General features: G+C 40.8%; 1 protein-coding gene and 1 non-coding gene across 3 annotated transcripts; both read left to right on the top strand.

Moving 5' to 3' along the window:
- The first annotated feature begins 20,653 nt into the window (after positions 1–20,653).
- Positions 20,654–71,446, top strand: ELOVL4 (ELOVL fatty acid elongase 4). Of its 2 annotated transcripts, none has more exons than XM_067532651.1 (6): positions 20,654–20,704; positions 41,708–41,895; positions 46,312–46,392; positions 63,985–64,156; positions 68,022–68,149; positions 70,361–71,446. In XM_067532651.1, exons 2-6 carry the CDS (start codon positions 41,734–41,736, stop codon positions 70,634–70,636), a joined length of 819 nt encoding a protein of 272 aa, XP_067388752.1. In that variant the 5' UTR covers positions 20,654–20,704; positions 41,708–41,733; the 3' UTR covers positions 70,637–71,446. The 2 variants fall into 2 exon arrangements, with proteins under 2 accessions (XP_067388752.1, XP_067388751.1); XM_067532650.1 differs by lacking the exon at positions 20,654–20,704 and adding an exon at positions 21,457–21,711.
- LOC137143092 (U6 spliceosomal RNA) lies at positions 56,511–56,618 on the top strand. The gene has a single exon (XR_010917111.1). It is a non-coding gene; the product is annotated as a U6 spliceosomal RNA (small nuclear RNA).
- Positions 71,447–72,089: the final 643 nt, after the last annotated feature.

Here is a 72,089-nt window from a genome sequence, read left to right as displayed (position 1 = left end):
GGACCGAGTGGTCACGGTTCCCCCCCATTTCCTGTCTTCACTGGAATGGTGGCAAGACCCTCACTCAGTACTGCAGGGTATACCGTTCGAGGAATTAACCCCCTCGATCACTTTGGTGTCAGACGCTTCAGACTTGGGATAGGGGCCCATATCAGCCCCAACTGCAGTACTCAGGGGATTTGGTCGCAGGAAGAGTGAAAGGTGTACATAAACATAAGAGAGCTACAGGTGATATACCTGGCTTGTGAGCTGTTCCTTTCTTTCATCTCAGCCAAAGTAGTACGGGTTCTGATGGACAATACTGCCGCAATGTACTATATCAACAGGCTAGGGGGCTTGCTCACCGGCCCTTTGCTGGGAGGCAGTGTGTCTATGGAACCTCACAGTGAGTCATGATTTTCACCTCATAGCCTCTCACCTCCCAGGCATCAAGAATGATGCAGCGGACTGACTCAGCAGGTCCTTCTTACCCCACCACAAGCAGGCTCAACAAGGGGTCACTGTCCGATGCTTTTCTCTTACAGTGGACGGGGATTCTGATGTATGCATTCCCACCCATTTTGTTAATACATAGAATCCTGCTGAAGATCAAGATGGACAGGTTGAATATTATTCTGATCACACCAGCGTGGCCCAGCCAGCATTGGTTGAGCATGCTGCTGGAACTGTCAATCATGCCCCCCGTAGCCTCCTGTTGCATGATCTCCTCTCCCAGGACTGGGGTCGGCTCCTGCACCCAGATCTGGAGTCTCTGCATCCAACAGCGTGGAAACTGCATGGCTGAACTCTGAAGAACAGGCACGTTTGTCACAGGTTCAGCAGATTCTGATGGGCAGCAGAAAGCCTTCCACTTGGGCATCATACCTTGCCAAGTGGAGAAAGTTCACTTGCTGGGCAGGGTCCCAAGGAATTTCATCTGAATGATCATCGGTTCAGACCCTACTTACTTATCCTTAAACTCCAAGGCCTAGCTATTGCTTCATTGAAGGTTTACCTTGCGCCCATATCAGCATTTCACCCTCTGATAGATGGGAAATCAGTTTTTTCCCACTCTATGATGGTTAGGTTCCTGAAAGGAGTGAAGAGGTTCTACTCTCCAGTTTGAGACCTGCAACTCCCTTGGGATCTGAACCTAGTTCTGTCCAGGCTCACAGCGCCCCCCTTCGAGCCTTTGGCTACCTGTCCATTACTGTTGCTTTCCAGGAAGGCATCCTTTCTAGTAGCAATTACCTCAGCAAGAAGAGTTTCTGAGATTAAGGCACTTACCTCAGGACCACCATACACGATCTTCTTTAAGGACAAGGTTCAGTTGTGGCCTCATCCTGCTTTCTTACCCAAGATAATGTCTCTATTTCACTACAACTAGGATATATTCCTTTCAGTGTTCTTTCCCAAGCTGCATGGCTTAGAAGAGGAATGGAGGTGGCACACTCTTGATGTTAGGCATGCCTTAGCATTCTACATTGAACACACTAAGTCATTCTGGAAGACCACTCAACTTTTTGTTGCAAAGGCGGATAGGGTGAAAGGCTTACCTGTCTCCTCCCAGCGAATTTCCTCTTGTATAACTTCCTGCATCAAGTTTTGTTATGAGCAGACGAATGTGTCTCTTCCGGGGGTCATCACAGCCCATTCCACCAGAGCAAAAGCTTCCTCGGCGGCCTTTCTGGTGCAGGTACCTGTGCAGGACATCAGTAGGACTGCTACTTGGTCATTGGTGCACACCTTCATGTCCCACTATGCCATCATTCAGCAGGTTCAGGACGATGTCAGCTTCCGCAGAGCGGTGCTGCGAATGGCTCATCTGTGAAATCTGAACCCACCTCCAAGGTACTGTTTGTGAGTCACCTAGAATGGAATAAACACGAGCAAGCGCTCGAAGAAGAAAAGATAGTTACTTACCTTGTAACTGTTGTTCTTCGAGATGTGTTGCTCATGTCCATTCTGTGACCTGCCCCTCGTCCCCTCTGTCGGAGTTGACAGCAAGAAAGAACTGAGGGGGCGTAGGACCGGTGGTACCTGATATACCGTGGCATGTGCACAGGACTCCAGAGGGCACCAGAGCTGGCCATACAGATACTGCTAAGGGAAAAATATTCCGGTAACTGTGCACGGAGGCGTGCAAATACCTAGAATGGAATGGACATGAGTAACACATCTCAAAGAACAACAGTTTCAAGGTAAGTAACCATCTTTTCCTCTCTCCCCAATAGATAAAATGCTTAGGAACCTGTCTCTACTCTTTTGTCTGTTGTGAATATTTTTTTCCTCAAAGCTTTACTGAAAATAGTTATCATAGAGTTTGTTTATTTGAGGTTTTTTTATGTCTTTAGAAGGTTAGTAGATATTTTTCTATTGGTTACAACAGCATGGTAGACCTACCATTAAGATTTTATGAGATACACCTCTTGTTCTAACAATTAATTTTGTTCTAGCGTTATGAGCCACTTCTCTGACTATAACACTCAAAAATTGCATAGGCTATAGATCTGAAGGTTGTATAATGTAGCCCATCCAGTGAAGGTATAGCCATGCAATAGTGGTAGTTATAGAGCAAGTAAAAGATAAAGGATTAAGGAAGTGATAGCAAAAATGCAAGAGACCTATAGGTCTAGACCTATAAGGATCTCTTTGCATAAGTATGAGGCCTTAAGTATAATTGTTGCAAACTGCTAATAGGTAATCACAAGATGCTAGTTTTTACCAGCTTGGGATATTTTTAGTTAGGGACATCTGCAGATGTCTGACCACAAGAATGCCATGGTAACTAATCGACGTATATACTAATAAGCTTGAGATAAAAGAATTAATAACCTGTGCAAGGGCACCCAAACAGTAGTAGGGTGAGAAACTACAAATAAGGAAAGAGGGCTGAAACCCCACCTGAATATGTATTAGGCATAGTGGCATTAGCATAGCACACTATTAAAGCTGAATCCTGGCCCATGTACCTGGGGAGACATCAGGATGACAACCATTGGTGATGAGGGGGCAGATGAGGAAGATGATAACTAACATTTTTAGGTTGTTTTGTAAGGGATAGTGTAAGTACCTGGATACTCAGCTCATTCTATGTTATATCTACCTGCCTTTCTAGGCTGAACTGTTTGTGAATCTGCTATTGTGCTAGGAAATCACACTATTTAGAATAGTTTTATTACATGTGAATATTGCAACTGTGCACCATGGGGCTCCCAACTAAACAGTTATTCTGATAATCTGAAGTAGGATCTTGGGAAAAGAACTTACCAAATTTCAGAGTGCTAATTGGAGAAACTAAATCAGTAATATGATCAATATGCAATCAGTAGATCAGGCAACATAAATATGGTATGTTTGCTCATCTGGGCTCTTTGAGCTTAGTTTGGCCTTGCTAGGGCTCCCACATTCTGCTGGGCTTTGCTAAGTCTCTTGGGTATGGCTCTTTCTCAACTGAGGTGAAAAATAAGAGGTGGTTCTTTCTTAGTCAACAGACTTATGTGTGGCCAAAATGAGATGTCTCAAAGGAAGTTGTGCAGATCATTGTAAAATCCTCCAACTCTTTTCAAATCTGCTTTCATCAGCTGGGAAATAGTTTTTTCATCCTTGGCCAGATGCTGCCCTCACGCTGCCTTGGCCAGATGCTGTCCCTGCCCACCCTTCCCTCGCTCTCCCCAAAGGCAGGAGTCATGGGCTGCTCAGGCCCAGGCCTCTCTGCCTGTAAGTCCTACTCCTACCCTAGAATTCACCCTCCAGCATCAAGCCTCTTGTTTTGGGCCCAGCTTCCCTTCACCAGCTTTCCCCTTCTTCTTAGGGGCCTCTGCATGAGCTCATCTGTAATTCAGCTGGGTTTCCCTTCTCCGGCCAGTCCTCTCCAACAACATTCTTCTCCTTTTGCTCTTCCCAAGAGCTCTCTGGTGCAAATGTTCTCTATTGCTTCGGTTTCCTTCTGGGTCTCTCCCTTTCTCCTCAGGCTGCTCTTGTCTGACCCCTTTCCTGTCTGCCTTTTTACATGGCCCAGGTGCCTTCTCCAACTGAGCTGAGAAACGGCTGACAGGTCCAGGTGCACTGGACTCATGCTCCCTCTTATAGAAGTCAATCACTTGTAACAAATAGTAATAATGGTAAATAATAAAGATGGGGTTCTCAGACAGAGCAATCTGCATCACTTGATAAGTTGGGCCAGTTCATTTTAATGCAGCCAAAGGCAAAGTTACAAATTTAGGAACAAACAGTGCAGGCCACACTGTTAACTCACAGACTGGGATCTGCTATTAGTGTGCTCAGGAATTGACATGACTCTCGTTCGATAATGACAGAAAGGCTTTAATTACTATACTTAAAAACATATAAAATGAGCCCCCAAACCAAAAGTCCAGTATATTTTAGCTGCAAAAGCAATTATCCTCACCAATGCAGGTAAGAGGCGGTGATGGTTTCTTAGCAGATTCCCCCGAGAGCCTGGATCCGTGGTCTCAGAAGGCAGCTGGGCAAGATGGTAGTTCTTCTCAGTTTCTTGTCAAGAGTGATTCTTCTTCTCTTGAAGCTTGCCTACTTGCTTATTTCCATTGCTTCTCTTTTATATTCTTCAATCCAATGTTTTTCAAAGCATTTTGGTAATTTACATGAGTAAACACAGGAATTACAGAAAACAATACGAAGGACAGACCCATGTGCTTTAATTAGTGAAAAGGTGCTAGCCACCTAGATTTGTTCTTTAGTTTCAGTGTTCCACCCTTCAAACAAAGGGGTATTGGGGTTGTTGTGATTAAATTGAGCAATACCTGGGGTGGTATCCAGCCATTAGCTTTGATTACAAGGTATTTTGAGAGGTCTGGAGCCGTGGAGGTCTAGCACACCCTGCATTTAACACATTTCTGTTTAGTGCATAGATGAGTTACTCCCAGAGGATAAATTCATTAGGGAAAATGGTCCAGACAGAGAGGCAATTAATAAACAGTTATCTTAATGAAATACCAGACATACTTTGAGAATAGGAAGATAGCATGGGTGTGTTGCAATAAGAAACAATCACATCTTTTCAAAAGGGACTCCAGCCACCATTTCACATATTCTGCAATATGCGCTTATTAATTTGGTAGTTTAATTTTATAAGTAGGCCCATCTTAGCTGAAATTTCACGGTCTACACACACCAACAGCATGGGAGACTGTATCCTGGAAAGCAGTGACTCTGAAAAGGATTTAGGGGTCGGTGGAGAATCAACTCAACGTAAGCTCCATTGCAATACTGTGGCAAAAAGGACTAAGGCAATTCTTGGATATCTAAACAGGGGAGTGGTGAATAGAAGTAGGAAGGTGATTTTAACTCTGTATATGGTGAAACAGATACTGACATGCTGCATCCTGTTTTATTGTCCACATTTGAAGATGGATTTGGGGGAATGTACAGGGTGCAGAAGATAGCCACAAGTGATTTGGAAGCTGGAAATGTCTTACAGTATGATACTTAAACAGCACAATCTGTCAAGTTTATCAAAAAGAGTCTGAGAGAATCAGAGTTTAAGGCCTCAAGGAAGCACCAGATCATCTAATCTGATCTCTACATCACAGGTCACTGGATCTCATACAGTTATTCCTGCATTGATTTTAATAACCTGGATTGGCTAAAGCACTACAGCCCTCAGGAGACTAGATTATCTGCCACAAGCAGAGAATAGAGGGACCAAGATGCACCAATGCCTGGTGCCCCTTCAAGGGCAAGAAATTGATTTGGTGAGATAACCCAGATGAACCTAGCAAGTGACCTGTGCCCCAGCCTGCAGAAGAAGGCGGAAAAAACCCAAGGTACCTGCCAATCTGACCTGGGAAAAAATTCATTCCCAACCCTGTAAATGGGGATTAGTTTGACCCCTAAACATGTGAGTAAGACCCACCAGCCAAGCACCTCTGTACGAGCATTGAAGCACCAGCCACCTCATCTATTGTCCCATCTCCAGTAGTGTTTCTTTCATTTGCTTGAGGGGAAGGACAAAAACACAAGAAGAAACAAAAACAAACCTCACCCAATCCCAGCAGCAGCAGTAACAAAAGCCCAGACTACATTGGGAATATCCCCTTCCCACAGCCTTCTTCCTGATCATGCAGAAGACTTGCTGGAGTCCAAGATATAGGAACATAAGGCATAGACTTGAAAGAAAATACTCCCTGCCTCTCCACGCCTGGCTACTGAGCCCAGCTCCCTGCTATCACAGGCAATATTGTCATGCAATCCCACTCATAAATTTATCAAGCTCTCTCTTAAAACTAAGTCTTTTGCTTCCACTACTATTGGGAGGCTATTCTAGAACCTCACACCTCTGATAGCTAGAAACCTAATTTCCAGCCTAAATTTATTCATAGTCTGTTTATACTAATTTGGTTTTTTTGACAATATTATCCTTTAGCCTAAATAGCTCTTTGCCTCCTTGGTATTTACCCCTCTAATGTATTTATGGAGTGCAATCATACCCCCTTTTGACCTTTTTGCCATGCAAAACATGTCAAGCTTTCTCAGTGTCCATTTATAAGACAGGCCCTCCATTGCTCTGATCATCTTAGTAGCCCTTGTCTGCACCTGTTCCAGCTGGAATTCATCTCTTTCCTGAACGTGAGTGACCAGAATTGTACAAAGTATTCCAGCTGAGGTCTCACCAGTGCTTTGTACACTGACATTAGTACTTCCCTATGACTACTGGAAATACTTCACCCAATACATCCTAGGATTGCAGTTGCTTTATAGCCACATTACAGTGTTGGCTCATAGTCATCCTGTGAGCAATACACCCATGTCTCTTTCCTTCTTTCATTTTCAAGTGATGGGCTTATAGCAGAAATTATTAGTAGTACCTAAGTACATAACTTCACACTTTGTACTCTAGAATGCTATCCCATTTTTATTACTCCAGTCCTCTAGGTCAGTGTTTCTCAATAACTGGTCCGTGGACTGGCACCAGTCCCTGAGATCTCCCTGACACAGTTTAGGCAGGCAGCAAGCCGGTCCCTGGTATCAAAAAAGCTGAGAAACATTGATGCTCCTCTGCATTGAAAATGCCTCCCAGTTTTGTTTCATCTATAAATTTCATTAGCACACTTCTACTTTGTGTCAGTCATGAATAAAAATACTTATGAAGATCAATCCTTAAACTCCACTAGTAACCTCCCTCCACCTTGAGAGTTCTTTCAGCACAACCCATTGTCGCCTTCCCTTAGCAGATTCTTGGCCACCTTACAGTTCTTGTACTAATCACCATCTTCTCCAACTTAATTAGTCTCTCACATAGTATTATATCAAATGCCTTACTGAAGTCCAGATAAATCTACTGCATTTCCCTTTTCTTTCTTTCATATGACAAGACATCAAGTTAGCCTGGCATGATCTATCTTGGGTAAATTCATATTGTATTTCATCCCAAGTTACATATACTTTCATTTAAATAAGAAGATTGAATGGTGACTTGATAAGTGTGTTTAAGCACCTACGTTGGGGTTGGTCCTGCTTTCAGCAGGAGGTTGGACTAGATGGCCTTCTGAGGTCCTTTCCAACCCTAATCTTCTATGATTCTATGAGGAGAGAATATTGGGTAGTAAAGGGCTCTTTATGTACCACAGAAAGCATAACAAGAACTAATGTCTGGAAGTTGAAGCCAGACAAATTCAGATTAGAAGTTTTTTTTTTTTTTAAATAATGAGGATGATTAACGATTGAAACAAACTACCAAGGGAAGTGGTTTATTCTCCATCTCTTGGAGTCTTCAGATCAAAACTGGATGTCTTTCTGGAAGATATGTTTTAGTCAAACATATCATAGTGACCCACCAGTCCAGTGCATCATGGTTCGTAATAATGGTCATGAATTGGTTACATTTGTTGGGAGTCCCACACGCTTTCTCAAACTGATTCCAGACTGCTAGGGCTTGCTAGCAAATCACGCGTTCTCTGAGACTGTTTCCTCCTTTGTAAAACATAGATAATAATACCTACCTCACCAGGGACTTGTATGGGTAAATTAACATTTATGAAGTGTATAATCCAATGGCAAATAACATTTCTCATCATAAATGTGATTGTGGCAACTGGGTTTTCCCTCAGAAGAATTTAGATCTCCAGAATAGCATGCTGATGGAGTAAATGTATTCAGAGTCATTCCGATTTAGGACCTTAATTCATGGCTCAATTAATAATTCTGCCACAACTTTTCCCTGAACACATCACATAAATAAAGTTATGCCTAGCAATGAAGCTTACACCCATATTCAGGTAGTTACAGAAGCAACCAGAGATACGTACACTCTGCATAATCAATATGTCTTCACCTAACTATATTGCCACAAGTGGCATCTGTTGGGGAATAGGCCCTACATTTCAGTCCAATACTAGTACTGAAGCCAGGATACAAATCATCCTTAAAAACAGCTACACCCCTTCAGGTATCTGACACACCTACTAAGGTGTGTGTAGTACTCCTGTGGTGTAAGAGCCAGGAAAATGTTTACTTGTTAGTTAGCAAAGTGCTGAACATGTCATCATTCAAGTTTCTGTAGTTTCAACATAATGCCCTCAGTACACCGGCTGATGGTTTGGCATACCCAGACATTCATGCATATGCATCTTTCATTGGAAAAGTGTGCGCACCGCACCTGGGGGAAAAAAAAGGTAGACGCTGTGGCAGATATTGTAACAGATACTTGACTCTGTAAAGGTAAGAGAAATTGGCCGCATGTTTGGGAGAGTCACAATAGAAGTAATTAAAAGCTTGTACACTTTGCTGCGGTTATCACAGTCCTCATGTCTGTAGCACTAGTTTTCAAAAGAAGCTGCATTGAAAGACAAATAAGGCTATGAAAATGCACTTGCACATCTGAACACACATGAATACACTGTGGATAACACATTAACTAAATGGCTCCTTCGTAGGATAAAACCTCCAGCCATTAGTTATGAATCCATGTCAGGATAAGGAGAGTTCATCTTTTGGATCAGCACAGGACAAAGGTCCTTATCACTTGTGATTGCTGAAAGGATACTATCAGGTCAAATTTGGCACAAGAATTCCAGTTTGATTACAAAAAGCCACTATAAAAATCTAAGTCCCATAGCAATGTTTACGTGATATTTAAATGACAAGAGATACATTTTGAAACAAACCTTTATACACTCCATGGTGTTGATTGCACCCAAAGATTTCAGCACCATGCTTGAGTGAAGATAAGCAATTAGCTAGAAAGAAAAGTTCACTAGTCTGTTTTCATTGTTCATAACGAGAGAAATGAAAAAGGTAGACAAACATGACAATATTTTTTTAATAATCTGAGCTTTGATTTGTAAGATAAGGTTTAAAAAAAGTGTTTACTAAAACAATATGTTCTTAAGCCAGATAGTAGTCCTTTAACGATCTCATAGCATTTTCCTTATAAATAGAGATGTCTGTCTGCCTGTCCTGACCAAATTCCAACATGAATAATTACATTCTTCCTACTTTCTGTTGCCTCCGCAGTTTCAATTGGACCTGTCTGGGATAGTGGCCCCCAAGTGTTTAATTTGTGCCTCTAGGGTTAGCAGTTCATAGCCCTGGCTCCTTTGCTCGCCACATCAGTTATGAAAGTAAAAATTGCTTGAGCCCCGACACCTCTTTCATTACAAATTAAGCACTGGTAGCCCCTTTGTGCTAGGCACTACATAAATAGAAAACAAAAAGTTTTAGCCATGAGCATTTAGTTTATGTAAAATTGTAGTTGTAATTGGCAGAGAATCAAATTTGGGTCAACTGCTTAGGAGAAAGCTGTGCTCTCCAGCATGCCACCAGCAGTATTCTTTCATGTTCAGTGCTAAACTGTTGAGGTATGTTTGCTGTGCACTTGAGAGATTAGACAGATTACAATTTCTGCTCTTTAAATTCTGTTGGTCTGAAATCTTTTGTTTGAGTAAAGGCTATTTACTTCATTGGAAGTTCTGTCTGTGGGATTTGGCCTTTGAAAATTTAAAGATATTATTGGATATAATGTAATTATAATATTAGACAGGGCCAAAGCAAATATCGTAGAAGTTTGAAACTTGAAGTGGCACTGAATTTGTTTCTGTATCTATGCTGGTCTACCCAGGGGTAGTTTCTATAGAAATCAGTGTGAGCTGTAACTTCTTACACCAGAGCTTAATTTTGCTCATATTCCTCATTGAGAACTAGTTCCTCTAGTAATTTCTGATATAACACCCCATTTGTTTGGTTCAGGACATTTTTCTGTTGTTTGTTTTAAAGAAACATATGAAAGGAAAGATGTGGTCTAGTGAACTGATTATCATTATAGGGTAGATTATAGATAGAAGATCTGGGATCTATTCCTGACTCTACCAAAGAGTCACAGTGTGATTCTGCAAAAGCTATTTAACCTCTTTGTGCATCAGTTACCCCATCTATACAATGGAGCATACAGTACCGTGCATAGTTAAGCTCTTGACACATATAGACAAAAGGTATTGTAATTAGTAATATTATTTTAATAGTTACAACTATTTGAATACTGCATACCAAGCTGAAAGTTCCCTTAAACTAATTTATGTCTATTTAAGCATAGAACAGAAGCATCATTACACACACCTGTACAATTAAGTCTGCACTTGTTTATTCAAAGAGCATACAAGTTCCTTTGCATCACCAGCAGTTAGTGAGATATACAAACTAATAGCTGCAGTACAAGTAGCTTACAAAATCCACTGGTTAAGTCAGAAGACCTCAAACTGCAAATTTATTCCTTAAAAGTAAAAAAGAAAATGTGGAAGTAATGTATAAAAAATTAAGTACTAAAAATTAATGTTAGTACAACATTAAAAGCACTGAAAAGTCAATAAATTTCAAAGGTTAAGGTCACTGTGGCAACATTAACTTGGCCTAGTTTCACATACATATGTAGGATTTTCTATTCCTTTTGTTACCCTCTGAAGTATGAACTTACTACCTGTTATTCATATACACCTTAAAAATTTACAAAATCCCCTTCAGATCCATTAATATCTCTCTTTTTACTCTTTCCTTACTTTCAAAGGTCTTGAATCATAGAGAGTCTCTCTGTAGCTGAGGAAGGCTTCATGTCTACTCTGTATCAGTCCCTGAGCAGCCTGGAGTGTTCAACAATGAACAAAACCTCAGGACCCAGGATGCTTCCTTAAAAGAACTTCGGGATCTTCTGTACATTTTACAAAGTTTCCTAAATTACTTGCTTGTGACTTCACCCAAGTGACCATCTCATTCCTTCTACCAATAGAAAGCCAATTAAAAGTTTTCATCTCTCTCTACAAACAAGATGTCAAATTCTGCAGAAATCTATGCTCTAATTTTTGTTAGTTTTCTGATCACAGACTTACAGGTGATCTGCAAATTATAAGATTTTTCATCCTATAGAGAGTTATCATATTAAAACAAAAGCAGGCTGTTGAATTTCTGGAATGAGACATCTTAGAAGGTTAGTAACAACTTTTTATTTAAAAAAAAAGGGTTGAAAGGGATATTTAACCCATTATGGTGGGCCCATTATGGCCAGCAGTGGTACGGCTGGTAAACTTCATTTTAATTTTCCCCCCAAACACAGCACTGATAAATTCTCTTGCATAGATCAAGTCAATGAGAAACCAAAACAAACTAATCAGAATAATATATTTCCTTTAACGCAATCCAGGGAAGGACCATTTGGAATAATAGTTCAAAAGCCCTTACCTCAGGACCCTGGTTCAGAGCTCCGAAACTTAAAGTCCAAAACAAAGCCTTAAGCTAGACCACACGCCTAGAACCTGAGAAACTGCACAAACAACCCCACTCCATAACCTGCATGACTTTTATTCTCTTCTTTGTTGCCTCTTCCTATTTATACAGCCCAGCCATAGGGCAGGACCTCTTTGATTACACTGCAAGCTATCCTTTAAAGAAGCAGTACACTATTTCACAGTTATAAATACCTGTGCTTTAGGAAATATGCAAATCTATGAGAAGAGTGGGGAGCAAACTTTTCTCTGCAGGAGATTATCCCATAATTTCCTTTTGCAAGAAGGGTTTCTAGCATCTTCCTCTGAAGCACCTGGGATCATCCAGTCAGTGAAAGGATACTGAACTAGATGGACCACTAGGAGGTGGCAGATCCCAGTTCAAATCTCTCTTCTCCCGCTCAGGTAGAGGGGGACTTGAATTGGGGCTCTCCCACATCCTAGTTGAGTACCCTAACTACTGACCTAAAAGTTATAAGGGAGATACTCCTCTTTCTCTGCCCCCTAGCCATGTTGTGTAAGCTCACCTACAGGGGCCCAGCCATGGAAATTGATGGGTATGTACTGTTTAGGAAAAGACAGAAGTAAAGGCAAAGGTGGTGGAGTAGTCAATGATCAATATCAATGATGAAGTAGACCGTAAAGAAATTAGAAGTGATGTAATGGATAAAACAGAGTCTGGGCAAAAATCACATTGGGGAAGAAAACTGCTAGAGTTGGGATAGTGCTTGGGGTGTGCTACAGACCACCAGAATTGGATTTGGATATGGATACAGACTTCCTTAATGTTTTCAATGAAGTAAATTCTACTGGGAACTGTGTGATTAAGGGAGATTTTAATTTCCCAGATATAAACTGGAAGATTAGTGCTAGTAATAATAATAGAGCTCAGATTTTCCTGGATGTGATAGTTGACAGATTCCTTCATCAGTTACTGAACCGACAAGAGGGGATGCAATTTTAGATTTGGTATTGGTGAGTAGTAAGGATCTCATAGAAGAAGTGGTTGTAGGGGACAATGTTGGTTCGAGCAACCATGAGCTAATTCAGTTCAAACTAAATGGAAGGATAAATAAAAATAGATCTGTGACTAGGGTCTTTGATTTCAAAAGGGCTAACTTAAAAAAATTAAGGGAATTAGTTGGGGAAGTCGACTGGACTGAAGAACTAATGGATCTAAAGGCAGAGGAGGCTTGGAATTACTTCAAGTCAAAGTTGCAGGAACTATCTGAAGCCTGCATCCCAAGGAAGGGGAAAAAAATCATAGGCAAGGGTTATATACCAAGATGGATGAGCAAGCATCTCAGACAGGTGATTAAGGGAAAGCAGAAAGCCTACAAGGAGTGGAATATGGGAGGAATCAGCAAGAAAAGATATCTCTTGGAGGTCAGAACATGTAGAGACAAAGTGAGAGATGCCAAAAGTCAAGTACAGTTGGACCTTGCAAAGGGAATTAAAGCCAATAGTAAAAGGTTCTATAGCCACAAAAATAGAAGAAAACAAAGAAAGAAGAAGTGGGACCACTAAGCACTGAGGATGGGGTGGAGGTTAAGGATAATCTAGATCTGGCCCAATATCTAAACAAATACAAAAACAAATAGTATTTAATGAGGCTAATTAAGAGCTTAGGGATAGTGGCAGGGGGGCTAATGGGTTTGAGGATATGGAGGTAGAAATTACCACATCCGAGGTAGAAGCCAAACTCAGACTGTTTAATGGGACTAAATCAGGGGGCCCAGATAATCTCCATCCAAGGATATTAAATGAACTGGCACGTGAAATTGCAAGCCCATTAGCAAGGATTTTTAATGAATCTATAAACTCAGGGGTGGTACTATATGACTGGAGAATTGCTAATATAGTTCCTATTTTTAAGCAAGGGAAAAAAAAGTGATCTGGGTAATTACAGGCCTGTTAGTTTGACCTCAGTAGTATGCAAGGTGTTGGAAAAAATTTTGAAAGAGAAAGTAGTTAAAGACATCGAGGTTAACGGTAATTGGGACAAAATACAACATGGCCTTACAAAAGGTAGATCGTGCCAGACCAACCTGATCTCCTTTTTTGAAAAGATAACAGATTTTTTAGACAAAGGGAATGCAGTGATCTAATATACCTAGATTTCAGTAAGGCATTTGATACAGTTCCACATGGGAAATTATTAGTTAAATTGGAAAAGATGGGGATTAATATGAAAATTGGAAGGTGGATAAGGAACTGGTTAAAGGGGAGACTACAATGGGTCATACTGAAAGGTGAACTGTCAGACTAGAGGGAGGTTACTAGTGGAGTTCCTCAGGGATTGGTCTTGGGACCAATCGTATTTAACCTTTTTATTACTGACCTTGGCACAAAAAGTGGGAGTGTGCTAATAAAGTTTGCAGATGACACAAAGTTGGGAGGTATTGCTAATACAGAGAAAGACCAGGATATAATACAACAAGATCTGGATGACCTTGTAAACTAGAGTAACAGAAATAGGATGAAATTTAATAGTGGAAAGTGCAAGGTCGTGCACTTAGGGACTAATAACAAGAACTTCTGCTATAAGCTGGGGACGCATCAGTTGGAAGTGACAGAGGAAGAGAAGGACCTGGATGTATTGGTTGGTCCCAGGATGACTATGAGCCGCCAATGTGATATGGCCATGAAAAAAGCTAATGTGGTCCTAGGATGCATCAGGCAAGGTATTTCCAGTAGAGATAGGGAGGTGTTAGTACCGTTATACAAGGTGTTGGTCAGACCTCATCTGGAATACTGTGTGCAGTTCTCCCATGTTTAAGAAAGATGAATTCAAACTGGAACAGGTGCAGAGAAGGACTACTAGGATGATCCAAAGAATTGAAAACCTGCCTTATGAGATGAGACTGAAAGAGCTTGGCTTATTTAGCCTAACCAAAAGAAGGCTGAGGGGAGATATGATTGCTCTCTATAAATACATCAAAGGGATAAATACCAGGGAGGGAGAGGAGTTATTTAAGTTCAGCACCAACGTGGACACAAGAACAAATGAATATAAACTGGCCATCAGGAAGTTTAGACTTGAAAATAGACAAAGATTTCTAACCACCAGGGGAGTGAAGTTCTGGAACAGTCTTCCAAGGGGAGCAGTGGGGGAAAGAAACCTAGCTGGCTTTAAGACTGATCTTGATAAGTTTATGGAACGGATGGTATGATGAGACTGCCTAATTTGGCAATTGACTGATTATAGATTACTAGCGGTAAATATGTCCAATGGCCTGTGATGGGACATTAGATGGGATGGGTTCTGAGTTACTACAGAGAATTCTTTCTGGGTGTCTTGCTGGTGAGTCTTGCCCACATGCTCAGGATTTAACTGATAGCCATATTTGTGGTCAAGAAGGAATTTTCTCCCAGGGCAGATTGGCACAGGCCTGAGTCCAAGGAAGGGTCGCGACGCTCCCAGCTAGACCGTGCCACCAGTCTACCTGTGGTAGGCCACCAGGCTACATGTGGTGGTCGAAAGAGGACTGCCCGCTCGAATGACTCACCAGCCACTAGACGCCGGCAAGATACGACCATGGATTTCTATAAGTTCATGAAGTGGTGGGCTGACCACCAGCAACAACAGCAAGTGGCCCAGCTACAGCAACAACAGCAGCTGCTACAAACGCTGGGCACGCAACAGCAACAATTGATCTGGGAGCTCCAAAGACAGTATGTGCAGCAGCTGGGGGCCCTGCTGCCCAAATCGGCAGGCCCGGATGAACCGGGGTTGATCCACACAGGCAGCCCCGCCACAACTGCACCTCACAAAGTTGGGGCCCAACGATGACCCTTTCTGACCAAATTTGAACATGTGGCTGCCGCTGCAGGTTGGGCCCTGGATCAGTGGGCCGTCCTTTTGGCTCCATATCTGATGGGGGTTCCCCAGGCGGCCTACTGGGCCCTGGCTGACGATGAGGCGCAGGACTATCAGACCGTGAAGGCTGCTATTCTAGATGCCCTGGACATTAACCCTGAAACCTTCCTGAAACCTACCCCCCTGGTGTCCATCCTCGGTCCGTGGCACAGGAGCTCGAGGACGCCTGCTGGTGCTGGTTCCAGCCAGCGCAGCACTCCGCATCTGCTGCGACGGAGCAGGTTGTGCTGGAGCAACTTGTACTTATTCTGCCTACCCAGGGAAAAGCTGATGGAGGACTTCTTGGCCGCAGAGAGGCCGGCCACACCAACCAGCCCCAGGCCCGGGCAGATGAGCCCTGGGGAGACCACCCCACACCAGGCCTTGCGGGCTACCTGACCCCGCCAGATCCAGGAGCCAGGCCACAGTTGGCCCCAGGCCCAGGCAGCCCTTGGACCCCCCTGGGGGCCCCGGGGCACCGAGTGCAGACCCAAAAGACTGGCCCCGGGAGGCCTTCAGAAGCTTGGGCTCCTGTTTTATGTGCAGCCAGATGGGACACCTACAATGACAGTGCCCAGTGATGGACTGCACCTTCGGCCTGGTCTACACCAGAGAGGGGCGAGCCAGGGACCCAACTACCCCGAAAGCTACAATCACAGTTGGCATAGCGGGAAGACACTTGGAGGCCCTAGTCAACTGGGGGTGTGGCCAGACTCTCATTCGGAGGGGCCTGGTCCCCGAGGACGGATGGGTCCTTGGACAAGTTGGCCTCAGATGTATCCCTGGGGACTTGAAGAGCTACCCCACATTCTCCGTTGGGGCTGTTCTCTCCCAGAACTTTGATGGGGAAGAGAACCCCTTCCTGTATATAAGTCGCAAGCTGTTTCCCCGAGAACAGAAATATGCGACAATAGAGGAAGAGGTGCTGGCCGTGAAGTGGGCACTGGAGGCCCTACGATACTACCTCCTCGGCAGCCCATTCACTGTCATCATGGACCAGGCACCCTTCCACTGGCTCCACCAAATGAAGGAGACCAATTCCCGGGTAATGCGCTGGTACCTCGCCCTGCAGCCCTTCGCCTTTACCATCCAACATCAGGCAGGTAAAGAGCACGCCAATGCGGATGCCTTGTCCCACTTAGGGGAAGGGGCGCAGGCCAGCCTCGGAGACCGAGAGCTGGACTTGAGTAGGGGGTGTGTAGCAAGGCGCTGTGGCCTTCCTTGGAGCTTGGGTCCGAGGAAGAGTCACGACGCCCCTACTGGACAGAATCAGGCCCTACAGGCCAAACAATCTGGAAGCAGAGGGGCGGAGCCAGGGCAGGAAAGGGAAGTATAAAAGGCTGACCCAGCAGCTCAGACAGGTGGAAGCTGTTGCCAAAGGCAGATGTGTCTTCCTAGAGGCTGTGGTCTAGGCCTGACTCAGGCCCTGCAGCTGTTTGGAGCCTCCACCCCACTGACCAGAGCCTCCAAAGCCTGCCCAGACTGCTGGACCTGAGTGATTGGAGGGGGCCACCGGGCCCTAGTGGCTGGGAAAAGCTACCCAAGACTGCTGAGTGGGAGAAACCCCCTGAGCCTTGTCCTGACCTGGAGGAGCTGACTGATGTTGGGGACCCACTGGAGCAGCCTGAGCCTAGTTTCCCAAAGGACCCCGTGACCTGGAGGAGCTGCCCTCTGCTGATGACCCTGAGGAGTTTCTGGACCTGCTGCTGGTCGATGGACTCGATGGACTCATAGGACTCCCTCTCCCCATCTACCCCAGCGACCCGGAGGGAGATGACTGGCTACAGGTACCCAGGGATAGAGTGGGAGGAAGTAGCCCAGGGACAGCCAACTTTAGAGTGGCTGAGTCTGGGGTTGGACCAGTCAGCATATTGTGGCTGGATCCCCACTGACTCAGTGGCAAACCACTTTGCCACTAATAGGGCCCTGGGCTGGGATGTAGTAGAGTTGGGTGGGCCTGCGTTTCTCTCCCCCCTTCCCTAACCACCCTGGGAGTGATTGGCTTCCTCTGAGCGGTACCAGAGGATACTGAGCTTTACCGGCCCTGCCTGCCTGCAAGGCCGGGAGCTCTAGACTACTTTACCTGCCCTGCCCGCTTGGGGCTGGAGGTCATTGACTACTTCGCCAGCCCTGCCCAGCTTGAGGGCTGGGGGATGTAGACTGTTTCCCTGCCCCACCCACTTGAGGGCCGGGGACTATAGATCGCTTGTGCTTTCCTGCCCCACTTGAGTGCCGGGGGCTAAAGACTACTTTGCCTGCCCCACCCTGCCTGAGTGCCAGGGACAATAGACTGCTTGCCCACCCCACCTGTTGGAAAGCAGGGGGTTGTGAACTGCTTACCAGCCCTGCCTTACGTGAGGGCCAGAGGGCTACAGACTACAAGGAAAGCCTGCCTGCTGGGGGCTGGGGTTAAAGACTCATAAGCCGTGGGCTTATTCCCCTAGACCAAGGCACTGTGGCCTTCCTTGGAGCCTGGGCCTGAGGAAGGGTCACGATGCCCTGGGCTGGACTGTGCCACCAGCCTACAGGCTCCTAAAGTAGCAGTTAGGTTCCTAAGGTTTTTTTGTGAATCTAGCCCTGGGTGTTTACTCCCTGTGTTATAGATTCCAAGGGCTACCAGTTTTCCTCAAGCTTGAATTTTGCAGTTTCAGTTTAAAAGATCATGTTAAATAAGACACCTTTGGGGCCAGTACTTCCAATGATCCCAAATAAGTCAGAAATTTGTAATTGTCCAATGAAGAAATGTCTTTAGTTTCATCCAACTAGGGCAGTGGGCAGACAGACAACACTTCATTCCCCATCAGTCAGCATTGTTCCCAGAGCTTTTAGGGGCTCTGATACAACGCTCAGTGAAGTCAAAGCAAAATTTACTGATGTAATGAAACCTAGAGCAAGTCATCTGACTCTAGGCAATCAAGCCTTCAATGGGTTTTCACTGGGGCAAATGGCCTGCCTCTGCATTCAGAGCCCCAGGGGTTAAGAAGCTCCAACTTCTCTGCCAAATGCAGTAGAAGAGCCCCACCCCTCCTTTCTCAGAGTCTGTAGTCCCCTCCTCTCATGAGTCATGCTTGCTACTGCCACTGCCAATTGTAAGGCTGCTCTACTCAGCAATGCTGTTGGATGTTGCAACTGCATCAGTTACTAGCACTCTTCTCTCACCTGTAGGGACACCAAATAGTTACCAAACAGAGATAAGAAGTCCACTCTTCAGAGCCAAACCAGTAGGAAGAGTTTGGCTTGCCTCCTGTTGGCTGCACTCACAGGGTAGAGTCATATTGCCTTCCCAAAGGCCTGAAACACATGGGAGGAGAAGGAATCAACAGGTGTATTTTTCTCCTTCGTCAGGAAAATAAATGCTGTTGTGACTGGAATGGCTCCTTCTTACTTTCTTACTGGGGAGACTGTTGCTGTGGTGAACACACATAGGCGTACGAGATGGACCAGGAGGCGAGGGACAGAGACATTGGGGGATCTGGAATGGTGGACACACAAGGGAGCTGGAGGGAGGGGGTCAGAGATTGTTGACAGGAAGGGAAGACACAGAATGGCAGAACGAGAGGTGGGGTGGAAAACTGAATTAAGAGGCTTGGTCTGGATGAATCCTTCCTCTGGGCCCAAGGATAGAAGTAGTAGCTTTGGTGGGCCAGAGCAGCAAAACAGACGAGAACCCATGGACCTGCTGGGGTTGACTGGGCCTGAAGGGTAAGCAATCTGTTGCTCGGACAAGTCCAAACTAAGCAGTAGTCAGAAAGGGCTGAAAGATCCCTAACTTTTTTTAAACCTATTACAATGGTGAAGTGGGGTGACTTCAGCTCAGGATGTCTCAGTGGAATTGGCTGAAAAATGGTATTTGTTTATCTGCTAAAATCTTGTGATGGAACAAGCAGTTCTTTCCCTGTTTTTATCTTTCCCCCCTGGAAGTGGGGGGAAAGGCAAAAGAAGGGAGAGAACAAAAACGTGAGAAAATAGAAAGTTTAATTTTTGATCAAAAGTTTGATCAAAACTTATCTTTGAGAATTTGTGGAGGATGGGAAAGATCCCAGAGGACTGGAAAAGGGCAAATATAGTCTTTATCAATGAAAAGAGGAATAAGAACAACCCAGGGAACTATAGCTTAACTTTGGTACTGGGAAAGATAATGGAGCAAATGTTCAAACAATCAATTTGTGAGCACCTAGAATATTAGGTGATAAGAGCGAGCCAACATGGATTTGTCATGAACAAATCATGTCAAAGCAGCCTAATATCCTTCTCTGACAGGATAACAAGTCTTTTGGATTGGGGGGGAAGCAGTAGATGTATCTCTCTACTTTAGTAAGGCTTTTGATATTGTCTCACATGATCATCTTATAAAAAAGCTAGTATAGCCTAGCTGAATATACTGAAAGGGGAATGTACAATTGGCTGGAAAAGCATACTCAGAGTAGTTATCAATGTTCACAATCAAGCTGAAAGGGCATGTCAAGTGGGGTCCTGCAGGGATCACTTCTGGGTCTGGTTCTATTCAATATATTCATAAATGATTTTGATAATGGCACAGAGTATACTTATAAAATCTGTGGACAATACCAAGCTGGGAGAGGTTAAGTGCTTTAGAGGACAGGATGATCTTGACAAATTGAAGAAATGTCTGAAATAAATAGGATGAAATTCAATAAGGACAAATGCAAAATACTCCATTTAGGGAGGCATAATCAGTTGAACAAACACAAAGTGGGGAAAAAATTGCCTAGGAAAGAGTACTGTGGAAAAGAATCAGGAGGGTTATAATTGGATCACAAACTAAGTAAGAGTCAACAAGGAAACACTGTTGCAAAATTAAAAAAAAAAAGTGAACATCATTCTTGGATGTATTAGCAGGCATGTTGTAAGCAAGCCATGAGAAGTAATTCTTCCCCTCTGCTCCGCACTCCTACAGACTCAGCTGGAGTACGGGGTCCAGTTCCTGGCACCACACTTTGGCAAAGACGGGAACGAAAAGGAGAAAGTCCAGAGAAGAACAACAAAAATAATGAAATGTCTAGAAAACAGGAGCCGGGAGGCAGGACTGAAAAGAAAAGGGTCTGTGGAGTCTAGAGCAGAAAAGGCTGAGAGAGGCCACGGTGACAGTCTCCAGGTAGGTAAAAGGTTGCTCTACGGAGGAGAGGGATCCCCACCAGGGGCGGGGCAGGGCAAGAACCAAGGGTCTTCGCTTGCAGCAAGGGGCTGTGTGCTGGACAGGAGGAAGAACTGCTGCCGGGCAGGTGAGCGCTGGCCCAGAGGGGCGGCTGGGGCACTGCAGAAGGGGTCGGGGAACAGCCGTCAGGGAGGGACTAGCTAAGGCTCAGTCCCGCACCCGCGCCGGGGGCTGGCGCAGGGAGAGGACCTGGCGAGGGTTTCGCGCTCTGCCCCTCCCAGACCCCGCTTCGCTGGTGGCCGGTTTCTGAGCCCCGCCCGTCCACAGCGGGAGGGGAGGGGAGGGGAGGGGGGTCCCCAGCACCAGGCGCGTCCCATGCCGGCGCGCGGGAGGAGGGGGGAGCCCCGGCAGGGGAGGGCGGGGCACTGCCGCGTTCGCTCTCACCGGACCCGACTCGGGAACCTGCTCCCCCCTCCCCCGCACCTGCCGTTGGTGCTGCCCGGCCAACTCGCGTGGGTCGCGCTCGCGCGGCTTCCGCCCGTGCCAGGAGCGGCTGAGCGCCAGGCCGTGTGCGCCTGCGCGGCCGCTGATGGAGCGGTGTCGGTGGGGTGCCGCTGCGGAGAGCGAGAGGGGGAGCCGGCTGGCCAGGTCACGTGATGCGCCTGGAGCCGACGAGCGCTGCGGACCGTCCCCAGCCGCCGGACTCGGAGCCCGGCGCCTCCTCCGCTGCGCCCGCCCTGCCCTGCCCGCGGGCACAGGCCGGTCAGCGCGAGGCGGAGTCTGCGGGGAGATACCCAGCAGCGGCGCACGCTTAAATTAGGTGCTCGGCGCTAGCAGCAGCAGCAGCAGCCCCGGCACCGCAGCGCAGCGCACCCGCCCCGAGACCGCTCCGCTGCTGCTCGCCATGAGACCCGCCGCCGCCGAGCAGCCGGGCAGGGCCACGGGCCTCGTGTCCAGCCTGCTGAACGACACCCTCGAGTTCTACCGCTGGAGCTGGAGCATCCGAGGTACCCGGCGCCGCTTGCACCTGCCGTGCCCCGGCCGCCGCTGCACGCCAGCCAGCGCCGTGCCCCAGCCTCTGCTCCCCGCCTCTCCACTGCTGCCAGCGCTCCCCCCTCCCCTGCCCCCGGCCAGAGCCATGCCCCAGCCTCCCCCCGCCGTGCCGCAGCCTCTGCTTCCTGCCAGCCTCCGCCGTGCCCCAGCCTGTGATCCTACCTAGCCTCCACCATTCCCTCGTCTCTGCTCCCCCAGCCCAGCCACTGCTTCCTACCCTAAACGCAGCCTCTGCCTTGCCCCAGGTCGCCAGTCCCTATTACACCCCTTATGGATTTCCTTCCCTTCCCTGCCTAGACCCAGCGCCTTCTACTGTTCCCCATCCACCATTCCCCTCCTATCCCGTCCCATTAGCCCTAGCTCTCCGCTTAGGCGCCCTTTGCCAACCCCTGCTGACCACCTCATCCCGTTATCCCTATTTACTGCAGCCTTTCTTCTTCTCCCCTGCTGTTCTCCATCGACCCCTGCCAGGCCTGCTATCCCCAGCCTTTCTCCACCACCTTCTTCCCATCCACTCCGGAGAGAAGCTGTCCCTTCCCGTCTCCCTCCCCCCTCCACCCCCCCTTTACTCGCTGTCACTGTCATACAGCGGTCAAAATGGCTCCATTCCCCCTAGACACCGTCTCTCCGTGCGGAGCAGACAGGGACTCTCGGTCCATTAATAGTGCATTGAACAGTTCTGGTTTTAGCCAGTCAGTGGGGGTGGGGAAAAGAGGAAGGTGCCCTCCACCTCTGCAGGTGAATTATGAAATATTAGTTTCTTCTGCATCAGCTTTTTCTATCAGGGTCCCTGTTCAGTTATAAATACTGAGATCTTATTGGTGCGTGAGGTTCTGTTCCCCCTCCAACCCTTGTAGGTGTTACTAAATTATATGTTATGGTTTGATAGTGGGAGCTCCTTATTGGAACATGACACTTTTCATCCCTTAGCTATATTAAATGCTGTGTTGTAGCCTGTGTTAAGTAGCGATCATATTCTTGGTACTCTGGGATCTTATTGCTAAGAGAACTTCTACCTCACTTCCCTCAACTTACTTTCTTGGTAATATGTTGATATAGCCTAGAATTTGATCGTAGCAATAAACAAGGCCCATGTATTCCATGACATGATATACTTAAGTTTCCCAACTACCACCTGATTTCTCTGGCACATTGGAAATTATACAGGAGCAGCATTTAAATTTTACAAAATGGGTTATTTTTTAGCAAAGTAAATAGGGAACCAATTAGTATAATCAATACAGAAGCTGTTCTGCTATTTATTTTTAAACTAACAGTACTAGTCCATTTTATACTGTTCCCACATCTTCCATTTACTGCATTTTTTTCATATTGATAACACATAACTACAGTGTAGAAGCTGTCAAGGGGAAAGCTGGAGGTTTTGGAAGCTGGGGCAGGGTGGGAAGCAGCTTACAGTTTTGGGACAGGGTTGTTAGTTGGATGTTTCTGCTAAAATGATCAGCAGTGAAATAGTTTATAGTAGTGTTCAAATTGTCATTTTTAGATTTCAGAGTTATCCTGCTGATTTTACCTGGGGTAGGTACACACTTGTCAGAGTTACTGTTGCAGGCAGTCTTCAGACTCAGGAAAACAATAATGCATCTATTTATTCTTAGTTTGGTTTTTTTGGTTGTATATAGCAGGGCATGGATTCCACAGTTGTGAAATGACTGAATAATTGAATATATGGAGCCTAGGTTACACATCTTGGGAGCTCACTACTGCATGAGCTGCCTTTCCCCTTCCTGCTCTTCCTCCCAACCCCCTGCCATCTGTCAAATAATAAATTAAGCTTGTTATAGATACATAGAGCTTGTTGTTTCATGATCAACCTTCCCACCCTATCTCCTGGTTTTACCTTGATGACATATTTTAAATATTAATATAATCCCATGCACACATCTCAGCTATGTTTAAAATCTTCCAGAAGATGATTTCAAATAGAAAAGCTGCAGCAGTAATACATTGCAATCAGCCAGTGTGTGCTATACTCGATCCATTTGCATGTACCCACATAGTACATGCAAGACACACTCTTCTTGATAATCAGTGGTATAATCAAAATGAAACAAAATAGTTGTACGGGGTCTTTACAGCCTTTTAAGGAGAAGATTTTTTGTTGTTTTCCTGACTATTGAATGTATTTTTATTATCAACCGTACACTGTGATACAGTACAATAACCATAGTGGCCAAAAGAGATCTGAAAGATGGGAAACCCAATGAAATGGTGATTACAAAAAATAGTAGCAAAAGAGATTGCTGTCTTCTATTAAAACTGCATATTATAGAAAACTTTTTTTGATACTGTGCTGTTTCCTTGTGCCATAGGCAGTAACCATTTTGATGGTTTCTAAAACCATGCTGAGCTTTTTTCTAATTAGATCTTCAATAATTTTTCATTATTGTTCTGTTAATTGCTGTTAATGAAATAGTATTGTAACCTAGGATTTTATTAAAGGTAAAATGTCAATTACATGTGTGTGGGGAGAGAAGGTTTCTTATGAGCATCAGGTTCTGATTTTTGGAGGCTCGCTGAGAGGACAGTTTTGGAAGTGGCCTAAGCCATACCCTAATCATGTTAGTAGTTCTTGTTAATATAGTGGCAAGATGTGTAAGTACTAGAAAGAGGCCCTAGTCATAATCAAATGTAGTAATGTAAAAAAAAAAAATATTTGCATCGTGTAGTTTGTCTGTCATGTCTTATCTGAGGACACAGCATTGTCATGTCATGACACTGGAGCTGTCATGAGTTGCAACATCACACACAATGTCCCAACTTCCATTTATGGATTTGTGGCAATCTTGCTCTTCTGTATAAGCTTTTACTTGGGGAAGAAAATCATGGAGCATGTGGATACCCCTCTAAACTAATCTATGTTACAATCATGAATTTACCACCATCATGTCCTGATAGCAGTGATGTTGCTCAACAACCAACAAAAGAAAAAATCAAACAAGACAAACTGTGCCATCCAATCACACTTCACAGCACAGAGTCTGATGAAATTATGCCATGTACTATAGTGACATTCTTCAGCTAATGATATCATGCAGTGGTATTACACAATAAACCATACTGAACCATCATTACACAGCAACGTTGCACAATACACACATGAAGAAATGGTATTCCCATTACAACTCCTTCTCAGCCTTCCCCCATTGTATTTGTTTATTCTAGCCTTCCCCCATTACCTTCTGGTTTCACCTCCCATTTGTAAACAGGTATCCCAGCCTCTCTGACCTCTCCTCATAATGCACAACTGGATCTTTCTGCCACTTTACAATGTTGCCCCAAAATCCAGAAATGGGACTCGGGATATCTTGGCTCACTTCTCAATTTTGGCATAGCACAGAAAGTCTATCTTAGCTCCAACCTATCATAAGATCACTAGGAAGAGGTAAACAATTGTGTTTTCTTTTAAATCAGATTAATCTGTTCTGGGATTATAAACTATTGTGGTAACTCCAATTGTACTTTTTTCATGGTGTCACTAAAGGGCAGAGTTAAGGTTGTTTGGATGCCCTAACTGTACAGTTCCACACCTTAACCCATTTTGATTTCTTTTAAGTTTAACATTAACTTTGAATTTCAGTATTTAAAAGGCTTGGTTTTGAAATAATTGCAACATCCTTGTAACTTTTTTCCTTCTTAAATTACTTATGTACTTTCAACTTTAACAACTTTTCGGTCTTGGAATACTTTTCTACTCTTTCTTATCTGTTTAGGCCCCAATCCTGCAGACACTTAAGCACGTGTAATTAGTCATCTGAGTAGTCTGATTGGAGTATATGGGACTATTTTCCATGAGAAACACATGTATAACTTTAGTGTTTAAAATCAGGTCTTTGAGTTTAAACTAATGTGGATTGATTTAAATCAGTAAGCAGAAAACCTTGATTTAAATCAGTTTGAATCTTGTTTTGCATTTGTACTTTTTTTTAAAAGTAATTCTCATTAGTTAGTATCATTTGCTATTACTCTTTTGCTAACCAGGAGGATAACCTATATCTAAGCAATTATAGCAATTATTCAGATTCTTACATTTTTATGTTAGAAAGAGGTAAGTGACAATTCTTATTTACTAGATAACGTTTTACTTATTGTGATGCTCACCAGTGGTCACCTAACCCCTATTTCCCCTCAGCATGAGGAAGTCTTTTCTATGCCTGCTGTGGATCAGCTCCCTGAAACCCACCAGCCTTTGCCAATACAAGCACTGCCTTGCAGGCCTCGTTCTCTGTACAAGTAGTGATAGGCACACACCAACCCCCAAGTCTATGTAGCATTCCCTGTAGTAGCCAACCCCATATCCCTTGGACACTCATAGCTTTTTTTTTTTTGGTAATTCTACCAATCTTAGGAACCATTAGGAAAGAGAGAGAAAAACACAGAAAATATAATGCCACTATATAAATCCATGGTACACCCTCACTTTGAATACTGTGTGTTGTTCTGGTCACCCCATCTCAGTAAATATATTTGAATACAGGGAAAGGCAACAAAAACATTAGGGGCTATGAAACAACTTCCGTACGAGGAGAGATTAAGAAGACTGGGCCTTTTCTGATTGGAAAAGAGATGATGGGGGTAGGGGGAGGATATGATTGAGATCTAAACAAACTGGAGGATTGGGCCAAAAGAAATCTAATGAGGTTCAACAAAGAAAAGTGCAGAGTCCTCCACTTAGGAAGGAAGAATCCCCTGCACAGCTATAGACTGGGGACCGACGAGCTAGGCAGAAGTTCTGCAGAAAAGGACCTGGGGGTAACAGTGGATAAAAAGCTGGATATGACTCAGCAGTGTGCCCTGGTTGTCAAGAAGGCTAATAGCATATTGGGCTGCATTAGGAGGAGCATTGCCAGCAGGTCACGGGAAGTGATTATTCCCCTCTATTCGGCATTGGTAAGGCCTCATTTAGAGTATTGTGTCCAGTTTTGGGCCCCCCACTACAAAAAGGATGTAGACAAGTTGGAGAGAGTCCAGCGGAGGGCAACAAAAATGATTAGGGGTCTGGAGCACAGGACTTATGAGGAGAGGCTAAGGAAATTGGGCTTGTTTAGTTTGCAAAAGAGAAGAATGAGGGGGGATTTGATAGCGGCCTTTAACTACCTGAAAAGGGGTTCCAGGGAGGATGGGGCTAGGCTGTTCTCAGTGGTGGCAGATGACAGAACAAGGAGCAACGGTCTCAAGTTGCAGTTGAGGAGGTCTAGGTTGGACATTAGGAAAAAGTTTTTCACTAGGAGGGTGGTGAAGCACTGGAATGGGCTACCTAGGGAGGTGGTGGAATCTCCATCTTTAGAGGTTTTTAAGCTGAGGCTTGACAAAGTCCTGGCTGGGATGATATAGCTGGGGTTAGTCCTGCTTTGAGCAGGGGGTTGGACTAGATGGTCTCTGAGGTCCCTTCCAACTCTAATATTCTATGATCTATTAAATCATGAATAGTGGGGCAAAAATGAATAAGGAAGTGTTATTTACCTCTTCACATAACTCAGTGAAATTAATAGGCAGCGGGTTTAAAACAAACATAAGGAAATACTTCAAACAATGCACAGTCAACCTGTGGCACTTGTTGCCCTGGGAAAGTTGTGAAGGCCAAAAAGTATAATTGGGTTAAAAAAATAAATAAGTTCATGAAAGGAACAGTATATATCAGCTGGTAAGAGTCAAATCAGGATTACCACTTTGCTTAACAGCACGGCACTTAGATATATATATATATATATATATAGTGAAAATAATACTATTATTTGACTCGTTCTTAAAATGTAAGTAAGAGTATTGGAAACAAAATGGTTACATACAAATCATTTCATGCTCTCTAGAGACTACATTTAATTAATAAGTTTGTTTCTTGAGACAGGAGGGTACTGCACCCAACGCTTTCTTTCCAACCTTTCAACCGAGGCTGGCTTAGTCCCCTCTTTCATGAAGCAAACTTGCTGTCCATTTACTTTCTCAGTGAATGAGTGGGTGCCTTCTTTGTCCCCCAAATATAATAGAGCAAACCTTTGATGTGCACCTCAAGATAGGATCAAGTTTCCCTCCCTCCGCCTGCTGCTGTTTGCTTCTTCCTGTTACTTTTCTCTCTAAGAAGTTTTTTAAATAATCATTAGCATTTAGTTTAGATGGGGAGAGGAGACCTATTGTGAACCACAATACTTAATTTACACATAAACAGCACAACAGGTAAACATTTCTTGTCTGACAGAAAATCTCTTCTTCACCTTTGCTGGCGACCAGTCTCTAAGAACATAAGAATGACTATACTGGGTCAGACCACTAGTCCATCTATAACACTAACCTGTCTTCTGGCAGTGGCCTGTGCCAGATGCTTCAGAAGAAATGAACAGAACAGAACAGAACATCCCCTGCCATCCAGATCCAGCTTCTGGTAGTCGGAGGTTTAGGAACACCCAAAGCATGGGGTTGGGTCCAAGATCATCTTAGTTAATAGCCATTGGTGGACCTATCTTTCATGAAATTATTTAATTTTTTTTAACCCAATTATACTTTTTGGCCTTCACAACTTCCCCAGGGCAACAAGTGCCACAGGTTGACTGTGCATTGTGTGAAGTATTTCCTTATGTTTGTTTTAAACCTACTGCCTATTAATTTCGCTGAGTGGCCCCTGGTTCTTGTGTTATGTGAAGAGGTAAATAACACTTCCTTATTCATTTTTGCCCCACAATTCATGATTTAATAGATCTCAATCATATCCACCTCCTACCCCATCATCTCTTTTCCAAGCAGAAGAGTCTCAGTCTTCTTAATCTCTCCTCATACGGAAGTTGTTTCATAGCCCCAAACGTTTTTGTTGCCCTTCCCTGTATTCACATATATTTACTGAGATGGGGTGACCAGAACAACACACAGTATTCAAAGTGAGGGCATACCATGGATTTATATAGTGGCGTTATATTTTCTGTGTTTTTCTCTCTCTTTCCTAATGGTTCTAAGATTGTTAGCTTTTTTGACTGTCATTGAATATTGAACAGGTGTTTTCAGAGAACTATCCACAATGAACCCCAAGATCTCTTTCTCTTTGAGTGGTAATTGTATGTGTAGTTGGGATTATGTTTTTCAATGTGTGTTTCTTTTCACTTAACATTGAATTTCATTTGCCATTTTGTTTGCCCAGTCACCCTAGACACAGACACAGAACATAATTTTTGGTGTATATACATAGTTCCTTACACAACATCCATACATTTGTTTGGCAATAATATTGATGACCAGTGTGACACCAGCTTTGATCTGAGACCTCAAATGGCATACTTTAAACTAGAATTTACATACCAGACCCTGGCAATCCCTGTAACTCCTGCATAACCCTTCGCTAGTTGGCATTAATTGGTTCTTGGGTCACACTTATGATTTGTGTTGAATAGCATTTGGATGAAAGTAGGAATTAAAGATGAACAAAACCAGCATTTTAATATTGTGTTAGGTCTACTTTAAATGTGCTGGATACATAAGAAAACAGATGGAAAATGTGTTTTGATTAATTTAATCTGTTCTATTAAACAAAGGAAGTATTCTCTGTAGTTAGTGAATTGAACTAATTGTTCCTGGTCACCATGTCCTTCAAGATTTATAGAATTAGTGTATCTCATCCTCTCACACCTCATTTTAGAGTGGAAGAAGAAAACAAACTTTCTTACTTTTTCCAGCTCCCAATGAGATTCTCAATTTTGAATGAGCTAGTCATTGAACTGAATCAGTTGAATAAACTGAAAAGAAAATAGTCTTTCTGCACCTACAGCAGAGGCCACTATTGTCACAAGCTCATTTAGCACTTCAAACTATAGTTCCAGGTGGTGAGTCAGTGACTTCCATCAGCTCATTTTAAAGACTGTCAGATCCACTCACTCAAGGCCAGAAGGGACCATTGTGATAATCTGGTCTGAACCTCCTGCACGTTGCAGGCTATAGAACTGCACTTATCCACTCCTTTAACAGGTCCATAACCTCTGGCTGAGTTACTGAAGTCCTCAAATCATGATTTAAAGCCTTCAAGTTACAGAGAATCCACTATTTGCTCTAGTTTAAACCTGCAATTGACCTGTGCTGCAGTGCTGCTTGAATAATATTGATTTGATTCAAATGATTACTATACTGTACTAAGTGTATGCCTTAACATAAGTAGTCATAATTTCAAATTTAACTTTAAATGGTCTTGTTTTAAATATTAAACCTGTTTGTTTGAAAGTTTAAAAATAAATAAAATCCAATTTAAATAAAAATCAGACATTTTTAAAAATAATTGTTGTGTCCCCCCCACAACCATTTTAAACTTTTCAGGGAAGGGAGTACATATAACACAGTAGGGGCCCTATTGAATGATTTTTCTCCTTCCCATCTCCCATATTGATTCTTCTGTTTTATCTTAATCAGTTTTTTTCCATTCTGTCTGTGGTTTATTCTGGCCTTATTTGCATTGTCTTTTCCCCTCTTCCACACAATTTCTTTCCACACCCCCTTAGCTCTATATCTCTGCATAGGGGACACTTGAGGCTTTTGGCAGCTCAAGAGGTGACAAAGGCAGTTTGGACAATCAGGCTGTGCAATTGTACCAACTACAATATTAGCTGGATAATGGTACTGAAATAATCAGCAACAACATAGTTAACAAGTCAAGCACCAGCATGTTTATTTTTAGTTTTCAGAATTAACACTCTTTTGAGATGAATGAATTCACCTCTGTTTGTTCATGTATTGTTTTAGAATATCTGCAACACTCAGGAAGACAGCATTGCATCTTACTTTGTTTTAAAAGGAAATTAACCTTAAAAGCTGTTACCATAAAACTAGTGCAGTTTAAAATCCTAACATTAATATAGCTTTCTGCATTTAACCTGCTTGTTTCTTTTTAAAGAAAAAACAAATAATCTTTGTTTAATAAGCATTTAAATGGCCCCAAATAGGTTTTTAAGTTCAGGTCTCTTTGAAGTGAATGGGATGTAAACCTTTGCTATTCTTGTATGATTAGAGGGTATTTTTAGTGGATCTAGGTTAGGAGGACAGTAGTGGCTGCATCTTTACAAATGTGAGAGGTAAAAAATTAACTTTCGGAATTTTGTAGGATATAATAAGTAAGATGAGACCATGACATTCTAAGATCCACATTTTTCTTTCATGCCCATAATTCTGTCACTGATGTTAAAGCCCCATGCGTTCTTTTCTGAACATTTTGCGATGTGTTCTTCAGTGAGGGCATGTCTATACATACACTTAACTGCGTGGCACACGGGCATGTAAATCTACAGTACTCCAGATACTAAGTATCTGTGCAGACCCTGCTACAGCATACTAAAAGTATCCTAGTCAGTGCTTTGGCATACACCTGATTCAGACTGCAGTATGTCACAGTGCACTAGTGAGCTTTTAGTGTGCATCAGCAGGGTCCACTTGGACACTTGGTGCATGGCATGCTGAAGAACTGTAGATTTACACCCCAGCGTGCCACATGGTAAGAGTACAGATAAACTTGCCCTGAGCCATTTGCATTGTCCCAGCAGCATCTTTCCCATGCTTGCCAAGGTGGGTAGGATAAGTGTGTAATGGTGTCAAAGAAAAACAGCCCAATTTTAGATGTAGGTTTTCTGCTGATGTTTGCTGAGTGTGCCCAGAAATGATTTGGTTTGTCTTTTTTCGTTTATTTCTAACTATTTAATCCCCCCATCCTCTCCAAAAAACTGACTTTAGAACTTTGGTAGTTCTGTAGCATTCAAAAACTGTGGTTAGTGGGAAGGCTTTTTGTTTACAATGGAAATGCAGTTTCTCCACTAAGCTGTATGCTCTCTCCATTGTGACCTGAGGTGGAGATGGTGGTTCAGCAGAGGAACTGCATACAATCATCTGTGAGCAGCCAGCTGGAAGTCTTTTGTAACTCAAGATAGATGTCATGCATGGCTGCGGGACCTCACAACAGTGTTGGCTATCTAGGGAGCATGCGGGCTGTAACTAGCTGCAGCTCCAAAAACCTTCCAGACCCATAGCATCATTGTAACAATTTAAAAGTCTCTGCTAGGACTGCTATGTGATTAGACTAGTCTAGCGTCACTTAATTGTGCTAGTGCATGTCAAGGAAACATTTCAGCGCTATGCCTACAGTCTTCTGGTGCTTATAAGTATGTGAAAAATATCCATTTAGATGGATGAGAACAGAGTTACAGTCTCATCCATAAGGATTCAAAAACTAAAGTTTGAAAGATGTAAACCTCCATGCTTCTGGAAATAAGTCAGTCTTTAACTGCAGGGGCAGGAAGATCTGCCAGTGAGGAATTATCATATCATAACTGCCTGTTTCAAGATTTTCAAATATAAACTAGACTAGATGACCAGTGGTCTGATCTGGTACTGCAATTCATTCCATAGGTGTGGAATGCATGCATTTTATACTGGAGCCCCCTAATGCTTCTATATCTTATTGTCTGGAGCAAATGTGGGTTTATATAGCTTGGCTATAGAGCTTTCTGCTCAAATATGGCTCGCTTAATTCATTCCTAATTTGAGATTAAGTGATTCTGCAATGAAAGATGAGATGATATCTCCATTCTAAAGTTCTCATTTTAGTTGCTTACAGTTCTCACAAAATTAAGTTTTTTATCTGAAGCTTTTTAGTCCTGGTTTCAGGAAAGTTTCCCACCAACCTTTCCTTCAACAATGCTTCACAAAAATAGACTCTACTGTTTTAGAATTACATTGGCACTGGGTAGGTTGAAGGTATTTTGAATCAGTTAAGAAACATTTAGGATGAGTGTTTTGATTTGTGTATGTCTGCTCATAGCTAATAAACTAAACTCTTAAAAACTTTAGATGTGGCATGTAGGAATGCCTATTTTAGTAAACTTTTGCCTTGTTTAGAGAAATTTGGTTTGGCAATAACAAAGTTGTGAATATATGAAAGTCATCTACTATGTAGACCTATTATGTTCCTGCTCTGAAGAATACACCAAAATGCAACATTTGCGTGTTCCCACATGCTGATTTTGTACATGCATGTGCACAGTCACTCACCAATGACTGTAGTCAACTTTATGGGGGAGGAGTGCCCAGTGGGGAGGATGAGAGTCAGGAGGTGGTTTGAACAAGGTGATCTTTTAGACTTAAACACCTTCTTGACCTCAGAATAAGTTTATGTACCCTGTGAATTTGGCTCCTTTATTCAGTGTGGAATGGTTTCACCCTTTTCTTGAAGCAATTGTAATTGTAAGCATAAAATGATGTAATACAGCAATATAAGGTGATTCTTAGGATAAATATAATATGGGAGTCACAAGCTGAAGTATTTCTAGGGTATTTTAACGTTATAAATATTGCTATGTACGTATCAGGGACAAAACGATATATCAGGGCTGGGCTTCCTCAGTACTTTAATGGGAGTGTGTAAACAAACACATAATTTTTTTAATAGATGCAGGGGGTTTCTTTTATAGCCATATGATTTATATAGTTCTGTCTTTAAGTTTACATGTTGCTCTAGTATTGGTACAGTATAGAAAGTCAAACTAATAGCAAGGCTTTATTCCAAAATCCTTACATTCAAAAGACAGACTCCTTTTAATAGATTTAGGAGCTGTGCAATAAAGACAAACCCCCCATTTGTTCTCTAGCTCTTGATTGCTACTGAGAAACAGCATAATCATACTTAGTTTTCTAGGTAGCAATATTGGTTTTGAGTGCAAAGTTACTCTTTCCCATTTCTGGCTGGAATGGAGTCCTTAGATGCATCTATGCAGTCTGTTTAAACTTTTTCTTTCCAGAATGTATACATTATGTTTCAAGAATGATTGATTGATTGAAATTGCATTTTCATTCTACAAACCTTTTTTTGGTGGCTTATACCTTTTTAAAGACAACTGGTTTTTTACCTGAAATTTTTAATACTGCTTGTACCCAGCTCAAAAGAGGAGGGTTTTTTTTTTATTAGTAGTAATAGTAGTAGTGAGTGGGATGAGAGTGGAAGTATTTGAATTAAATATTCAATGTTTTAAAAATGGGAGGTAATTGACAAGGCCAGTTGCTTGGCTCCCATGTTCACTTTTGGCCTATTAACCATATAATTCACCAGCCAAACTGTTAATGTACCCACTCTCCAGTACTCTTACAACACCTATCATGGCTGTCACAACAATGGTGTGCATGGTGTTGTTAAATCCTCTTACACTGGATCTATGCTGTTTTCCTCATTAGTCTAGCTGAAGTGCTGCTGGGTAAGAGAAGGCCCAATCAAACAGCCAGCTAGGATGGTTAAACTTGGAGTGGGCTCAGAGAAGAGCCATGAGATTGATTAAAGTATTGAAAGACATGCCTTATAACAAAAGACACAAGGAGCTCAATCTGTTTATCTCATCAAAGAGAAGATTAAGGGCTGACTGGATCACAGTCTATAAGTACCTAGATAGGGAACAGAAATTTGATGAGGTCTCCTCAGTCTAGTAGACAAAGGTATAACAAGATCCAGTGCTAGAACTTGAAGCTAGACAAATTCAAAATAATAATAATAAGGTGCACATTTGTAACAATGACAGTAATTTACCATTGTGCATTTGCCATCACTCAACATTATTAAATCAAAACTGGATGGTTTTTCTAAAAAATATGCTCCACTTCAAACAGGAATTAATTCAGGGAAGTCCTATGACCTGATACCTACCTCCAGCTCAGTGATAAATCTCTGCCTTAATTCTCCATCTGTAAGCTAATAAATTAATAGTACAGTGGTAGAGGGAGAGGAGCATCAATTCCTAAGTAGACAGATATATTAAAATCCCTTTTTTTAAAAAAAAAAAGCCACTTTGTCCATGCTACTAATATCTTAGGTTATTAGAACTGAAATAAATTAGATATCTTACTTCCTTTCTCCTCATAGTACTGTTTTATTTACTTTTTGCATTTTTCTTAGCTTGAATTAGTCAGTTTTACTTTTGTTTATAGATACTGCTGCTATTCTAATTCAGTAGCATCTTTTCATATAATAGCAAAATACTGCAGTGTTTAAATTGCAGATGCTATAGGGGAAGGTTTATTTTTTAAATTTGTTTCTACTGAAAGTTAAAAAAGACCTGACATTTCTATTGGTCTTGGGTTTTGCAAAAGCTTGTGTCCCCCCAGATTTAATCTTTGGAACAAACTAGACCTGTTACTGTCACTTGAAGTGTTGTGTATGACACAACTGGCTGAATAGTGTCAGAAGAGGAATTTAGCAGAGGTATGGGTGGGAAAAGGATTGTTTTCTGCTCCTCTTTGCTGTTTATGGAAACTGAGGTCGGAGGTCAGTTCTCATTTTCAATTTCAAATTGGACAGACCGGTTGGTCATTCACCTCAGGGTATAAATGCTGCTTCTCTTAACCAAAAATCTGAGAATGGACATCTTGAACTACTGAGCAATGGGACCCTAAGAGGGTTCACTCACCTCTAGGGCACCTCTTCCTGGCTGCTTAGGAGATTAGCTCCTTACAGGTCTGGCACCCCTTCTGTTGCTTGCTCTCACCATGTTCCCTCTCACTCTCTAGGACTCAGAGCACACCCTCTCCACAACTCGGTCCTCCAGCTGGGTCACTCTGTTTCCCATTCCGGGGCAAGTGCAGGGCAGGCGTATATCAATGTCTGTCCACATCAACTGTCCAGTTGCCTTTCCAGGCCATCCTCTAATTCAAATCTATGGTACTTTCCTTAGCGGTGGGTAGGGGAACCAGAGGTCACTCACTACTCCAGGTTCCAGTACAGGGACCCTCTGTTCAGCAACCACAGTCTGCTTACTCCCAGACCCTGTTGCTATGTCCCTGTGCTCCTTCCTACTCTTCTCCTCTATCTCTGTCCCCTCCAGATTGTCAGTGGAACTATTTCACCCCCTCAGGTGCTTGCCAGAGTCTATATTCCAAACACATGTTCCCTCCTCCTCCCAGGGAGTGACTGCAGACCACTTCCCCTGCATCCCCCTTCTCAGCTTGTTGCCTTCATACCAATCCAGCCCACACCAGCTCAGCTGAGCTTCATCTTCTGCTAGAGCTTGCCTAGCCCACCTAAATCTCACCCAGATACAGCCTGCTAGAATAATTAGCCCCTTCCCAGCTTCCTTAACCCCTCCAAGTGAGAACTGTTTTTTTGACATCCTGACAGACTCTTTTGGCATCCTGACAAGCCAAAAAAATGTGATAGAATGTATTTGCAATAAATGCAGTATTTGAAATGTTTCTGATGTGTTTCAACCGATTCTTCAGTTGACAAAGTTAGGACCCAGTGTTGCAGCCACTTATTACTGAGTGTCATGCTTTGTACCGTGAGTGATTCCCTTCCTGTCAAAAGTTCCAGAAGGGTAGCCATGTTAGTCTGTATACAGCAAAAACAATGAGAGTCCTGGAGCACTTTAAAGACTAAAAAGTTTCTGCAGGCATAAGGTTTCGTGGGCTGCAACCAGTAGATCATGTGCAGTAGAAAACACTGTACTTGTTAGAAAACATTTGCTATTCTTTAATAAACATTTGGGCATTATTTTTGAAGTGCAGTTTAAATTCTTAAAAATTCCATAAGAAGGAAGCTAATTTAAAGCCTTTGTAAACATTTTGTTACAGGTTAATATGTGTGAATTCATTAATCCTGATTTGCTTTTTTATGATGGAATTATTTTGTTTCGTAAAGTCCTTACTTAATGATAGCAATAGGAGAGCTGACTGAAAGTACCTGAAAAGTCAAATAAAATAAGAGTACCTCAGGAAGTGATCAACTAGTTAGTGATATCTGGGATGCTATCATTTTTGATGGAATTATTAAAATATCAGTTTAACATTTTTTGTCAAAATACAGTGAATAAGCTAACAAAGCTTGCTTATGAAGTACTTCTTTAGGAATGTATCCATTTAAAGACATCTGCAGAAGTGATGGTAATTGGACAGATGGATATGCTGGATTGGCATTGTAAGTGTCTTTGCGCTGAGAATAGTAGCCATAGCTATTAATACTTTGAAAGGCTCCCCAGATAAATTAGTGAGTAGCAACCTTCTAGCTACAGAATGAATATGCTCTTAATCTAAAAATGTAGACTATTGTGTGTTGATATTACATGAAATATGAATGCAAGGATGTTTTAAACCTGCATTATGCATTTTTAGATGTGTAATGCTTTCCAAAGCTAATATAGAAATTAGATGGAAAAGACACATTAGACCATGCAGCATCTTCCTGCCATTGCAGGATTTTCACCAGAATACCTACTGGTAGGTACAGTATTCTTCTGCCTCTTTTCACAGTTTATACTTACTGGTCAAAATAATTTGGAAAGATTAATTTTTGAGTCTCTAATAACTAACTTTGAGTCTTAATAACTAACAGATAATTAAAAAAGAAAACAGCCCATAGATTTGACAGAAGCAAATTTCACACCAAAAAAATTAAACACTGTGTGATATGATTTGATAGAGCTTTATGTTTTAGCTCACTGCATCAGTTCAGCCTTATTGATTTTTTTTCCCCTAAAAACTTTGAAATGTAGGTTAATTTTGTGTCTTTTTAGTGTCCTTGTGTTCTTTGTTTCCATAGCATGTACGTGTTTTAATTAAATCCTTTATTGAGTTTCTCCGTCAGAGCATGTGTGTAACTTCCATTAATGCTAAAGTGGCATGTGTCTCATAAGGAGAATTAAATATCACAAGGATAGGTGCTTCAAAAAAGATTAAAATATATATTCTTTATCTCTTGCTTCAGATTTGCAAGGTGGGATTTTGAAGAATTTAGACACACTCACACGCACAATTACTGTAAAACTTACTCCATATAAAGGGCTAATTTTTATATAAATACGTTTCTCATGTAGTAAAAACATTAACATTTGTCACTGCTAGAGTCCCTTGTTTTGTTCTGAATTCATTCTTTTGGCTAAGTGCACATTAAAACTCTTTTACCTTTTTGGAATATACATTTTAATTTTCTTACAAAAAGAGATGTAGCTGTGATGTGGACTATACTGTAATGAGTCATTTTATTTGTGATCAAATTAGAATCTGGGTTTTAGGATTTGAAAGATAAATGCATTAATCCACTGAACTATTCAGTCACTCTCTGTCAATTCTAATCAGGTAAAGGCATTGGTAATTTTGAATTGAAGCAGTTGGAGGATTTTTTAATTCAGGGGTCAGGTTTTTTGCTTTTATATTTCATTTTCATGAGGAGACTCATTTCTCAGCTGCTTGCATGTGAATTTGCAGATTTAATAAGTCACTTTAAAAACCACAATTTTCTGTGCCCAGATGTCATCTGCAGTGATCATGCTGTCTAATGAATAGGGTGCAGAATAGTATGGATTTTGCTGAAGAAAGCATGTTTCTGATTTTCTTGCCTGATAACAAAATATTTTCAAATTCAGTATAAGTACTATGTTATCTGACTGTGAATTAATTTTTCTGAAAAGAAACTCAGGGCAACATCAGCGTGACAACAGACTATGTTCTTTTGTACACCTCAATCAAGCAACCTTAAATCCGTAAACTAGTGAAATTGCTTTACTGAAGGTTTTTTTATGTATCATCTGATTTGACCATGACTGTGTGAGCTATTTAAAGCTATTATAATTGGGTTTTGCATGGACATGCAAATAACTTACACAAGAAATGTTGAGACATGGTATACACCTCCAAATAACTGGTATGTTTCCTGATGTATTCAATACATTCCAATAGCTCTACTGTAAAATATACCTTTGCATACATCTGAGTCTCATAAATGAATATAAGGAACTATGGTATAATAGGTGTGATAGAAGTCACAATTAACTTAATAGTGGAATGTCAATAGTAGAATTGATTAGCCAAAGCATACCTCTGATTGCTTTCACAGTAGGGGAAGTGAGAGGGATTTTATCACCCCTTGTTCAGGCACATTACACCTAAAACATAGTAGAACTGTCCTAGGGGAGGGCTAGGCCACAGAAAAGCCACCCAGGCAGACTGAACCTCAGTGCACAATAACAAGCAATAATCTATGGTGCTCTCTATGAAAATACTTTGGGTGGACCAGGGGAGCCGCTATTAACAGTGTATCTGAACTATGCAGGTCCACTGTCCAGATATTCTTCTGTAGGGGGAATGTACAATTACAGTTCAAGGGTTGTAACAACAGCTGTGTAGTTGTTTGTGGTTGTTCTTCACATTGCTGGGAGGATTGCCACCCCACTCACATATTTCCTGATGAATTGCGTAAGTGTTGAAGCATTCACCATATGCAGAACAGACAACAGATCCATATAATATTTTTTACCAGCTGTTGTACAGCTTGTAGTCTTATTCTTTGTATTGTGATTTGGTGACCTACTAAAGGCATAGCATTGCACCAGTACACATTAGGGAATGTAATTACACTACGAAAACTATTTTTCTTGTCCTTTGGAGACTTCAGCTTTACTAGCCTTTTTGTATTTTGTCAAGTTTTCATCCTGTTTTTGAATTTCAGTGTCCCAGTTGAAATCTTTGGCCATAATCCTGAAATGGATCTGCAGAGGCAGGTACCTGCAGCAGTGTGCAGCCCTATTAAAATCATTAGGGGTCATCATTGGGTAGAGGAGGGGTCTGTTCATCAAGATCCAGTTGCAAGATCAGGGTATTCTTTGGTTTTGTCTCTCCCAGAAGAGAGGGAGACCTCAATATCCTCTAGAAACTGTCCGATTCTTTTGAGTTTAATGGAATTGAAAATTGAAAAGTTAGTGTTTGTCGTAGGAAAATGGTGATGGAATGTCTCCCGTATTTTTTCTTATAGAGAGAAATGAAAATATAGGAGGAGATTTTATATCTGGCTATTTTTGTCAGGGGGAAAGAGGGGAAGAGCACTAGTTCAATTAACTATTGAACTAGTAGCTAAAAATCTACCTGTCTCTCTTTTTACTTCTGTGTCTTTCATAAGGTTTATCTGCAATTGTGATTTCTAACAGAAAGGGTCATATTCTCCGCTCCAAGGAGTTCACAATCTAATAGGATCCCCTTTTTTATTCCATTCTGCTCATGCATAAAAAAGCACTTTTGGATTACCATGAGAGCATAATTTCTTTTGCTACTCAGAAGCAAACTATGGAACTCTGCTTGTAGAAGACCTTGAATCATTTAATATTTTCTATTGACAGGAACTGACGGGGAAAAAAAACCCAATACCCCAATCCACCTCCAGACATACCTTAAACATAAGCTATATAAAAAGCCACAAGAGTAAAAGAAAAATGCAGGTAGAAGACCATCAGGGTTCAGGGCTACCCAGTTGATTGCACTGAGTACAACATGTATGATACCTGCCTCATGGGCATGTAACGTGTGCATATGGTGCTAGCAACTTACAGGACTCAGAGTCAGAGTACATACAGGCTCTTAAGGTCAGAGAGAGTGAACTGGAGGAGCATAGGGAGACAGAGGAGACTTCTGGGGACATAGTAGAATAATCCCACCTCCTGTCCTGCAGCCATTGTACTGTTAGGGAGAAGGAGAGCATCAACCTGGTTTCTCTTCCTTGGGCTAGCTGCTTTTACAGGCCTCCAGCTCTTCATTGCAAAAAAGAGCTTAGACATTTGTAAAAGCAGCTGGAAACGGGGAGAAAGTGCCTGTACCATGTGATTTGTCCTTTCTGCAGGGCACAGTCCAGGAAATTCTGCTATATGTAACTTGTTAAAAGTCCAGATGGTTTCAAGATATGTGACCCTAAAATGTGGTTCTAATTTGTACAAATGGAAACATGTTTTATATTTCCTCTCATTAATTCATTATAATTCCTCTCATTATATTTCCATTCTCATTAATGTATCAGTGTTGCATAATTTACATTTAACCTGGGATCAGGAGGTCATGGATTAGTTCAAGGTTATGCAACATGACCAGAAATAATGATTCTTCAGGCCAAATTTTACCCTTAGTTACATCTGTGCAACTGTATTCCTTTCAGTGAGATTGCACAAGTGAAACCCAGGGCAAAATTTTAAGACGGTGATATTGCACAAGCAGCCCTATAATCGGAATTTAATTAACAATACCACTGATAGTGCATGAGCCAGAAAATAATTCAGTTTTCTGTCCTACAGCTATGCTGATGTTAGTAGAAAAGTTACTCTTTGTATGTAAAGTAACTAGATACAACTCTGAGTACAGATAAAAAGCAGATCTGCTGATTAAACTGGTGCCATTTTTTTTAAAGAGTTCTTTTTCAGAGTGGAGCCATGTTTTAATTACTGTATCTTAAAGCTGTCACTAGATTCTCAGACTAGCAATGCTTTTTTGACATTGATCCAGGACTTAGTATAGTAAATTCTGGGTCTGTAAGTATAACTTCAGTGACTCTCCAAGTTTGTAAATGAAACCTTGGTCTCGCACATGGCAGCACTGTTACCGTCACTAAGGCAGCCCTTTAAACTGTTTTATTTAGTAGTTTTCCAATACTCAGTTCTGGGATATAGGCGGCTGACCTATATATCAAGTAGTGGTCCTGCATAAAATTAAACTTAGTGTAATTAAGTAAATTAATGCCTACTTTAAACTAGTAAAAGCAATTAATGTTACCACATTTGTGTGTATCTATACTTGAATCTGAATGATATTGGTGTCTGAATTTTGTTGTAATAATGTGACTGCAATTTGTGATGTACAGTGATGCAACTGCTTTTTTGTGGATCTGACCAATATAGTTTGCCTAACATAGTAGTTCCCTGGCTTTTGAATTGTGTAGATTAATTTGCATTTTTCCAACCTTCTAAATATGTAATGTTACTAAAATATTTTCTTTGTGTTTAAAAATAATGAATGATCAGTGAAAGGACAAGTGCTTTATCTTTTAACTAGCTAGCTCATCTATGCCAGGTAAGAAAGATGTTATAGGAAACTAATTTTAAGAAATGTGATACCTATGTTTTATTCAAACTTCATGAAAAACCCTGTAATTTTTATTTCAGTTAATTTATGTTTTATTTCCCTCAGACAAACGTGTTGATGACTGGTTCTTGATGCAATCTCCATTTCCGACCCTGATTATAAGCACTCTTTACCTCATCACTGTCTGGCTGGGCCCCAAATGGATGAGGACAAGAGAACCCTTCCAATTGCGCTCCTTGCTAGTTAGCTACAACTTTGGAATGGTTCTACTTAACTTCTATATTTTCAAAGAGGTTGGTCTTGTATTTTTATACTTTGAATTGTGGAAGAATTCACGACTTTGAGATTGTCAGATTGTATAATTTTTATATTCTCTAGATAATTTTGTTAGATGTTCTTGAAGCTGTATACATTCATGTTTGGTTTTTTTAGAGCTTTGTTGGTAATGGTGTCAGTGGAATTGGTATATATCATGAGTTTTTGAATCAGCATCCTGTAAGAGCATATATGCAGGAATCACGTATAATAGCTTGACTTTTTAGTTCTTTGTTTTAACACTGATGTTAAAAATCCTTGTTTGAGGACAGGGCATGTCTGTCCCTGCACCAGATTCTTCTTAACAATTACCCTGGTGTAAATCTGGAACAGCTCAACTGAAGTCAGTGGAGTTATTCTAAATTTATACCTGTGTAAATGAGATCAGATTTTGGCACCCTATCTTTAGGTTTCTCAGACAAGCTATTGTGTTAGAAACAGAAGAATAGCTACATTATATTAGCTTTTATTTTCAGTGTATGTCTGCAAAATACTAATGAGAAAATGGAAATTTAAATTTGCAAAAAACAGTCAAGATTTTTGGTTTGTACATGTTGATCTTTAGAATGAGAACAAAAGAGGTAAATCATTTTCATTTATTTAAGGGCAGCAAGGCAAAATCTTAAAATAGTATTCCAACTCAGTTCATAGAGTTGTCTATTGAAAAACATGAGATTTCACAAACATGGATTTATGATAGCCAAGTTCCTTGGTTTTGCTGCCTTCTACACTTAGGCCTTATCTACACAGATAAATTGACCAGCATGGCTAAAGCAGAATAAGTTACTACTCAGTAGCTATTCTGGAATAGCTCCCCATGTGGACACTTCATTCAATAAAAAGTCATTTTATTCTAGAATAGAGCATCTCTTAGGGGAGTTGTTAAGGAATAGCTATCACAGAATAGTTTATTCTGCTATAGCTATGACAGTGAATTTCCTTCTGTGGGAAAGGCTTTAGTGGGATCAAGTTCAGTGACCTAAGCTTGAATTATCTTGCATATAACTTTATAAAGTGAGAAATATTTACCTGAATGCTCTGATTAGTAGAACATCCTTTACTATTTTTTAGGGCAATTCATCTAAATTCAGCAAACCCTTTGCCCACTTGAAATTTGTGACTGTCTTCATTCACTTGCTGGAAGAATTTAGATTTTGCTAGCATGAGATCTGTTGCTAGGAGCCTGGAATTAAGCAAGTGAACTGTGCAGTTGAAACTAACAGCTTTTAAGAACCGGACTCTTAAAAATCTATTTTTTTGTTTTCATCACTGATGTGGTATTGTTCCCAATTATTTCTGTATATTGACCAGGGCTGTTTTTACAGCATTGTTGGGCTGTGCTGAACCTACTTGTGTCAAGACATACTTCAATAGAATGAATTTTAGCCATGTCTCCTCAGTGATAATCCTCCCCCTATTAGATTATTCAGAACATACTTGACCACAATCCTTTCTGATTTACACCTCAGACAATCCCACTGAAGACAGTAGGATTACAAAGAGTATGTGGTATTGCAAGATGTGACTCAGTGTGTCTCATCTAATTGCAAAGAATAAATAGTGCAGTGTCAGCACTACATTTGATTTCTTTGGCTAAAGATGGGAAGGGTGAAGGCAACTCCAAGGTCCTCCCTGAAGACTTGTAATTCAGGTAGTGTATGCTGGGGAAGGGGAGATAGTTGATCTAAAAATAATTTATTCTGCACTTGACATCACATTACATCACTTTTCAGGTACTTTTCAGCACTAAATTTAGAAATGCTAGTAGTAATTAAAAACTTAATGTCAGTTTATTCATGGTCACAAGTGCTGCTTATCTTGTGAACTTTGCATTGAAGAACACTGATATAGAAGCGGCAGAGCTCAAGACTCTTCTCCATTCTTTTAAAGAACAGCAAGACCAATTTCAGGATACTCTTAATGTGTTACTCTCCTCCCATGATAGAATGTTTGAAGTTACCAGGGTGCTGTTGGAAACGCCTTCACTGCACCAAGTCCGGCTTCAAAAACCTGTTCTACTCCCTACTGCTATCACTGAAATTTCTCTGGTGTGTTTATCTAATGTTAAAACTATCAGTGTAACTAGTACGAGCTCAGAGAGCAATAAAGAAAAACTGGAGAATGAAGTAGAACTTAACACTTTAAATCAGATTAATTGTGGATATAATGAGGAGTCTGATAACCTTGGAAGATTAAAACTTCAGTCTCTAAAAATGAACTTGATTTCTCTGTGTTTGCAACTATTTTTTTTAAGTTTTTGTTTTCTTTTTGCCTAACATATGTAAGCAGAGTAACATTCTACTCATTTATGTTTCTGGAGGTCTCATACTACTTCATATTGGTCCATTAGTTTTAAAAACAGATGACTCCTAGCAAGGCAGATGTAGTTGTACAGCATAGGTTATACTCAGGTGACTACTCAAGATTTGTATACTTTTTGGAATTTCAATTAAGCCCAGAAAGACTGGATTCACATAGAAAATAATCAGATTTTGGTATTCCTAACATATCAAATTCTAATACATATTGGTAGTCTGAGTCCTTCTGTTTTGCAAGAAATAAATTAGAATATTGTGTATAGTAAGCTTTTAATTTTGTTACTCTAGTTTAAAATCATTATCCTGAATATTCAGTATATATTAAGCAGGACTAAATGAAAGGCTTGCAGTATCACGAGGCATATTTTCTTGATCTTAGAGACTGACTGGAGAAGAGTATTTGAAGTAAACATTTGCTCCTTGAGTTTTCAGAGATGCATGGTTTATAACCGTGCAGCTTTGATTTCAGACAGCATGATGTTTTAGTGATTTACTGATTCAAGGACATTTTAACTTACATGAGTAACACGATGCAAGATTCCCACCCACTCTTATGAATTATTAGAGTTCACAAAATTTCATAGTAGATGACAGAATTTGGCCCGAAATGCTCTATAGAGTTGACACAAATCAAATTAACCAATAAACTCAATAGACATTAGGTACCATTTAAACTTCAAAACATTGTCCAGTGTCCTTCCTGAGGGCTAAATCCATCAACAGCCTTATATACCTTTTGACTGTGACACTCATACATTTTTAAGGCAAGAAAGGACAATTAGATCATCTCACCTGTCCTGTATAACACAAGCAATAGAATTTCACCCATAGAATTTACCTCTGTTTCGATAGTAGGTGAACTCATAGATGGGATCAGGCAGGTAAGTGGGCTGGCTTTCAAATGCGTTGTCAGAGGACCAGTGGAGTATGTGGAATTAATTGCACTTTCTCCCTATGAGCTCTTTTGTGAAGGGTTGTTTTTGTCATCTCTCCCTTTCAGCGTGTATATGCAGCAGCTAGTCTAGCTTGATGCCGTGAGCTGCAGATTTGTCAGTATTTGAATGACATGCAACTGTACATCATCTCTTTGTTAGAAATTATGTTCTCTTTTTGCTCTCCCAGTGTCTGTCAGAGATGGGGATGCAAAGCAGTAAACTCATTGAAGATTGATCTGTATAAGACAGAAGTGACTGCGCAGTAGAGGCTGGAATAGGGGCTGCATTCTCTTCTGGAGGTCATCTGTATACCCACTCTGCCGTTATGGCTGACAGCCTAGAAGTCGGACCTGATTCATTGCTGTCTTTGGATTTGGAGATATGGGGTGGGGAGTCATGGCACACCTTTTAAAGTTAATCAGGAAGCTGTGGCCTCTCCTTTCTAATGAGAATTCATTGCAGTGATGAAACCTTTATCTTTTTCAGGCTAAATTACTGCAAAGTGCTTTATTTGGGATTACCCTTCCAGAGCACTTGAAAGCTTCTGCTGGTACAGAATGCAGCAGTGAGCCTCTAAGTGGGATGTATCTCTATGAACACGTTATACCGGTGCTTTGTATTGGTTTTGTATTTGCTTCTGGGTACAGTTCCAAGTGTTGATTAAAATATTGTAGCTCTGAATGATCTAGGTCCCAGCTATCTGAGAGTTCATTTTCTCTCCTATATTCCATCATGAAGGTCACTCTTCTTGTTGGTTTCATTAAGCTGTTCTGTGTCTCAGAAACTTGCCTCCTCTGGTGGCAGGGTCCATGTTTGAATGGCTTTAGGTCACAGTGGAAGTCGTCATAATTTATTCTGTTCTCTAAATATCTTGCAGACTGTTCAGTTTATTCATTTTTTTTCTGAGTATTTTCTGTTCAGTTTATGAGCCCACTTGTCATGATATCAGCTGATATGAAAAAGTACATTGTTGAAACTAAATATTGACCTCTTTGCTAAATAGCATCTTTGTATTGTAAATAAAAATGATTTAAAATATCGATTTTGGAGTAAACTTATAATAATAGTAAAACCACTAATAAATAATACAATTATCTTTTTATGGAATCTTTCCCCTCATACATAATTTTAATATTTTCAGCTATTTTTGGCATCCAGTGCTCGAGGATACAGCTATATTTGCCAGACTGTGGATTATTCAGATAATATTTATGAAGTCAGGGTGAGTACCCCTTTTATGTACTTTTTTTTTCTGCACAGACATGTGTTGTTTTAAGCTTTAACTTAGCAAGTGTGAAAACAACATGTTTGGAAGAAAAAGATATTGATACATCTTCCTTCCCCCTCTCCCCCCACCCCATTCTCTTCTGTCTCTTCCCCTGGTTAGCTTCATGTCATCTTTCTCTTACTTCTGCAAGACGGACTAATATCATATACTGTATATTACATAAACATATTAATATGCAGTTTTCAAGATACACATTCAAAATAAAGTAAAAAAATGCAAATAGCAAAATTCTCATACCACTGTGAATTTGTTCACATACTACTTCTTTTGTATGACTTAAAACCAGCAGTGTTAGATGTGCAAGTCTAGGCTGGCAATCCAGTTGATTGTTTCAGGTGACAGAGTGGATAGCAGAGATACCACTGGAATGTGATTGTTTGGGACATTGATTGACAAGGTGTTCCATAGTTAAGTCTATTTTCACAGTCAGTCCCCATTTATGAAAAAAGTAGGTGCATCTGTCATCTGATGTGTGGATGTGTTTTAAAGTCAACCATATTTTCTGTAGGAGTGAAAAGCCACAGGTTCTTTGGTCTGGTCCTTGCTGAGGTGTTTATTTGGGATGTTGACATTTCACCTTACTCACCATTAGTCTTTGGAGGAAAACCCAAGTCTTTGAGTTCTTGAGCTGTAAGCCATAAAAAGGTTTTCTGGATTTGAGTTTGAATATTGGTATATTATTGAGGTCTTCATTTTATTGGAATATCCTTTTTCCCTTAAATATGATGGTACTTCCAAAGAAGTCTCATATTGCAATGATTTTGAGGTGGGTGGATATGCACTAGTATGGGAAGCCATGGTTGCATCATTGACTTCACTGTGCTTGTAATAATCTACATGATGATGTTAAATTGAGAATGGACAAGTGATGTGTGGGAGCCATATATCCAGACTGGTGAGCAGTATTCTGCATAGGGTAGACAAGGGCCGTGAAGAGCTCTGTAGAGATTTTGCATCAGCTCCCCAGGTCATTCCTGATAGTTTCTGGATGAGATTTACACACACCTTTATTTTGTCATTAATATTTTTCAGGTACTGGTGGCTTGTGAGGCTTCAATCTAATGTCACACCAAGATATTTTGGGGTGGGAACAATGGGCGGCAGGTATAAGAGGCTTGGAGATGCTAAGCCTCCCAAACAACCGCCACTGGAAGCTCCCGCTTGGTCTCTGCACCAGTGACTCCACCTGCATTGCTCCTCTACCTGCCCCTGCTCTGCATCTTCTCCTGAGGCCCCCCGGCCTGCTGCTCATTCCTCTTGGCCTCCCCACCCATGCCACTTGCCCCTCGAGGTCCCCACCCCCAATGCTGCTGTGTGTGCTGCTGAAGCTGGAGCAACTAAGCTAGGGCTAGTGACGGCGGGGGCAGACCGGCACGAGCAATGGGCGGGGCCTCAGAGGAGGGGGTGGAGCAGGGCCTGGGGTGGAGCATGGGTGCCTCCTTGGGGGGGAGGAGGCTGAGTGAAGGCAGAGCCTTGCGGTGGAGCCAGCCTGCCCAAATGCAAGAGGCACGCGCTGCCTATGGTGGGAATGTGTTTTATCTGCTGGCCACAGAAATCTATATACAGTTCCACCTTAGCATTTTATCTAAATAATGAAAAGGCTAACACAATAGTCTTAGAGGGGTTTGGTTTTAGCATCCCGTATAAAAAATATTCTTCCATGATTTTAAGGTGACACACTGAAATTCCTAGGTAACATTTTCAAAAGCACTTAAATGACTTGGCTTTCAGTGGGCCTGAAGTGCGTCTGAAAGCATGTACAATGGCCAAAGAAAACTTACTTTTAAGAATCCAATCCAAAATATTATTTATATAGTGCTGAAAATGTACATAATGTTTAACTAGAGAATATAATAAATAAGAACAAAATCCCTGCCCTGAACAGTTGTTCAGTTATGGGTGAAACTCTCAAAAAGTCCACAAGCTGCTTAATCATCCATAACAACTTGGAAATGAAGAAAAGAATTGCATTTGTCATCACCACCACCAGCTTATATCAGTTGCATGGCCAATATTACAAAGCATGAACAGGAGTTCTCTATGGGCATGATTTATGGGCCATATAGTCAGAAATCCTTCAGCTTCACTCATGCAGAGAGCACTGCTTCAGAGCTCAGTTCTGCGAAGCATTGGATGTCCTAGTACTTTTGCATGACCTCTCAGTGGCTCACCCCTTGCACAATGGAATCAAAATAGTTCTCTTGCATTTTGAGCGTTCTGTAGCCCCCTGAGGAATGCATATCACCTGTCAGAATGCATAAAAGAATGCAGCACTGTTACCAAATTTGACCATCACCTTGGGGTATGCTCATTTATTAGGATTACTTTCCTGGCCGGGGGGGGAGAGGAGGGGTTGTAATTCTATTAATGTACGGTTTATGTCACTTGTGTTTTTAAATGGAGCTTTACTTCTCCCTTCTGCAAGTCCCCTCCCAATGGAGCTACCTTGCAGGACCTAAGTTTCCCAGGGCTGGGCTCCTCCAGCCAGACTCAAACACCCACATTCACACACATCTTCACAGATTAACAAAGCGCATCTGAGCGGACTGGGTAAAAGCAGCACTTTTAAGCTGATACTCTTATATGCCCCTGGATTCAACAGGCTGGGTCAAACAGCACTTTCCAGCTGCCACCCTTATATGCTCCTTGACTCCACAGGCTGGACAGAGCAGCACTTTCAAGCTGCCACCCTTATATGCCACAGGTTCAGCGCATCGCTATCCCCACTTTCACTCTACAGTTATTCTGGTAGTAACCCCCTTAATGAGCAAACCCCACAGGATTTTTGAGCGTTACAGAGATCTTTGGCTTAGGTAAGAGAAGCGTTGCTGCAGAGCGAGATAGGGAAGTCAAGAACACGAAGGAGTAAATGAAGTTTGGAGAGGGTTTGGCAACCAGCTTGATTATAACAGTTATTTTATTGCCAGGTATATAAAACATACGATACTAATAGTACAAGGAGAGATTTCAATTGGGGTATTGGGGAAATCTAGCCCAAGTTTGATTACAAAAGTCAGGTTTAGAAAATTATACATGGACTGAGAGCGAGAGAGAGAGAGAGAGCAAGCAAATTAGCTCTGAGGGAAAAAGTGGGCTTAACCAGAGAAAAGAGAGAGAGAGTGTGTGAGAGTTGGGGTCTCACCACCCAGCGCAGCTTGAATCGGTCGAAGGTTTCCAGGTGCCAGGCTGTTCAGCTTAGGATCCGGAGTGCTTGAGACAGGCAGAGCCCCCAACACGATCAGTCAGGAAAAGGTGAAGTCCCAGTGGAACTGATGCTGCTTTTGGATCCAGGCATCAGAACAGAGGTTTGAACTTGGGTAATATTCAACTTTTGCCCTAATATTGCCCTAATATTCAACTTTTTATAGCATTTTGTCATCTATATATCCTAATATTAGAAATAAGTTAATCATAATACAGAAGTTATTTTCCCATAAAAAGTTAAATAATTTTCTCAATTTCTTACATGCTTAGTACAATAGATCCTCGCTATAACACCCTTTGCAATAGCAAACCTTGGGCTATAGCAGACCTGGTTTCTGGATCCCACCTCCAGCCCCACCCACTGTGGTGGGGGGCTTAGAGTCGTTCAGCCGTGGGGCTGCAAAGAGGTGGGGGCTGACAGCTCCTCCAGCCCAGATCTGAGGCGGGGACAAAATGCACCTCCAGCACTGAGGCCATGGCAGAGACAAAGTGTTCCTCCGGCCCTGGAGCTGGGACAGAGATCTCTTCTGGCCCTGGGGCCACAGTCAGCATAGAGTGCCTCTCTGGCCCTGCAGCTGGGACAGAATGCTCCTCTGGCCTCAGGGCCACAGCAGAGTGCTCTCTTCCCACCATAGCCCGGGACCAGAGGAGTTGTCTCCCCCTTGCTTACCCCTGACTATACCGAACAAATGGATTTGGATTCCCTGGGGTTCATTATAGCGAGGGTTTACTGTATTTGTTTCATAATATATAATGCTTTTGTAGTTTGAGCAGAATTAACATAGAAGATCTGGTAATGGTACTTTTTTTTTTTTTAAAACAAACAGAACAACAGTAGTTAGCTGAGGTGGTGGTTTATGACACATATTGATTATAGCTGAAGATGAACCATGAAACTGGTAGTAAGTCTCAACAGATCAATCCCAGTTTCCTACAGTCTCTACTTGCTTCCTGGCAAATAACGCAGAGAAGATGGGCATGAATTCAGTGAACAAGGATTTGATAGAATAAGGGAGGCAACAGCCATTAGAAAGAAACTGCAGGATGTCATATACAGTGAGGCCATTGACAGAACTGAGTCCACTTTTCATTCAGAACAGGCAGTATCAATTGTGTGGCATAGAAATTGCTATGCCCAATACACAGACATAGGTAAAATCCAGAGGTGAGAGACCATCTTCAACTGAAGCATCACGTGTGGCAAGCTGTAGTTTCCCCAATAAAAACACCAGTAATACAAGACAGTCCAGTTTTGTGAAACCCATGATTTGGAGATCTTGCATGTTTTGACAAGAAGTGCACCATAAACGGAGACTCATCTCTGTAACTACATTTAAGATGAGTGAACAGATAATAAGGGCAGGTGTATATGACCACAAAGTGAGCATTCATTAAGCTGGAGTAAATGACCGTATAGCTGCTGAAGGCAAGTACCATCTGACTTGTTACATCCTGTTAATGAGGTCTGTGATGAAGAAGAGTAAAGACATCAAAATTACTGACACAGCAACACATCGGCTTTAAAGTGGCTTCAGCATACAGCCATCTGAGGTATAGCATCATTACTTCAATCTTGTAAAGGAAACTGGCATTGAAATTTCACACTCTTACATCAGTCATAGATCCTCATTTAAGGACAAACTCCGAGCCCATATTGGAGACTTATTTCCGTTCATTTCCTTGTCTGGTTTGTTTCCTGCTGAGAGACAAACTCTCATAATTCCAGCCAAGTATAAATACATGTTCATCTCACAAATGATTCTTGCCAAGATGATGAGATGGCTGTCCCCATTTACCATCCCTAAGAAGATATATTTCTGACACTGGTGCATGTTGCATTGGAAATTCCAGGAGATACTTTGTCATACCCTGGCCACGAAGGTTTCAATGTCAGTGAGAATGATGTCTGCTTGCATTCCAGATAGCCTGCACATGTTCCTCCACTGCTGTATGAAGATGATGGTATTAATGAGAACTCTGAGAAACAAGAACCAGTAAAATTCAAAGTGCCTATTGTAGCTCAAGACTTTGTATATGGTGTGAGTTTCGGAAAGAAATAGACACTAAAGCAAATTGGTCTTGGGTAAACCCTCCATCAAGCAACAAGGTCAAAACAACTGGTTCAGCTTTTCAGTGAGGCTGGCTACTGCATTAGTTATGAAGGAATCCTAAAGGTGGGCACACCCTAGCAGAGAAAATTGTAAAAAGTATGGATGCTGAGAATGATGCTATTACTACTCCCAGCTGGTTCTTAGGATGTTTTTTTCTGTATGCACCTGCCAATATTGACATAAATGATGCTTATCGGAATGGCAAAAACAAATTCCATGCAACCCATGTTCTGCTTGGCCAAAAGGACCTGCCCCGATCAGATGTTGAACCATCTAAAGCCATCAAGCAACAGCACACTTAATGTTCCTGATGCAATTGATACAATCCTATCAGCCAATGTAAGAAATGGCAAAATAAACCAGTAATCATGGGCCATGTTTGCAAAGAGTGATATTCTGAATCTGAAGAAAATGGCAAAGCTGCAGTGCAGGCAAGAGCTTCTGATTTGGCCTTTATCATGACACCTCAAAATGAGAACCCAAGATGTGGGTTTCAGCCAGTTGTCCATGACAACAGAACCAGAAATAACTAGCACTGGATACTTGTCAATCATTCATGCACCTGCCCATTAGCTAGATATCCTCTGTTAGGGTGACCAGATAGCAAGTGTGAAAAATCAGGACGGGGTGGGGGATAATAGGCACCTATATAAGCAAATTGTGAATATTGGGACTGCTCCTATAAATCTGGACATCTGGTCACCCTATCCTCATTGCTATTGTACAGAGATGCAAATATGTGTCATTAGTGCTTGGGCAGCAGTATATAGTGCTAAATGTGGATGAAGCTGTGTACTATAAACTGATGGAACTAAAATGGTACAGAGAATGGCTTATTCCATGATTAAGAGGCCTCCATATCTCAATGAACTTGAAATCTCACCTCCACATTAGTGACCAGCAGAGGTGAAGGTAGTGTGAACTTCAGGTTTTTGGTGGCAGTACATGGAAATAGTGGCCCTACTGCTCATTCTCAACCCTGCCCAGAGAAAAGGAAATTGGGAGCTGCATCTCTTCACCTTCAAATGTGTGATGACATTCTTCATGAGATATGATGACACAAACTATGCAACATGGGGCGCCATCTGCACTGTAGAAATGCATCCACTACCACCTGAAGTGCTCAAGGAGAAAGGAAACTTTGTTATCAAGAAATCATGTCAGAAGTTCAACCGAGTGGACCTGGATCAGACCCATAAGTGGCTTAATGGCATAACAAAGAAAGGGGGTGGAATTACAGGCATCACCTGTAATTGTTTAGCCCTCAACTGATGGGCTTTGTTTTTACAAGCTGAGAGACCATTTTGCAACAAGACACCAGAGCCATGTTCCACATTGGCTTGGATGACTAGCTTATTTGCAATGAGTCCAGGAAGACAAGGAAGCAACATGACAATGAAGATGAAGGTGACTGACTAATACTTCAAAGGTTCAGAGTTTTCTCTGGGGAGGAACTATCCACTTCATTGCAAAATATTTCAGCAAAAGATCTGGCTACTGAAGCCATGCAAGACACACTGTTGCATGCAAAGATCCTAAGACAAGTGCAGGTGGACAGCTTTGTGGAGAAAGTTTATGATACAAGAGGCAGAGCTTGGAAATTACACATTCATGATGCACTGACAAAAGTAATGTTCCAACTTTTTCTATGCTATAGGGTGTGGAAAAGGAGTCAAAGGAAAGGTTTCAATGATGAAAGCGGACAGAAGTATTCTTCAGCAACTAATCACAGCCTATGAAGCCAGCAGAACTGTGAATTTGCAATAAAATTTGAAACAGGAGTTAATGCCTGTCCCTTTGGTATTGGCACAGAAAAATGGCAGTCTAAGAACAGGCACAAAATATTGACCGCTTAATGTCCACTGCCCACCAACAGTTACCCTTGTTAGGAGAATGTGGCACAGAGGCCCATTGATGCCATCTAGCAAAGAGTTCACGGTTCTGCACAAGCAACTCCGGTCTCATATCTGACAAACTGAGTACACCTAATACACTGCTTTCATGATAGTTATCCATAAAGATTATCATGTATCTAATGAAAGCTTGTAATTTATTAATACCCATAATCATTACGAGATGTGTGTACGGGTCATCTCTAAGGAATAATGTAACTATATTGAAAATTAGGTCTTATGGTCTTGGAGTGAAATTGAGTCACCAGGGAATAATATGCCTCAGTGCCAGCCCATTCAAGTGTGAGGAAGTCATCACCCCTCCCTGGCTAGCTGATTATGCAATATATGGCTCAATTGTCCACCTTTGCCCCAACCCAGAAAAGTCGATGGAAAACTGTCAAAGGCAGACTATAAACATCAAAACCACTTGCAAGGAACAATATGATCACCCTGTCTGTGAATAAAAGTAAAAGACTGATTCAGTTCACAGGATAAAGACACTTTGGATCCATTCACTAAGGAGGTACTTGGATGAATAGAGGTGATTCATGAGAGACTGGGTCCTAATTCCTTGGGCATAGTGAACACTGCAAAAGACTCAACTGTGGGGTGAGAGTTTACTGTATTAGATAGGAAAGGCAACTGTTAATAAGTGTAGGCCAGAATTTGCATTTTATGATATTGCCTTGTACGCAACCATTTGTTTCCATCACTCTCACTTGTTTTTATTTGAATCTCTGTTCTTTCTTAAATAAATTGCCTTTTGTTTTACTATAATTGAAGTGTTGTGTGTGATACAGGAACAGTGGTCCTCTTAGGTAAAACTGGAAAACTTGGATAGACTGTTTCTTTGGGAACAGAGGATGTAGGATTTCTGTGGGTATCCAGTGATTGGGGGTCTGGATGCCACAGGGAGATGGTTTGAAGGACTTCAGGTTTGGCGTGTATCCATTGTCAACCTGCAGGGAAAAAGCAGGGCTGGTATAGTCCAGAGGAAAGTGCTTGAGTGGCTCACAAGCTGGTTGCGTTAGGGATCTAACACCCTGCTAGCATAGCAAAGCTCCCTAGCTCCCAAGGCAGGTGGTAACAAGGTGACTCACTGCCCTGGGTGTCCCAAGAAGCTTCACAGAGAAGCTGTCTTGTGGTAGATGCACAAGCTTTGATACAAGCCATAGGAAAGCCATCTGGAGCCAAAACATTTGGAGACTTTGCAGATTCATTTGTAAAAGCAGTACTTAAGAGTGGAGAAGACATCCACAGAATAGATGTTGTGTTTGACAGGTACTATCAGGATTCTGTTATGGGTGGTATAAAACAAAAATGCCCAAGAGGTACAAGACCCGTGCAAAGAGTGGTGGAAGGCATATATGTGCCTCTTCCAAGTAACTGGCTGAATTTCACTGCGCTTCCAGAAAATATTTTTATCTCAGCAACTAATGACACAAGCATCAGATGATAAAATCATCATTCTGACAGGTGGCTTTCAGGATGAGGCTGAAGCACAGGGTTCGACAACAACAGTTGACATCAATCAACTCCATGCTCATGAGGAAGAAGCAAACAAAAGAATGATTTTTACACTGTTTCCGCAGTGATTATTACAGCCAGGGACACTGATGTACTTACTCTTTTGTTGACTCACTATAGCAAAATGGCATGTAGTCAGCTTTGGGTGAAAGCTGGCACTTCAAAAGAACCAAAATATTTTCCTATTCATGCCGTTTGTGAGAAAGTTTGGCACTGTTAGAAAATTCAAGTATCTGAGAACCAGCGCCTATGTTCATCTCCTGTCTCCAACACAATGGGGTTTTCTTCATAGCCCGCACTGCCAAGTATTTTAAGTATAAAGTGAATTTAATGGAGACTGCAGAACTATACAACTTTCATACAGAGGCAAAAAGAGATGAAAGTATAATCAACTTTTCTCCTCATTCAGCAGTATGTCCTACTTTGCAAATAAATTTAAAGATAAAGACCTGAGATTTTCCAAAGGTGCTTCAAAGAGATAGCCATAGCCACAGAAATCTCATTAACGTTCAAACTCCCTTAGGCTTTTTACATCATTTACAGCATGGTATTTTCATAAGTTGTGACTTTCCTCTTTAATTCTTACAAACTGAAAGAATTCCTCAAATAAATTATAATTAAGCATATGTTTTGCTGGATTGGGGTATCCCTTCCAACTTCCAATTCTCACTTGATCAAACAGATCAAAAGATAAGTTCTTTCCCAGGGCACATAGCCAAACTCCTCTATTCCGTTGGGATTTACAGGGAGCTATGGGTTGAGGAATTTGGAGTCATTGGTTGTGGGGGTATTAAATAGTTTGTAGTTTTGAAATGGGCTATTTGTGATTCTACGTGGACTATGGTGTGAAGTGGCCTAGGACAGTTGTCTTTTGAATAAAATATTTTTATCTTTTTTTGACATTCCTATTAAGTGGACAAGTGCCTAGAGCTTAAATAGGTATTTTTAATATAAAATCATGTAAGTAACTGCAGACTAAAAATTACATTTTGGATTGTAAGCTTCTAAACTCTTCTAAAACTCCATAAGGAGATGTGAGTAAAAAAACAAAACAAAACCTCTCCTTCATAGTGTATAAAGATGGTCTCATAAAGGACACTCCTGCAAGCCCTTTGTAACCAGTCCTTTAATTAGAGTTCTTCTGAAGGGAAAGCAGGGAAAAGAGGGATTCCACTCTAGAATCCTGTGGTGTATTGGGGGTTTTTTTGTTTGTTTTTAATTCCTGCCATTTTACAAAATTAATATCCTTTCAAATGGAATAATAAACATAGTATTTGATACAAAACTGTTCAGGCATGACAGATTTTTTCTGTGTGTGCTTGCTTCGGCAGCATGTATACTAAAATTAGAATGAAACAAGAAAAAATTAGCGTGGCCCCTATGCAAGAATGACATGCAAATTCATGAAGCATTACATACTTTCAGGTTAGACTAGATAATCTAATGGTCTCTTCTGGCATTTAAACTCTATGAAAATAGTTAGGCCCTGTCTATATGGGGCATCTTTTCACTTGCATGGCTATACTGGTGCAAATCCCAGTATAGCTGTACTACACATTGCAAAGCAGAGCTTGTACCAGTGCAGTTTACCCAGGTTTGGATCTGGTGAAAACACTAGGCATTGTAAAGGCCTTAGCTTAAAATTGTTAACTTGAGTATGAAGTCTTCTTTTAAAAACCTTGCAGTGTGCAGAGGTCATGGAGTAGGAGCTGTCACTGACCCCTTAATCTTAGGCAGTAATGTAATCTTTCTGGGCCATCTGGTGTCTCACAGACTTAGATTTGACTCATATGAAAGCTCCCAGAAAAGAAATTCCATAATAAGAATTACATTATTGGTTTAAAGAATATTTAGTATAATGTATATTTTTAAATTAATGATTTTTTAAATTAATTGAATTATTTGTTACTCTTTCTGTTGAAGTTGATGTTAAGCAGCAGCTTTATCAAAAGTACAACTATAAATTAGGTCCTACATTTTTGGTGATTTACAAAGCAAGTTTAATGGTGCCTGTCCTTGATATATTATGTAATCGAACAGAGCATGGCCGTGCATGGTTTCCTATTCCCATCTCTGTCACAGAGTGGCTGCGTGACCTTGGAAAAACAACTTAGTATTTTTTTGTTTCATTTTTTCCATCTATAAAAATAGTGATAATACCTCTATCCTTTGAGGTATTGCGATAATTAAAGATTTTACAGCACTTGAAACCTGTCAACCTCTTTGTAAGTGATAAGTAGTAGCAAAACTGAATTATTTATAGCTGTTTGAACGGAGCATATAACTGATATTTTCTACCTATGTAGTACCTTTTAGGTGAGGATCTTGATTCTGTTTAAAAAAAAAAAAAAAAAAAAAACCTGGGTGGGCATTATCCCACTGAGAGATGGGAAAACCGAAGCACCTACCCCCCACCCCCTTAAAATTCTTTATGCCTTACAGGAAGGGAGTGTCTTTTAAATGGATTCAGTGTTGTTCAATTGAATTCACCTAACAGGACATTAATAATCTGCAGAATAGGTGGAATTCTAAGGCCCCTGGACTATAAATATTGAGTGACTTACCAAGGTCACATGATAGCAAACCTACCGTGTGCTGGGCATAGAAAACAGGTTGTTTAACTACCAGAGATCTCACTTTTTCTTCCATACAGTGCCATGCACATTAATCTTCAAACACTGCTTCTTGTTCCAATGTTTCTTTAACAACAGTAACAGGAGCACATTAGTTTTAAAGCAGTGCTCAGTATAGATGTTAGGATATTTGCGACTTGCAATGGTGCTATGCAAGTCTAAGTGATTGCCTTTAATCGAACATGTAGAAGAGATGAAAAGATGCTTTTTAAATATCTTCAAGAAGATGCAGTCTTTAATAGTGCAGCATTGTTGAGTACTTACTGTACTGCAGTGTCATCAGTGGGTGTGACGCCAAGCCTTGCAGTGGGAGTTAAATATATGACTGCCTGGCCCAGTGGCAGAAGAGCTATTTATTGAGCAATATGTATCTTAAAAGTTCTTATGGCTTGCCTTTGTGTCTGGGAACTCCTAGCTCTGGGCATCTTCCTTATTTGTTTATTTCTTTCATCTACTCTCCCTCTCTCTATTATAACAGAAATTAGAGTTTTATCTGTATTTATATAAGTTAATAAGACTGCTTCACCTCCCTAGCATCTGCATTGGTTCCAAAACATGCAGAGAAGGTGAGGTGGGCATTCGGCAGTGGATATGCAAAGCATGCAGACTGGCAACAATCAGTGTTCTTACCCTTTTGGGAACTCACTGACTCTGCAATGCAGAACTGCAGCTTCTGCTTCTGTGAGGCTTTTTCCTTCCAACCTTCACCTAACCTAAAATGCTCACATCACTATCCAGCATGTGACTTGGATGGATCTAGTGGCAATGAAGATAGCCACCTTGCTCTCCTTTTGGTTGGGGAGGGGAGACGTTCCCAAGCAGGAGCCCCTGGTGCCGTGCTACATCTCCTCCTCCTCCCTGCTGCCTTTATGTATTTGCAGGGACAGGTGCAGCACCTTTCTCTTTCCTTCCTCCCCCCTGACGGGGCTATCTTACATGTCTTTCATATAACGGAGCCCAGTACACCTGCTGCCACTGGACAGCAAAGCCACGAGGGGCCACTAACTGGCTCTCTGCTGCCATGGAGGTGGAGGAGAGGGTGGCTTCTGCTTGCTTTTTTCTTCAGGGAGTAGCCATTTTGAGCTCTGGCTTTCTCCTGGCAAGCTGCCATTTTGGTTCTGTTCCAGCCCTGCCAGGGTCATAAAAGGGACAGGGCTCCCAGAAGATATTGGGGGGGGGCCTTAATTATGATCTTTTATATTTCATCCTCCATTTTTTAATATATGGGGGCATAAAACAAATATGCATCCTGTGTACATCACTGTAAGAGCAGGAATTACTGTAAACAATTTGTTATTTTTATTTAATAACACTTGCAATCCCCTCCCTTGAAAATGGTTTGAGTATTTTTGATATGTGATCTGACAGTTTTAGATGAACACCAAGGTGCTTGAACTACAACGTGAATATGTAAATAAATGTCTGTACCACTGTTGCTAGCTCACACTGTGCATGCTGGTATTAGCATTCCAGGAGTGGTTAGAATATAGTTAATGTATAAATCACGCATTTGTATACCAACCGTCACCACTCAGGTGGGCACGGTAAACGAAAACAAAACAAAAAGAGAAAGAAAAATGTTTAAAAGGTGCAGTTTATTAGAAAAATTTCCAAAGCTTAGGATGTTTCTTTAAAAAACTCAAAGCAGCCTCTACAAGAGAGTTGTGAAGTGGCTGAAATAAATGACTGGGAGCAACATAGCCCATATGGAGCTGGTGATGTTGAAAATTTGCAAGCAGAAGGAAAGGCTGTAGAAATAGAGCAGCATGTTACTACATTCAAGACTGTTCAAGAAAAAAAGGTAAATGTATCTACCGCTGTCGGTTTCTACAGATCCTGCATTGTTGAGAAAATCTGATTAAAACAACAGGCAGTTTTGGGTTGCCAAAGGTTTGGCTGGTGTAGAAATGTAGAAGTAGCAAATTTTCTGAGTTCTGTACGGATAATTGCAGGGAAAAGAAAAGAATGTTTGTGTTCTAAAGAACTATATTCATTTTGTCTACCCCTGGGTGAAGTTGTTGCGTGAGATTGATTGGCTTATTTACTCTCCATGTACAAGAAACGCTTACTGCTTTTCATATAAGCTTTTCTCCAGTAGATTGCATGCTTTTATAGAAGGCTTTAGTGATTGGAAACATCCCAAGTGACTCTGAGCGTTAGAGAGGCACATAACACTGATTCTGCATGCTGCCTTGGGTAACACATACAAAAGCATCTGGTAGGGACAAAGTTCGCTCTGATCTGGCACACCATTTTAATCCAGAAGACCAGTACTGGAGAGATGTTCTTCAGCATGTAGTGGCAGATATAAAGTTTTAAATGCTCGTGGGTTTGGCTTTCAAAAGCACTAGAAATTATTTTGAGGTTTTGGAGCTAATAGAGTTTGATCTATTTATGGCTGACCACCTGGCTAAATTTAGACAGAAGAGGGAAAGTAACCCCTCCTATCTGTCCTCAGCTCTCTCTGACATTCATTGAATTCATGGGAATGAAAATTTAAAATACTGTAGTAGGGGAATTACAGCAAGCCAAGTATTTCTCTGTAATTGTTGATTCAACACCTGTAGTGCATGTAGACCAGCTCACATTCACCTTCTGATTTCTCAATTCATAGGGGCATATAATTGTGTAATTCATTGGGTTTCCGCCACCTGAGAATCACATGTGCAAATCTGGTCAAAGCTGTGCTGGCTATGATAAATAAATAAGTTTTGGATGTGTCTAGCTGTCATGGACAGCCATATGATAATGCTACATTTAATTGGAGTCAGCAGCATTAACAGTTGCTCAAATGCAGTCATTCTGGGGGGTTTATGCAGCCGCTCTTCTCTTTCTGCGCTGCATCAACATATTGATGGAAATCCTATTTCCACAATATAAATACTGACACTAGCCAGATATTGTTGACTCTCAAAAGTCTGTCAAATACTCAGTGGTGTAATTGTACCGATTCTCCCAAGCAATTATGTCAAAACTATAACAGTATTCAACAAGCCATGGAAGATCTTTCAAAAAATACAAATCAGGCTCCTTCCTGATGCTGGTTGAAATGCAACTTATATTCAGAAATAAATGGAACAATTGGAGACGGTGTCATGGCACACTTTTGGACACTGCGTTTCAGTGGTTCAAATTGACCAGCAGCCCGTTGCAAAAGATGGACATGGCTCTAAGTGCTGCTCTGACTGTACTATCTGGAAATATTTATTGGGATGTTGTGTGACCAGTTTGAGAATTTTGAATTGAGTGCAGAGAAAATGTGCCATGCTACTTCTGATTACAGTATATTCTGCTTATTAGCAACTTCCTTGCCAGAAAAAAGTTGCCATTATCTGGCAGTTGCTAATAAGCGAAAGGCAGGTTTGAGAGGTTGCAGCCAGGGAAGGAATTGCTGGGATATGCTTGGCGTGTCCCAGTGCTTCCTTCCTTAGCTGCAACTTCATAAACCTGCCTGCAGCTGTGGCCTTTCTTTCAAACAAGGTTGTTAATAAGCAGCGTGCTGTTGCCAATATCCAAATTCCATTAATATTAAAGTCAATGGTTTGGGATTGGTTCCTGACAAAATGTTGCTATTAACTGAAAGTTGTTAATATCTGGGTTGCTAGTAAGCGGAATCTACTCTACTATCAACATGAGTTTGTTGTCCTTATAAAAGAAAGCCAATTGAGTATGAGTCTGAAGAGGTGGTAAGTACTTGAATGAAGCCATCCATCTGTTTTTTCATTTTAGTCAGAACTGACAAACTTGCAGTTTGTCTGCATCACAGACTGGATGCATTCAATGTGCTATGGGAGCAATTTGAAGTCCTGTATAAACTGGATTCACTGTATGTAAGTGAAGTTCACAGACATCCAGCAGTTTATTCTCAATTCTTAGACCAAAACTTTCCTGACAAACTCTTTCAGTTTCAGTTCTCCACACAAAATGAAGCAAATCATCATATGCACTGAAACAGATGCTACGGCACAGTTGTCTTCAGTTTACACTATCTAACGTTGACACTGGCCTATGAATTTTTCTCAACTTATCTGTGACGAAATGTGAAGGAGAACAGTCATTTTCAAACATGGGTAGGATAAAAATAGAACTGAGATCCACAGTGCTGCAAAACAGTTTGAATGCTTTGTTCCTCACGGCAATAAAGGAGAGTTGATTCAATAAATGAATTTTGCCAACCTAATCACTGACTTCAGTTTGCTTAAAGCTTAGAAGAAAACAGTTGCATACAAGGTATGAATTGTTTTGTATTGCTTTTAAATTCAGAGAAGTACCCATAGCAAAGGTATTTGTTTTTTCACCTATCAGACACACCATTCACTATGTTATGTTATTAATTATAGTGCATATTTGTTGCTTAAATGAATTGCTTTACCTCTATTATTTGCTATTACATCTTTATCAAAAACAAAAATTGCTATCTTAGAAATTTATCTGAAAAGCTTGAAAAATAATCCTAATTATAATTTGGGCTGTTTGTTGAACACAATATTAACATGAAATATTACATTTAAATGAAATATATCAGACAATTAGAATAGTGTATGCCATTTTGAATATTTGCCATTTTTTTAATAATATTTTGAATATTTTGCCTTTTTTTTCTTTTTCTTTTTTTTTGCTTTTTTTTTTTTTTGCTTTTCTGTAAATTGTTTTGGAGAACTGGTAAGGAGAAGTCAGCGCAAAGTTGAGTAGTAATTTTAGGTGATCATAAATTCTATTTTAGTGAATACTGTTATATCTGAGTTCCACAGTAGTCTGTACGCGAAACCTAATAGCTCTGTTTCTGCATCCTCTGTACTGAACTGGTTATCTCTTTCCTCTGTTGGTGCTTGCATGGAATTGCTAAGGTGTCTAGTGTCTAAGCTGACATGCAGTATTGAACAGGCAGTGTTTCTGAGGAAACCTATTAACTGTACATATTAATTGCTCTAAACCTAATTTTTCATGTTGACTGTGGTGTGTGTTTTGTTCCCTTTATTCTGTTAATTACTTGGTTTTCATCGTATCAGGAAAGTTTAAAGTTTTTTGTTTTCTGATTGTTTTAACAGGAAGTGGCTTAGAATATGTGCCCAAGACCATGAGTGTTCTTAATCCAGACCTGAGTGTCCTGCCCTTACCCATCCTCATCTAATGAGCTAGATCTTTTATGATGCCAGGGGCGAGGCTAATTGTCAAACTTTGTTTGGGGACTGGAAAGAATTTTTTCCATATTGCAAAATTGGCAAACGGCTGTGTGGGGTTTTTCACCTTCCATCCAGCATATCTGTGGTCTGGATTTGGGCAGGGCAAATTACATTGTTACAAGTTTAGCGAGCTCCATTGTGGTTGGTGGTTTAAAAAGGGTTAAACATGAATCCACTGTAACCCAATGGGCATGAGCTCAGAGCATTTGTTACCTGATGATGGGATGTGTCTCTGTGGTGTATGACTCCCCTTGTCTCCTTTCTCCTACCTTTTTCATGGAGGAAGGATGCAGGATAGCATTCTGACTTCCAGTCAGGTTTCCTGGGCATCCCTGGGCATGTAAGGCCCTCATACATGCCTCTCAGGTTTGTAGAACCAGGCCCAGTTGAAATCCACACTGGAACAGCCCAGCTAAGGTAGTAGGGGGAATGGTCTCCATAGGTTAAGAATTTTAATAAAGTTGTGGCCTCTTCATTTAACTATACTCTGGTGTATGTGTTTCATTGTTTCTGTGTCCATGTCAAGTTGTGGTCTGATTGCATACAGGGCTTTCGGAAGCAGCTCTCTCGGAGAAGAGTCAAAGGTAAAGAGGGAAGCATATGAGAGATAGTAAACTGCTTCTCTTTATAGATGGCTAAATTGTAAAATATGGTAGACTTTATAAAATAGTATATTGAACCTATGTTCATATGTTACAAAAAACATCCTTGGCCAGACTAAAATGCAAAGAAACCTAATGGTCTGATGTTGCCAGATGTTTAATAGTTAAATCATAGTTGACTTTTAACACATGATTCCACTGCTGTTGTAAATAACCCAGAGTTCAGGGCTGTCTTCAGAAATGGATTAGAAACTGCCAATAATGCTAGCCATATCTTCCTTTTTTTCCTCACAGCACATTGATGTAATTAACTTTTGTTTCATTTAATTATTTCTTTAGGAATCATTAGGGTCTTTGTTCCTATATTGCAGATAGCGGGTGCTTTATGGTGGTACTTTGTCTCAAAAGGAATTGAATACTTGGACACAATATTTTTCATCCTGAGGAAGAAATTTAACCAAATCAGTTTCCTTCATGTCTATCACCATTTCACTATGTTCACCTTGTGGTGGATTGGTATCAAGTGGGTTCCAGGAGGACAAGGTGAGTGAACTGTCTTTTCTCTCAAGGCAGTATAGAGATAAGAGTGAGAATCAACCTATTTAGAATTAATAAAGAAACTGCTATTTCATGGAGTTAATACTATATGATAAGTCTATTCAAATAGCATTGGATCATAGCAGTTACATTAGTGTAACTTCCGTCTGTGTGAAATGACAGGGAGGAAAAGAGAACAGAGCTGTAGTTTTATGAATTGCAAAACACTTCATTCACAGACATCAAATGCAAAATTGAGATTCCACCTTTACAAACTCCATCTTTAAAAAAAATCATCACCTTGCTATATGAAGTAGGCAGATAAATTTGACTCTTCTCACCAACAGAAATTGGTCCTATAAGAGATATTACCTCACCCACCTTGTCTCTAATAACCTGGGACCAACACAGCTACAACAACCCTGTCTAGCCTAACTTTTTGCAGCTGCAGAGAAGAAAACTAGGAATCAGAACTATGAGCCAGCTTCTGCCCTGTTACTCCAGTCTAAATCCATTGAAGTAATGGAGCTATTCTGGATTTTTACTAGAGCAGAATTTGGCCCTAGGTTTGAGTTTTGGGTTTGTTTTGTTTTATAACAAAGCAAGTAATGAAATCTGAATTACTCATTTGAAGGTTTAGCAATAAACCCATGTCAACTGATTGTAGAAGTTGTTCATAATGACATAAACCTATAATTAATTTTCTTTTCCATTCTTTCTCATCCTGTAAAATTCACATCAAGGAATTCTTACTTCCATTGTTTCCTCCACACCCTTGCTTTATGCATTGTTTGCCTGCATCATGTCTTGCTTTGCTTTGCCTCTCTCAATTTATAAATTCTACTGAGGCAGAGGTTGAAAGAAAATGTCCCATTCTGTTTGTAAAGGGCTATAAAAATAACTATAAAATAATTTACAATAATCCATGTAATCTAGACTAAAATTAATCCTTTATTAAACTATATATATACACTAAATTTTATATTTTTTATTTTTTTTTACACACTCATGCACTATATATACATTAGCTATATAACCACACATTTTATATTCTATTTCAGCCCATGGGGTGAAATTCATATCCACAGCTCTGCGTACAGGGGTTGGAGGATGGAATTCTCCTCAACCTAGCCGGAGGGTGAGAGGAATCTTGGATTCACTAGGTGTTTGCAGTTACTACTGATCACTGCACTCATTATGTGGGGGTTGTGGCCATTGAATAGATGCGGTTTGTAGTCCCAACTACCACTTTCCACTGAACCCGCTACCCTCAACTCCCATAAACTCCTCAACTCCCATAAACTTATGACTGGGGCCATTTCAAAGCTCGGGTCCAATTGTTCAGCCTCTACAATTCCTGGCACCAGCAGAAAAAATGCAGCAGTTCTGTGCTGTGGCCTTTCTGCAGCAACAAAGGCCTGGCAGGAGGTCAGGATTTCATCCAATATAAACTAGGATAGGTGTCAAATTGTTACAGATTTTTTTGTGTTATCTGTTCCAGTGTTTTCTAGCAGATGACACATGGCCTACATACAAGCAAGTCTAAATTTCCTATCAGTGTGGCAATTCACAATAATTCATAATGACAATGAAGAGTCAGTGGGCCAGGGAAAGAATGAGAATGATTCCATAGTCTGCCACTTAGACTAGGAGACCCAAGGGCAAGTCCCCTACTCCAGTGACTATTTATTTTTCCAAAGTGGCTTTATAACAAAAGAGATTTAGAAAGATTCATACCAGAATATCCCATAGACCAGGGCACTCTCTTGAGAGATGGGAGAACTAAGTTTCCTTCTTCCCATCAGGCAGAGAGGAATTGAACTAGGGTCTTCCGTTTTATGCGTAAGCTGCCTTACCACTGGGCTACAAGGGAGTCCATTGTTTCCCCTCCCCCTCAACCCACCTCTGGCAATTTTGTAATCTAGTCCTTTTTTGCTTTTGTCACAATGCTCAAAATTGAAACAAAAAATTTAGAGTCGGGTCAAAATAAAATTTTGTTTTGATGTTTCTGAAACATTTTGAAACTATTTGGCGAACTTGACATGAATTCCTGAATACTTTTGGGTTGACCAAAACTGCATTTTTGGAAAATAAACTATTCATTGAAAAACTTTTGCCTAGCTCCAGTGATGGTGACATTGGGAATTCTCATGCAGGCTCATCCTCAAGACCTGCGAGAGGTAATTCACCAGTATCAGCAGCTGCAAAGCTGATGCTGAAGAAGCAGCAGGCTTGGGATGTTCACAGCAAAAAGGGGTGGGCCCAAGCATGTTGTTTAGTGTTGCGTTGGGCCCCCCCCCTCAAAAAAAAATTCTAAGCATCAGCAGGGGGACTAGTAAAAATGCTATAAAAGTGTGTGAGAAGTTTTTCACATTAAACATTTTTACATGCTATATATTGAATGAATCAATTTTTTAAAAGTCCAGTTGACAAGTGTCTAAGGTTGAGCCCTACATGAGGATTTTCAAATGAAATTACAGGAGGAAAACCTACAGTCCATGTAGCCTAAAAAAGTATTACCCCTTGCAAGACAGTATCCTTGCCCGCAGGGGAAATTACCATGAGTTCTGCAAAAAAAAAACACCACCCTCTCCTGCATGACAGTAGTCCTTTTAGACTATGTTGGCTGTGTAGCAATATGTGATTTGCTGTTTGGAATCTTAGGCCATCACTACTTTGCAAATGTGTAGTATCTATTAAAATGTGCATGTCTAAATTGCAAGAATAATTTTTTTTAAAAGATTGACGTATATTAACTACCTAAATAATACTTTTCATAGGCTTGGTCTATACTTACCCCAGCAATTCGGTGGTAGTCAACGGGAGTTACGCAAACTATGCAGAGAACTTGCGTAACTCCCGTTGACTGCTGCACTTCTCTTCTGCATGCCGTCTTCATGTACTGCGCCGACGGGAACCGCATTCCCATCAACGCAGCGCTATGCCACTTGAAGGGTTGGATTATCAGCGTCAACTTCTGTATCGACTGATCGGTTCTTCACTGACCGCTCAGTCAATCCAGATAAGTTAGCCGCCATCAGTGTGAACATAGCCATATACTGCTATTGCACCCTATCAAACAGTGCTTTTTATTGAAAAGTTTTCAGGCCAAGATTTTCAAGAGTGAGTGCCTAAAGTTTGATATTCAAGTCCATATTAAGGGCTCGTCTACACATGGAGTTGTTCCTAATTAACTCCATATGTGGAACTTTTCCTGGTTAGGTTAACCCACAGGAACAAGTCACTCTTATTCTGAAATAAGAGGGTCCACATGTGGAGTTCACTAGGAGCTACTCCATGCGTAGACAAGTCTTTAGGCACCTATATAGGTGGTTCTGGTTTTCAGAAGACTGTAATTCATTGATGTTAATGGAAGTTACTGGGTGCTCAGCACTTTTGAAAATCATTCTATGTATTTGGGTGCCTAATTTTAGCCAACCATAGGTGACAATATTAGCCTAAATGTAAAGAATTATTAAATTTTCAGGGAAATCATGAAATATCAGTGCTAAAGTTCATTTTTTTTAAACAGTGGATTGTTAAATCTACAAACACCCATGTAACTTTGCTCATGTGAGTAGTCCCATTGAAGACAGTGGGAGCGCTCACATGACCAAGTTACTCGTATTGGTACCTGTTTGCAGGCTCAAGCCTACACAGTCAAACCTGTCAGAGGCCAAAAGATGTGGATTTCAACTTAAGTTCAGTTTTTATGCATATTAGTATTTAGTGCTGACAGTGTGCATAAGATTGTAAGTGCAAAATGTGACAATTTTATTTTTGATGTATAATACAAATAAATAGACATCACTGTCTTGGTTTTCGTGTTTAAAAATAACACTATATGGATTTTTATTTTATTTCTGAACAGCTTTTTTTGGAGCCCAAATTAATTCTTTTATTCATGTGGTTATGTACATGTACTATGGATTAGCTGCCTGTGGCCCTAAATTTCAGAAATATCTGTGGTGGAAACGATACTTGACCATATTACAAATGGTAGGTAAAATCTTTCTCCAAAGTTGCTTGCTGTCTGTCTCTCTGTCAAATGGAATGTGTATCAGCCAAGCATGAGGCTGGATGGCTGTCACTTGTTCACAGATCAGGTCAGAAACTGATGTATTTCTAGAAGTTCAAGGGACTTCTGAAATAATTACACACACACACACATAAAAATTGCTCTATGATTACTCTTTTTAAAACAGTCAAAACATGCAATTAGCCAATAATAGTAATTAAACGGTTATTTTTGCTTTTGCAAAATAATCAAATGCATATCAGTTTGATTATAGTTTGATTATATGACAGAAATAATGTCATTGGACTAGGCAGTACTTAAGGATCAAAATAACTTGATTTAAAATTAAATTATAGTTTATTTCCTTTTTATTTTTTATAAATACCTGAACACCTGATTACCAGAAGGCAATTATACCGTGATGCTCTTCCGTGCCATTAATGTAATCCTTTATTTCAAAGGAAAAGCCAATCACTGTAAAGTTTGATATTTAATCTTATTATTTACACAGCAGCACCTGCTAGTGCAGATGGTAGTTAAGGGTCTGATGTTGTTTCAATTAGTTCTTTTTACATTTTTAAATTAATTTTCGTGTTCGTGAAACAGCATTGCAGATTGAAGCATGTATTTCAATCCTCAGACCAGGTGCAACACAGAAAGTGACAGTGACACTTTCCTAATGTTGCCCTACTGATCTGTTTCAACTCTGAACTGCCAGAGATCTACTCTAAGGGGGGAGAGCTTCCAGGTCTATTCACTTCTTGGTTTCTAAGACTGTCAACAAGAGTGTCCTTTGTTTCCAGTTGTGAATTATGGGTTTTGTGATGTGCAAGCAAAAATCCACAATGTACTAGACTGAGTCCACTTATTCTTTCCACATTACCTCTTGACTGCTGTTTGGTAGTTTGATTTGCAATTCATTTCTGGGCTGGTTGAAAGGCAACATACCCCATTACCATATAATGGGGTAAGCGATAATCAGTCACGGCCATTTTCATTTTTTAATGTCCCAGCGCAAGGATTTTTCTTAAATAATTTCTTCTTTGCACAAACTTTGTCTTTTCCTTTATACATGATGAAAGTATGTAGCATATGAAATTGATTTACATGCTGTGTTTTATAATTAAACTTTAAAAAATACATATAGACCAATGGTTGTATTGTGTATGCTGATCATTTGCTACTTTTTACATGCATCAATCCGTGTCCTTTTTTTTTTTAATTCATCGGGCCTCCGAACAGAAGAGTAATTCTGTATTTCTTATCAGCTTCAAAATATAGGCTTAAGTTAACCAGCAGACAGAAAATTGAAACGGCTTTTTCTTGTGGATTATATAGGCCTTGTCCATGCACAAACTTGGACCAAAATAACTAAATCAGTTTTAATACACACCTTTTGTTAATTCAGTGCAAGTGTGTGTATGAACACTCTTATTTCAGAAAAAGGTGTCTTATTTCAATTTAGCTTAAGTAGATTTTTTCCTAACTTAATCAAAATAGGGTATTTGTATTCTGAAATAAGTGTCTACAAACAGACTTGCACTGAAATAACAATATAAATTAAGACGGATGTAATCAGTTATTTCAGTGCGAGTTAGTGAGACCTTTGCAACAGTTATATCTATATGGTTAAATAAAAATAGTGGTTGGAGCCGAAGGGTAGGAAGAGCTATTTAAAATAATTGTTTTAAATTTAAAAAGAATTACTTGTATGTATTGAAGGCCTTACCTTTCTCAGCAGTAGATGGGAGAGAGTTGTGGGGAGTGGAGCCATCTTTGGCAACAGGGTATGGAGGGTGTCAGAAGTTGAGGTGCCCATGTTTATAGTCGGCATATGCATGTGTAATTTTGAGAGCAGAGTACTGATTCCTATAGTACTGGGATTTGCATAGCTGTTGTGCAGCTTTCCATGATCTCTGCCAGATACTGTAAAGGAACAGAAGTATAATCTCTAGTAACTTCCTTATAAAACTTAAAATGCTGTGGATTAAATGTTTTACCACTGTTTGTATTTGTTATTGTCTAGAGAAATATTGCAATTATATATTACTTATGTGAACCACTAATTGTGTTTTACAATTGACTGTTTTTTCTTTATAGTTCATATTTTGTTGTATTTTCAATAAAAGTTGGTACAGTCAAACCTAACATAGCATCAAATATTTTATTATGCTATATTTTCTGTTTTTCAGATTCAGTTCCATGTGACTCTTGGCCATACAGCCATGTCTATTTATATCGACTGTCCCTTCCCTAAATGGATGCACTGGGGTGTAATGATCTATGCTATCACCTTTATTTTCCTGTTTGGTAACTTCTACTATCGGACATATAAAATACCTAAGGAACCCATTAAGAATGGCAAAATAGCGAATGGTGCTGTTGCAAACGGTATAAGCAAACCAGAAAGCAATCTAGTGGTGGAAAATGGAAAAAAGCAGAAAAAAGGAAAAGCAAAAGGAGAGTAACTTATCCAGGCCTTAACCATTGTTGGCAGTGGGGATCCTCCAGTTTGTTTTAAAAAGAAAAAGGAAAAAAAGAAACACTATGTACCAATTAACCCTTAGGTTACCGAAGAGCTAGCACACAGATATTTTTATTATTTATGAAGATTGTTTTAACAAAAATACTTCAAGTTAAATTTCTGTTGTAATTATGTAATTATCAAGCATTTGATGATCTCTGTGTAAACTTTTAGACCGCTGGCGCTGGTGAATGTAAGAGAGAATTGCAGCAAATAACATGTTTTAGCTGTCCTAAGGTTAATATTACCAGTGATGCAACTGACTTGTGGAAGCCCACATATCTGTGTGGGAAAAGGTAGCTTATGAGCATTTCTGTTTCTGCCAGAAATTTATTAAATTCCAAATTATGATGTATGTTCTGATCAGAAAATACTACTTCTCTTATTATTTAGGGATATCTCAAGGCACAGTTATGTTTGTATGCTGTTAGAACAGAGTTTGTTGAGTTATCAGACTCTCCTTCTTTTGATTTAGTGTCTGTTACAATTTTTCTTGTATTGTGGAAATATACCTACCTCTTTATCTGCTGAAAAGAACATTTGAACATTAAATAACTTTAATTTCTGAAATATGGAGTCCTCTAATACACGTTAAATATACAGTTAAAGCTAATTGGATAAAAGAATTGCTTTCCTGAAAAAATATATTTTCACTTGTTTTGTAGAATCATCGTCTGTCTCTTTCAGTGCAATCTTGGAATGGTATTTTGGATGTGATTAAATGGGGAAAAACTTTTTTAAAATTTATACGAAACAGAGTACATCTCATGGCCTAAGCTAATCTATCTGATGTAAGGCTATTCTACCTTGTCCCCCACCTGCATTAAACCCATGGTGCTAACTCTTATAACTCTCAAAATGATTGTATGGTGAGGGGGAGCATACTGTAGAACTTAATTCTTCTTCTGCAAATGCGATGTGCATTAGATGCCAGTCATGTTCAACAGAAAACACACACAGCTTGGTCAGGAGAGAGAATCTGCAGTTGTTATATGTAGTTACAGCAAATATATTGTAGGTATATTCTGAAAATGTCTACCCATAAATTGGTCTTGCGTCTTACTACTGTAATGATTATAGTCTACACATCTGTTTAAGCATGTACACAACTGATATTGTTTGCAGGCCACTGACTAATGTAAATGCTAGAGGCAGATTGGCTAGTGAGATTTCCATTCCTCCAGTATTGCTGGCTCTTGTCGGTCTAATCTACAGGATTGCTCTGCTCATTCTTCCTTAGTCAAATAGCAATAAGAAGACACAGCCTTTTTATAATGCTTTGCAAAGATTATTCTTTCCTTCTGTGAGGAAAGCCTGGTAGTAATTATTATTCCTTTAGATGTGGATACTGAGGCATAGAGAAGTTGTCACTTGTGCCAGATCGCAATGGATATAAG

Source organism: Emydura macquarii, unplaced genomic scaffold (genome assembly GCF_026122565.2).
Source record: "Emydura macquarii macquarii isolate MOO-44397 ecotype Brisbane River unplaced genomic scaffold, CSIRO-AGI_Emac_v2 contig_3295, whole genome shotgun sequence".
Lineage (NCBI taxonomy): Eukaryota > Metazoa > Chordata > Testudines > Chelidae > Emydura > Emydura macquarii.
This window is presented reverse-complemented; position numbering and strand designations above follow the sequence as displayed.

Coding starts and splice junctions, on each gene's coding strand:
- ELOVL4 (XM_067532650.1), top strand. CDS start 21,609: ATGAGACCCGCCGCCGCCGAGCAGCCGGGCAGGGCCACGGGCCTCGTG. Junction 21,712..41,707: donor CTGGAGCTGGAGCATCCGAG/GTACCCGGCGCC, acceptor TATTTCCCTCAG/ACAAACGTGTTGATGACTGG. Junction 64,157..68,021: donor GTGGGTTCCAGGAGGACAAG/GTGAGTGAACTG, acceptor ATTTCTGAACAG/CTTTTTTTGGAGCCCAAATT.